This window comes from Vombatus ursinus, unplaced genomic scaffold (assembly GCF_900497805.2).
Source record: "Vombatus ursinus unplaced genomic scaffold, bare-nosed wombat genome assembly UNPS02014812.1, whole genome shotgun sequence".
Classification (NCBI taxonomy): domain Eukaryota; kingdom Metazoa; phylum Chordata; class Mammalia; order Diprotodontia; family Vombatidae; genus Vombatus; species Vombatus ursinus.
Genome location: NW_020954590.1, coordinates 27151022 through 27223110, shown reverse-complemented (window position 1 = coordinate 27223110; position 72089 = coordinate 27151022). Strand labels below are relative to the sequence as shown.

At 36.9% G+C, this 72089-nt stretch overlaps 1 pseudogene; it reads right to left on the bottom strand.

Annotated features, from left to right (window-relative positions):
- Positions 1–49573: 49573 nt before the first annotated feature.
- LOC114053866 lies at positions 49574–69532 on the bottom strand (annotated as a pseudogene).
- Positions 69533–72089: the final 2557 nt, after the last annotated feature.

Genomic DNA, 72089 nt, shown 5'->3' with positions numbered 1-72089 from the left:
AAATGGACCCATGCATGAACTACATGCCCATTATTAGAAGACTGATTGATTGGCAATCCCAAGGGTATGTCTCTTTCAGGAGATTCTCAAACACAGGAGACATTACCCAGTATGGAGTGCATTAGAGGGCTTTGTGGGCGGAAGACAGGACTCATTAAAAGGAGGGTTTGTATTGTTTGTTCATACATTCTTGTGAATCCTTTGGGTTGTTTATTGTCTGTGGGGTTAAATAAAGGCTGTCCTGATTCTAAAATGTATAGTTAGCTTGAGTGCTTTCATGGGAGCTTTGGGTCTTTTTATTCACATCTCTAAAGAATTGGTCAAGAGTTGTAGATTCTGAGGTTCTGAAAGGAAGCTCTGTGTGGGGAAGTGAACCAAAGAGTAATTCATGCCACATCTCCCAGACTGACCTGGTCCACGTGAACCCAAAGCTTGAGGTTTCTGGGATAGAAGTTATACATACATTATCTGATTTACTTGTAATTATAATTTCTGTAGTGCCTCAAAGCTAGTGTGAATCAGTTTCCAAACCAATTGTATACTCTGTCATGGCTGGGGAAAGCTTATATATTTGAGGTAGCTAATCAGAAACATGGATAATATACAGTTAAGTAATTGGATGTCAAATATAGACCATCACTTCCTCCAACTAATATCTATCGCTGATATGTGCTAGCCTATGATATTATAACTTATCCATGGGGGTGGGCATTTCCTTCTAATTTATTATGAGAAAAGTGGAAATAAAGTTATTAGCTTCTCTTAAAATAAGTTTACAGAAGTGAGAGAAAAAACATGTGCTTTAAAAATACTTTGTAATGCAAGGATATGTTATCATATGAAACAAAGACTTTGTACCTCTTTGATGCTGATGTGTGCAGTTTTTGTAAATGGAAATGGTCAACTATATATATATATATATATATATATACTGTGAGGGCAATTTGGCCATGGCTCTGTCTATGTTATATGTTCTGAAACCCTGATAGGGTAGAGAGATTGTGGCAGCAAGAGACTCATAACTCTGAACTTGGTGACGTGTACAGTTAATCTCAAGTCTATGTTTGCATGGGATTTTTTTTTTGCATTGAGTATGCACCAACATTAATTTTTCAACATATGTTTGATGTATTTTTATTAAAGTGTACTTTTCCTCTGGCATTTTAAAGACTCTATTGGTATTGCAGTAACTAATGCATGTATTCATCCGTTTGATTCATGTTAGCCTCTCTGTTTACTGTTTGTGTTTATCTTCAGCAAGAGCACACTAGAAAGTCCTGTTTATCCTTTGGTCTTCATTCATTATTAATCTAGGGTTTTGCATACTCCATGAGTTTGTTATTCTTTACGTTTGAATGCCAGAGTTATGAAAACTGATAAATTCAGCAATTTAGGTGAAAATAATTAGTAGGACATTAGTTGAGAAGGCATATTTGAGGTTACCAAACTTCATCCCCCCCAACCCCCATCATATTGTGCTGGTTGCAATTATGACACAATGACAAGCTTTCCTTTGGGTGGTTTGGCTAGCCAATTTTTAAAATCAAAGGAAACACAGATGGGAAGGCCTTGGATACACATCTGTCTAAACTTCCTGATGTACTCATTCTACCACACAAAAATCTTCAGGATTAGATATTGATGTGTCTAGAACCTCAGTTTATTGATAAAAAAAACTCTGAAAGACCACCCACTTCCTTGGATTTTTTGTTTGTCTAGTTTATATGATGTATAACACATCAGAATAGGCAGTATAAATTAGGAGTTGTTTTTGCACATGAAGATTTTCTTTCCTCTTCTTACTCCCCCCTTTAAAAATTTTATTGATGCCTTGTATTTACATCACAATCATTTTCTTTTCCTTGCCCCAGAATGAACCCCCCCCCCCTTACAGCAAATAGACATTTAAGCAAAGTTCATAGAAATAATGATCACACCTGACAGCATATACTATGATCCACATAATTCCCAATGTCTTTAATGGGAGGAAGGAGGAATGTTTCATCATCAATTCTCTAGTACCAAGACGGATCCTTACAATTTATCACAGTTAGCTACTATGAAGCACACAGAGATTTTTCAGGGTGGGTGTTTTGCAACTCTCTCCTGGTTTCAGAGTTACAACATGTTGGTTGTCAAACTTTGTGTGTAACGAACCTCAAGGCTTAAAAAGACCTTTGATTTCACTGGTTTGGAGATTCCCTCCACCCATACAATTGAAATAACTCTGAACATTAATAAATCATTTTCATGAGTTGTGGTTTAAAGAAATCATCAACAAGCATCCAAATTTCTTGTGATGAACCTGACTGAGGTTGGTCCTAAAGACAGCAGATATTCAGCCTGATATTTGAGCTCAGCCTGTGCTCAAATCCTTTCCAGCTTGATTAAAACTAACTGGACTTATACTCTACTGGCAAAACCTTTGTGAATGCAGAGTCTTTCCCAAACTGGAAATGGGGATGACGCTATAACCAGGGGTGGGGAACCTGCGGCCTCAAGGCCACATGTAGCCCTCTAGGTCCTCAAGTATGGCTCCCTGATTGAATCCAAACTTCAAAGGTGAAGTTTGGCACTAGAGGCAATCAATAATGTATATTTATATGGTTTCTCCTGCTTCTTTAGGGCAAGGCCTGTTTTCTTTTTGCCTTTGTACCACCAGCATCATACACTTTGTTGAGCACATAATACCTCCTTAATAAATGCTTTTTGGCTTGACTTGAATTACTTTACTGTTTTATTTGCTAATGTACTATAAAATGTTATATAATCTATCATTCATCATCTAATCATCTCTATATCTACTTGTCTCTGTCTTTTTCTGTCTCTTATTCTCTGTCTCTCTCTGTCTCTTTAATGTCTTGTTGTTAAATGCTGGTTTATGTCTTGCAGTTTGTTAGCATACGTAGCCACTGAATATTTAGGTTTGGATTGACTTCAGATGCGTCCAGTTTTTTTCACCATGAGTGGAGGCAAGTGAGTAAGTCTTCACATTTTGAACTTGAGTCCATTACAGATGCAGAGTGAGTGGGATTTCTTGGGCTGCATGTATAATGCACAGAAGGTTTTCTGGGCTCATACAGATCTTCAGTTCCCTCTTCTCATAAGTGTTAGTAAAGATTGATAGTAATGTGAGGTTTGAGCTTTGACAATCAATCTCTATTTTGATTGGAGTTCATTTCTTTGCCCATTACAGCATTCTATCTGGCCTGAATTTTCGTGTGCAGTGTTTCCTATCCAAGGCATTTTTTTTTGACTCTCTTCTTTCCTGTCATTAAACCTGTCACAGTGGAAAGGGCACGATATTTGAAATTAGAGGACATGCATTCAAATCATAGCACCACAGCCACTATGTCACTTTGGGCAACTTATCCAACCTCCATAGGTCTCAGTTCTTATCTCTAAAATGAAGGGATTGGATTCGAAAATCCCTTCCAATTCCTACAATTCTGTATTATCATTTAATCATTCAGGGCTTTGATCAACTAGTTAATCTGATAAGCTAATTATGCTAACATGAAAATGGGCCAATAGGCTTTGTTAAGTATTAGCATTTTACCAGACTCTTCTGGGGATAGTGCCCTAATCCATAAGAATGACTGTATTGATAGAAATTTCCAATCATACAAATTCTTGGTTGCTGCATATTTTTTTTAGACAGCCTTATTAAGGCCCATCAATTCAGACTACAAGGGGGAACTTCCTACTCTGCTTAAATGTAGTGTCAACCTTCTATTACTGAAATGTTAGGACTGACAACTTTTTCACTCAGACATGAGACAAGTCAAGGGCAATACTGGTTTATTATACAAACTAATTAGAAGAATGTTGTGGAGGAGGATGGTGGAAGATTGAGTAGTATGTCAGAAAGCAGTGAAAAATATTACAAGGGAAAATCAGTGTGCTGAAAGTTTGGCATGATGCCCAACCAATCCAGAACCTTCCAAGAACAGTTATCGATGAAAATGGAAGTAGAACAATGAGTAGTCTCATCCCCCATATCTGATCAGTTGCCAAATCCTGTCATTTTTACCTCTGCAGCATCTTTCATATGCTCTCCTTCCTCTCCTCTGATGCTACATTACCCCTGGTACGGCCCTCACTACCTCATGCCTGGACTATTGTCTGGATAACAGCCTGCTGGTCAGTCTCCCTGCCTTAAGTCTCTTCCCATTCCAATACTATTCTTCTGTCAAATTGATCTTCCTATAGTGTAAGTCTGACCATGTCACTCTCCTATTTAATAAACTCTAGTGATTCTTTATTGCCTTCAAAATAAAATATCAACTTCTTAGCTTGACTTTTAGAGTTTTCCATTGCCTGAACTTTTCCTACCATTCTAGTCTTCTTACAACTTACCCATTCTTCCACATACTCTGTGATCCAATGATATTGGCCTTCCTAGTGTTCCTTGGACAAGACACTTCATCTCCAAACTCTGGGCATTTTCACAAGCTGTCTCCTATGCTTGGAACTCTCTCTGTCTGCAAGTCTGCCTTCTGGCTTCCTTAGCTTCCTTCTAATCTCAGCTAAAGTCCAACCTTCTGCAAGAAGTCTTTCACAGTCCTCCTTAATTTTAGTTCTTCTCTTCTCAAATTATCTCCCATTTATCCCGTAATATCTTGTTTGTACATAGTTGTTTGCATATTGTCTCTCCCATTAGATTGTGAGCTGCTTGAGAAGAAGGACTGACTTTTACCTTTCTTTGTATCACCAGAGATTTGCTTCCTTGGTACATAGTAGGTGCTTAATAAATGTTGGTTGACAACTACTTGGAAAATGAAACATAAGAAATTATGAGCAGGTTGATTTTAGAAAAACATAGAAAGACTTGCATGAAATAAATGAATAGTGAAGTGAGCAGAACTGTATATAGTAATAGCAATATTGTTTGAAGAATAACTATGAACCACTAAGTTATTCTGAGTATTATAAATACTCAAATCACCTCAAAGGACCTATGAAGGAAGATGTTATCCACCTCCCGAGGGAAAAAAACAAAACTTATATGTGGAAGCATGAATAGTATGGTTTTACACACATACACACACATCTATATGTATGTGTGTGTATGGTTGGTCATGTATCAATGAGATTTATTATTATTATTTCCATTAATAATAATAACTAGCACCTATGCTGTATTTTAAGGTTTTGCAAAGCACTTTAATGCATTATCTAATCTGATCTTCAAAATAGTCCTATTGGTGCTATAATTGTTCCCATTTTACAGATGAAGACCCTGAGTCTGAGAGAGGAAAAGTGACTTGTTCAGTGGTCACACAGGTAGTAAGTAGAGGAAAGAGTATGTATTCAAGAGATGTGAAGATCGATATGAGAAAATTTGTCAACTTATTTACTAATTTAACTGCTAACTTGTTTAGGATAACGGAGAGTGAGGTATCAGGAATAACACTGAGGCTGTGAATCTGGATGACTGGAAGGAAGGAAGTGCTTTTGACAGAAATAGCAAAGTTTGGAAGAAGTGTATGTTTTCTTTTTTGCTTTTTGTGGGGGGGGATGAGGCAATTGGGGTTAAGTGACTTGCCCAGGGTCACACAGCTAGTAAGTGTCAAGTGTCTGAGGCTGGATTTGAACTCAGGTCCTCCTGATTCCAAGGCCAGAGCTGTATCCACTGCGCCACCTAGCTGCTCCCCAATTTCTTTTTCTTTTTAGGCAAGAAGTATATGTTTTGGAGAAAGATAATGGATTCTGCTTTGAATATTTTGAGTTTGTGATACTTATGGGACATCCATTTTTTATTGTCCAATAAATGATTGATGGTACAGAACTAGAGATCAGGAAAGAGATTAAGGCTGGATAAAAAAGTTGTCTTGGATTGACTGTCTGGATCCCTGTTGATATGGAGCTACCTATAGATCTGGGAATTTTTTGAATGAAAATGATAATTGAATCCATGGGTGCTGATGAAGTTTCCAAGTGACAGAAAGTAAAGAGAAAACAGAAGAAGGCCCAATACAGAATTTTAAATTTAACCTTAAGGCCTTAATTTTTTCTTTTCCAGAAACTTTTCCTGTCATTGTTCAACAATAACAGAGTTTAGAACTTCTAGAAATTCAACAATAGTGTAGAACTTCCATAATTGAAGACAAGAATAAGCTGGAGCCTACCACTGGTGGAAGGAATATTTGACTCATTTTGGGTGGGTGAATTCATTTAGGGGGACCACTAGGATCCATATATAGTAAAATTTTTTTCTTATAAAAATTACTTTTCTCTTGGCCTTATTTTACTTTTTGTAAAATGAAGGAGTTGGATTAAGCAATGGCTAAGGTTTGTTTCATCTTTAATGTTCTATGATCTCTGAATATTCATGAGCATGACTGTACAGATTTTAGCAGTTACCCTATATCTTACTTCACTGACTTAATGTAACCATGACCTCAGTGATATAGGTACTTTCTCCAAAGGGATAGGCAGCTAGGTGGTGAATGCTGGACCTGTAGTCAGGAAGACCTAAGTTCAGATCCTGTCTCATATCTTACTAGCTGTGTGACCCTGGACAAATCACATATCCTCTATTGGCCTCAGTTTTCTCAACTATAAAATGGAGATGATAATAACAGAATCTACCCTGCAAGGTTGTTGTGAGGACCAAGTAAGATAATAATGAATACTTAGTACAGTGCCCAGCATATAGTAGGTGCTATATAAATGTTTATTCCATTGCTCCTTCCCCAAAGGCTCAGATTGCAACCAGCTATACCTTTCCCCTATGGTAAGTCTTGACCACGTTCTCCCATAAATCCTCCATAAAGGATCTATCCTATCCATTGGAAGTTGGAAGTCTTTCTCTAGGGCTTTTTAGCATTTTATATTATCACTATAGTCCTGATCCTTAGATGCTGGTGCCTTCCTCCACAAGGTTACCTTGTATCTGCTTTGCATGTGGTTTTTTTATATACCTATATACATGTATTTTGCCTCCCTTTTTAGAATGCAAACTCCTTCAGGGCATGGAGTATTTGCTTTTGTATCATTCATGCCTAGCATAGTGCTTGGCACATGGTAGGCACTTAATAAATGCCTTTTGATTTATCAATTGATAGATAACTACTAATTTACGTTTCTATGTCATATCATTGAGTATCCATGATACTCTAGAGTCTAGATTATAATAGCATATATTTATATATAGTTTGCTATATAGTTTGTTATAACCATGTTTAAATCTTTGGTTACTTAAAACTACGCTTAAACTTTTGGGACATCCTAAACATTCTCTTTTGATTTCTGCAATATCTCGGGGAGATAAATAGTTTTAAAAAATACCAATTTCCATTTGACCGATGAGGAAACTGAGGTCCAGAGAGATTAAGTGTTTACCCAAGGCTATGGAGCTGGTTAAGCCAGCAATCAATCAACAAACATTGATTTAGTGTTTACTATGTACAGATGCCTGGATATGGAGCTGTTTCTTCTGTTCTTTCTACTAGATTACTCCCTTCCTTTGTCAGATAATGCTTTTTTTTCCTTTTTTCTCTGAGTGACAGTCAGCCACAATGTCTTTGTTTGTAGGTGTGCTTTTCTGACCTCTAGGAAACTATACAGACTTCACAATTGTTCCCTCTTTATTTTGATTTCGACTGTTCCTCTTTATTCTATTAATTTGGCTCGAATCTCCACTTGCTGAACACGAACAGAAGTGCATTAAAAAAAAGAAAACAAATTGGCATCATTCAAATTCCTCTTGCATTTGCAAAATGGACTCAGCATATTGAGCTTGATCTCGGCTCCTGCCTACGTTCATAAACTTCCTCTTGCTCACTATCAATTTCACACTAGCACATGATGTGGGACAGATATCTAGAGACATGAGATCAGAGACAATTAAAGCAAATTATTAAAATATCTTTGGAAAATGGAACATACTCTCATGTAGAAATAACAAACTACATGCCTCAAACTGGGGCTATGGTTAGAGGCATCCATATGCTTAGCCCTGGAGAGTCCAACATCTGCAAATACTGACAGGCTGTCAGGGATTTGAAAATCACATTGACTAATCATGGAAATAACCACACCTTGTAGCTCTGGGTCAAATTTTCCTTTTTAGGTAAAGTATGAGAATGAAAATGTTTTCAAGAGCCTATTGACCAAATGGGTGATTTCTTTGTATCTTTTTATGTTGCCAAACTCTACTTTTGTTTTGCCACATACTTCTAAGCTAGACTTTCTAAGACCAACCGTCTCAAAGTCTGCAAATGTGATTGCTGCACTGATATTATAAGAGAATAGGTGAAATGCCACAAGACGGAACATGGGCAAACATTGTCCTAAATTTCAGAAATTGGATTAAGGTAGATCTTTGCAGCTCTAGGTCCCCAGACCTTGGCACAATGCCTGGCATGTAGTAGGTGCTTAAGGAATGCTTGTTGAACAACTGAGAGTATATATGGATTTCATGAAGATGGTTGATAAAACCATACTATCCCTTTGATCCCTATCCTACAAGGGACAAAAGGAAAAGACTGATGCATACAGATGTGATATTGGGCAATGAATAGTGCTAGAGAGAGAGATTGTGCTTGGAGTAAAAAGTCTGTGGAGCAAGCATGCCCTCCTCCCCGCCAGTAGTTCATTTGAAAAAGATGAGAAGGGGTCCTCAGAGGCCATAGAAATCTAACCCTTTACTTTTATAGATGAGGATATATGATGGTTTTCTTAGGATAATACATTCAGAAGTGGAAGAGGCCTTAGAGACCATCTAGTTCAACCCTCTCATTTTATGGACGAGGAATTGAGTTAGAAAGAGGTAGAGTGAATTTTCTGAGATCACAGTAGCAAATGGCAGAAGCAGGATTTAAATATAGGTTCTTCCCCCTCTATTTAACCCCTTGTCAATACTTTTAATTGAAGGTTAAGAAAACCAATATAATTTTAGACTGAATTAGAAGGTAAGAATGACTAAGACAAGAAAGGAGATTGTCCCATTTTACTCTCTCCTGGTCAAACTATATCTAGAGTTTTATGTTCAGTTCCAGGAACCCCATTTTAGCAAAAACACTGATAAATGGAGATTCTCCAGAGGAGGGGGATATAATGGTTGGATGGTTGAATCATTCCATATTTGGGTTTATTGAAGAAATTAGCCATGTTTAACCTGGAGAAAAAGAGACTTGGTGGGAATAGGGAAACAATGGCTGAGTTCAAGTATCAAAAAGTTTTAGTGCAGTTTTAAGCTTAAATAAAGTTCAGAAAGTATTTTCAAGACTGTTATATAAAAAAGTGAACATATTTATTCCAGTTGGTCCTAGAAGGCAAAACAAGGAGCAAAATATAGAAGTGACGCAGAAGCAGATTTAGGCTTGATGAACAATTAGAACTATCTCCAAATGGAACAGGCTTCTTTTTTAGAAGTTTTTGAGCAAAGGCTTGTTGAGTAATGGGGTTGGACTAGAGAGCTGATGGGATCCATCCCAGTTCTGAGTCTCTGATTCTAATCCATGATCTGAAAGAGTAGATACAATGGCAAACTAGAGTTAAGCCAAAGAGTTTATAAGCAAATCTAGAGGAGTAGACTGGAGCCATGAGACAATGAATCAATTAATCAAAAAGAAGTTAATAAATTCCTACTTTGTGTCAGGCACTGAAGATAAAAATTCAAAAGTAAGACAGCTCATACATTCATGGAGTTAACATTCGATTGAAATATAAATGCTAAGGCAGGAATCCCAATCTAGGGAAAGGTCAGCATAAAATTAGTCATGAAACACTGCAGAGGATGTAGCGTAAGGCATTGCAAAATGATATTCTCTTTCATTCAGAGTCTCTGCTTGAGAGGTCTTGCTATGGAGATAGCATGACAATCATGCTTCCTCCTTGTCCAACTCTAACTGTGCTGCTGTGGGCTTTAAGTATATGCATGTGGACAAGATGGTGAAATGGTTGTACAGTTAGGTGGCTATAAAATGTGCAAATAACCAGATCTACAGACAATAGATAAAGTGATCTATTTTACTCTAAAGGGATATCTCTAGTGTGGTGCTAGAGGATTTGTCATTGTTTAATATTTTTAGATGACTTGAAATAAGGCATAGATAGCATGTTGTGACACTTAAAAAGTTTGACAGACATAAATTGTGGGTAATTTAATAATTTTATTAATAAGGCTAGCATGTTTATTAATAAAAAGAGGTCAGTGACACTCTCAAATGACAAACACCCTCATTGTGATGAGCTCACAGTTTATTTACTCTTGGAAGAATGGGTGTACCTGAGGGTGGCAATCAACTGATTGGTTAACAATTAATGAGAGAAAGAATATTATAATGGGAAGTGGTATATATTACAATGAAGGTCACGGGTATATGATTTGGATCACTGAAGCCTTGGTCAAAGAGACTTTTCAATTTCCATATCACCGTCTGACAAAAGGGAGAATCCACACTTTTCCAGACCTGTCTGAGTAAACACAATGAGAAGGAATCCTTCCTTCTTAGAATTTATAACATAGAATTTCTTTTGCTCTTTTTGATTAGATCTTTAGTATGGGTAAATCTTTGAGCAAGATTTCTCATATTGGTTGATTTATGGATGAGGAAGTTGAAAAAGGGAAAAACCTTGGTCCTGATTCAATAATTAATTATGAATACAAGAGAGTAATAATCATTTCTCTCAATGTTTATCAAATTTTCAAATGTTGTAAAGGTAGATGAAACAGACATATGTTGGATGACAGATCTGGAATCCAAAAATATTGATAAGTTAGAATGATAGTAATTTATCCTCATATAAATATAATAGGAATAAATGTAAAGTCTTGCACTTGGACTAACAAAATAATAATAGATACTAAAGATTAAGAGATATGGAGAAGTGAAGGTCACTTGCAAGCTTAAGCAAACTGTAAAACTCAATATGGATCAACAATGCAATGTGAAAGCCCCAGCCCTAAAATCCAAAAGTGATATTAGATAGTTTACATCAATGGAAGTAGTTTCAGTTTTGAGGGAAGCAAAGGCCTTGGTGTACTTTGCTGGGCTCTGAGCATTTTCTGGAATTGCTTCTGGGTCTGAGTGCTACTTTTGGAACAGTCATTGACAAACTAGAACCTATCCACATAGTGGTGGGTGAAGAGAATGGTAAGGGGACTGCAAACCTTTCAATATAAACATGGAGTGAAGGGTGAAGGGCATTCCTATTTTTTTTTCTCTGCTTGCATACACATATATAAAGTGACTTATTTGTAGATATGATATGCATATCTGAAGTGCTATATGTATATCTGAAGACTGGCCCTGATAAAATTTGAAGAAATGGTTATAACCAATACCTACATCCTTTGACCTAGCAATACAACTACTAGGTGTATTTCCAAAGATGATTAGGGAAAAAGGAAAAGAACCTACATATTCTAAAACATTTACAGCTACTCTTTTTGTGGTGGCAAAGGACTGGAAATTGCAGGGATGCCCATTAATTGGAGAATGGCTAAACAAGTTGTGATATATGATTATGATGGAATACTACTGTGCTATAAGAAATGATGAGCTCGATGATCTTAGAAAAACACGGAAGGACTTGCACAAAATAATGAAGAGTGAAATGAACAGAATCAAGAGAATATTGTATACAGAAACAGCAATATTATTTTAAAAATGATTTTGGACGGGGCAGCTAAGTGGTGCAGTGAACAGAGCTCTGGCCTTGGAGTCAGGAGGACCTGAATTCAAATCCAGCCTCAGACACTTAACATTTACTAGCTGTGTGACCCTGGGCAAGTCACTTAAAGCTGATCACCTCACCAAAAAAAAAAGAAAAGAAAAAGAAAAAGAAAACAAAAGAAAAATGACTTTGGATGAAGTAATTAAAGCTATCTATAATCATAAGAAAAAATGCTCTAAATCACTATGGATTAAAGAAATGCAAATCAGAACAACTCTGAGGTACCATATCACACCTATCAGATTGGCTAACGTGGAAAATGATAAATGTTGTAGAAGATGTGGGAAAATTGGAACACTACACTAATGCATTGTTGGTGGAGCTGTGAACTGATCCACCCATTTTGGAGAGCAATTTGGAACTATGCCCAAAAGGCTATAAAAATGTGCATACCCTTTGACCCAGCAATAATACTTCTAGGGCTTTATCCCAAAGAGATCATACAAATGGGAAAAGGACCCACATATAGAAAAATATTTATAGCAGCTCTTTCTGTGGTGGCAAAGAATAGGAAATTGAGGGGATGCCCATCAGTTGGGGAATGGCTGAGTTATAGTATATGAGTGTAATGGAATACTATTGTGCTATAAGAAATGATGAGCAGGCAGACTTCAGAAAAATGTGGAAAGACTTGTATGGACTGATGCTGAGTGAAGAAAGCAGAGCCAGGAGAACATTTTACACAGTAATAGTCAAATTGTGCTATGACTAACTTTTATAGACTTAACTCTTCTCAGCAATGCAAGGATCTAGGATATCTCCAAAAATCTCATGATGGAAAATGCTATCCATATTCAGAGAAAGAACTATGGAGGCTGAATGCAGATTAAAGCATACTATTTGCTCTTTTTTCCTTTTCTTTTGTTTTTTCTTTCTTGTGGTTCCTCCTATTGGTTCTAATTCTTCTTTACAACATATTGTGAAAATATGTTTAATAGGAATTTATATGTATAACCTATATCAGATTGCATGCTGTCTTGGGAAGGGAAGAGGGGAGGGAGTGAGAGAAAATTTAAAATGCAAAAGCCTGTGGAAGTGAATGTTGAAAACTAAAAATAAATAAATTAATTAAAAATAAAAATGAGTTCGAGAGAATGTCATTTTGACTATTATAAATACCCAAATTAACTATAAAGGACATATGAAGAAAGATGCTATTTGCATCCAGAGAAAGAACTGATAAATAGACTTATGTATAGAATGATTTTACATATTGTATACCTATTTGTGTCTAATAATAACCATCTCTAGTTTGGGTGGAGGAGGAAAGGAAAAAAAACAAGAAAAAAGATATTTACATGATCATTTGGTTTTATATTTAAAAGGAATAGCAAGTTGTACATAATTGATTTGCAGTTTCATGTGCAATCATCTTTTTTATTATATTGTTATGAAAATACTTATTTTATTCTATAGATTGAAAATAAAATAAATAAATGAGAAAACATGGTTATAGTCATCTAAAAACAAAATAAACAAATTCACGAACAAGTGGAAGCTAGGGTTTTTTGCATAATAAATTTATTTTATTTTTAATTCACAAAACAAAACAAGCATTTCCATAACACAGTACCATAAAAGAGATGATTGCACACGAAACTGCAAATCTACCATGTACAACTTGCTATTCCCTCCAAAATACGAAACAGTTATGAAAATTCTTTTTTTCAGAAATTTCTAGAATCTCCAGATTTCCTCCACAAACAGAAAATCTCCATGAAAAGAACATAGAGAAACATAAATAAAGGAATAAAGTAGTTGTCCTCCTAAGATAACTTATAGTAACAGGTTTGGCCTGAGTAAAGAGTAGACACCTATGGACAGACTCTACTGAAATCAACAAACAGTATGCCCTGGGGGCAGCTCCATTGGAAGCTAGTTTTAACTTTTTTTTTTGTTTGTTTTGTTCTGTCTCTGCAGCTAATCTTAGTCAAATATTCACTCCATTACTGGACAAAGAGATATCAGCTTCCTGTACCAAAAGCACCTCTTCCCAACATGTGATCATATTCTATAGGAAGAACCCTAGATTTCAGCAGATGCTTCTCAGGGGTTTGTCCTGTCTTGTTTGGCACTAACAAACTATGTAAGCTTATAAAAATTACATCATCCTTCTGAGGCTCAGTTTTTTTTTTAATTTACAAAATGAGCAGGTTGAACTAGATAATTTCTGAGGTTTCATTCAGATCTTAACTATCTCAGATTTTAAGTTCTCAAATTGTGAATATCTCAGCAAGTACCTACAAATGGGTTTCATTTGGGGAAGGGCATAAAATTAAACCTATAAATATCCTCCTCTTCCTCTCCATCATCATAACTCATGTATACACAAAATGTAATGTTCTATAGGGTGCTTGCCACACTGAACCTGGTAATCAGAACATCTCATATATGGAAAGTGTCCAAGAATTCATATAATTCCAATCTTATCTGAACAGGAATCTCCTTTATAAAGTTTCAGACAAATGACCATCTAACCTCGGCTGGAAAACATATATTAAGGGGAAATCTATTACTTCCCAAGGCAGCCAATTCCACTCTTAAATAGCTCTAATGGTTAGAATTTTTTTTCTTAGCAATAAAATAGATCTCTATTCAGTTTCCAGCCAGCGCTCCTAGATTGGCCACCTTCCATCCATATTGTTGTACTCTACTTTTCAAGCTCAATCCAGCTGTCTAACTCCCACTCTAAGGCTGAGCTTTCCTGATTAGTGAGAGTTCACAACACCTGAGTTTCAGACTATCTTTCCTTTTTCCCCTCCCAAATACTGGCCATCTTCCTTCCATGCTGTAAAACCTTCTGCCTTTAACCAAATCCTCCAGTTTCTCGAAGCATTCTCTTGAGCGTTCAGAGTTTATCATATCTATTTGTTCCCAGAAATCATTGTGGTCACCATGACCATCCTGCCAATAAGCCATGTCTCCTGCCATGTAGCCTCCCAACCAGATCTCCAGCTCTTACCCTTGGTCTGTGCTGATTGGTGAAAACTCATTACATCTAATATCTTCTTGCCATAGTAATGAGCACTACCCTCACCTCTTTCTACCTCCTATTCTGTGAATAATAATCAAATCGATACTACCATTGCTTCTGGAAAGATAGCATTATTATAACTGCTCTATGGATCCATTCAGGCAGTGGATAGAATGCTGGGCCTGGAGTCAGGAAGACTCATCTTGAATTCAAAGCTGACCTCAGGCATTTACTAGTTTTGTGATCCTGAGCAAGTCACATAAGCCCATTTTGCCTCAGTTTCCTCATCTGTAAAATGAGCTGGAGAAGGAAATGGCAAATCACTCTAGTATCTTTGTCAAGAAAACACCAGATGAAGTCACAACAAATTGGACATGACTGAAAAACCATTGAACGGATGGATTCATTCACTATCCCTATGACTTCAATTTTTCTTGGCCATTAGTATTTGTGTTGTATCCCTGTATTTGCATGGAAACAACTTGAAATCAGGAAATCTTTCCTTTGTCTTGATATCCATAGTGTTTATCATAGTGAGTACCTCATAAGTGATTTTTCATTTGTTCATTCCATTAACTTCTGCCCTTTCAAATCTTTTTTTTTCACTTGAACTGTTGTTTAGCTACATCTCCTCTATCCTGCACTTGCAGAATTGATTGTTTGAACTTTGCAAGTATATACTGTAACATTTATCTCATTTACTTTTTTATCTTTTTAGAATTGGCTTGATGTTCTAGCTTACTGAGATCTTTCTGAGTGTTAACCTTATCATTTGACATGATAGTTATCCTTTCCAGCTGTGTTACTTGAAAATTTGATAAACATGTCATATAATGCCTACATAGCATGGCATAAAATTTTATAAACTTTGTAAAAATGTGGAACCCAGATCCTTGGGGCATTCTGTTGAAAACTTCCCTGCAAATTGGCATTGATCCTTTAATGCTACTTTTTGGATCCAGTTCTCCAACCAGTTTTTAATATGCCTTACAATACTATTATCTAGCCCATCTCTGTCTTTCTTTTCTGTAAGGTCAACATGAGAAATTTTGTAAAGTATTTTGCTGAAATTCGCCTGTGTTGTCTGTGATATTTCCCGAATATACTCATCTAGTAATATTGTCAAAATAGGAAATTTGAATGGTTTGGAATGAACTGTTTCAGAAACCATAGCTCCAAGTAATCATCTCATAACTTTTTCTAAAAAATTCATTTTAAACTTAAATACAAAAAAGACAAAAAAGAGAATACTTCCATGTACATAAAAGAGGATTCAATATCCAACTGTGAATTTCCATTTACCATTGTTTACTTTATTTGAAAAACTATGTGATAAATACTACATATCATTTTCAAAGCTACCCTCCTTTTCTGTGCTTCCTTCTAAGTTTTCTTTTGTTCTCTGCTGTGTATTTTTAATTTTTTTCTCCCTCCCTCTCCACCCCATACTGGAGAAGGCCACCCTTTAAAACAGATTTATAAATAAACGTAAAACTATACTATGCATATTTCTAGTTATAAGTTTTTTCTTTGGAGGTGAATATCATCTTCCTTCATGGGTCCTATACAGTTGACTTGAGTAGTTATAGTACACCAAATAACTTGGTTGTTCATGACTATACTTTGAACAATATTTGCTGTTACTCTATACAATGTTCTCTTCATTCTCCACACTTTACTTTTCACTATTTCATGAAAGTCTTTCCATGATTTTTCTAAAATATACCAGCTCATCATTTCTTACAACACTGTAGTATTCCATCACAATCATGTACCACAACTTAGCCATTTTCCAATTGATGGACATCCCCTCAATTTCCACTTCTTTGCCACCACTAAGAGAGCTGCTATAAATATTGTAGAACATATAGGTTCTTTTCCCTTTTCCCTGATCACTTTGGGAAACAGATCTAATAGTGGTATTGCTGGATCAAAGGTTATACACAGTTTTATAACTCTTTGGACATGATTCCAAATTGCTCTCCAAAATGGTTGGATCAATTCACAATTCCACCAACAATGAATTAGTGTCCCTCTATAACGTTCTAAATGCTCAAAAACCAGCCCTTTAAGAGGAGATTCTGGAATTTTTCTAGAAATAGAAGTCAAATTCACTAGCTTTTCCTATCTCTAGTTTTGTGGCCTCCTACTCATTTTTCATAGTCGTTTGAAGATTATCTATATGGCTCAAAAGCAGAAAACAGACACTCTGAGAAACCATATTACTTGCTTGAGACAGAGCCACAATTTTTAAACCCTAGTCTCCACAACTTTCAAACCTAGTGCTTGGTCCATTTTGCCTTGTTGGCCTGCCTCACTGAAAGAACCTTTCAAAATACATTTACATTTCAGTTTATTTTGAATAACTTTTAATGTTTTTCCTGGTTTTATGCAGGTTTGATTGGCCCATTTATTCAATACAAGCCTATCTGTCAATAGGCCAGTTTTCACAAAGGTGCTGTTAACGCAGTTTGTTTGAATTTCCACTATCTATTTGAGGTTACACTTTGGGAACACTTACAGCTATATGTGGAAGGTGAAAGGAGCAAAGAATTAGCATTGGTCATTTTTCCTCAATCTATGACACTGAAAAAAGACTGAACTTTGGATGCTAGTGACTATTTGAAATAGAAATACAAAATTCAGCCCTTGGGTGTTTTTGATAGTGTGTGGAGCAGTAATTGTGTAAGTAGGGAGACTGGAGTAGGATATTAGTGGAGAGAATAAAGAGGCTTTGATGAGAGATAGATGTGATTTATGTAAGCAAAGATAAAATTAGTGTTAGGGATGATTTCTCTGGCAGGAGATGCTAAAGCAAATGGGTTTGTTGAGAAGGAGACCCTAGGTTGTAGGAGCATGAAGACAAAGAATACTAAGGTAGGTGTAAGATTGCAAATTCTGCTATTGCCTTGAACCATGTGAGACTGCCTTCTCATGCATTTGGGAATGATGATGCTACAGTTCTGGTGGATGTAATATCTGAAGTGGATAGTCCTAGATTCCCAGTAATCTGGGAATAGGAAAAGAGAGCACCTTCATTAGGAGTGGATTTTTAAGATAAGTAGGTGTTTGATAGTTGTGTAAGTGGGTCCACAATTCTGGACCTGGAAATAACTTTCATGTCCATATTCTTAAAAACAACAACAAACCCCGGCATATTGATGTTCACTTGAAGGATGAATTATGACACTTGAAACAGAAGCATTAAGAATCACAGAACTATTTATTTATTTTTTTGTTTTCAACATTTACTTCCACAAGATTTTGAGTTCCAAATTTTCACCCCATCTCCCCCCTCCCCCCACCCCAAGATAGCATGCATTCTAAATACCCCTTCCCCTAGTCTGCCTTCCCTTCTATCTCTCCCCCTCTTCTCTTATCCCATTCCCCTTCAATTTTCCTGTAGGGCAGAATGGATTTCTGTACCCCATTTCCTGTATTTCTTATTTCCCAGCTGCATGTGAAAACATTTTTTTTAAACATGTGTTTTTAAACTTTGGGTTCCAATTTTTCTCCCTTCCTCCACACACACCCTCATTGATAAAGCAAGCAACTAAATATAGGTTATATATGTGCAGTTATGCAAATCACTTCCATAGTAGACATGCTGTGAAAAACTAACTTTATTTCCCTTAATCCTATCCCACCCACCCATTTATTCTATTCTTTCTTTTGATCCTGTCCCTCCTCAGAAGTATTTGCTTCTGATTACTCCCTTTCTCAATCTGCCCTCCTCTCTATCCTTCCCCTACTCTCTTGTCCCCTTCCCCTCCCCCCTATTTTCCTATAGGGTAAGACAGATTTCCACACCCAATTGAGTGTGTATGTTATTCCCTCCTTAAGTCAAATCCTATGAGAATGAGATTCACTCATTCCCTCTCTCCTTCCCCCTTTTCCCCTCCACTGTAAGAGCCTTTTCTTTTCTGTTTTTTTTTTTTGTGGGATAATTTACCCCATTACACCTCTCCCTTTCTCCTTCTCCTAGGATATTCCTCTCTCACCCCATAATTTTATTCTCCAGATATGACCCCTTCATTTTCAACTCATCCTGTGCCCTCTATCTATCTATATCTATCTATATGTACATATAATTTTTTCCCCTGCAACTACCCTAATGCTGACAAAGGTCTCATGAGTTACAAATATCATCTTTCCATGCAGAAATGTAAACAGTTCAACCTTAATAAGTCTCTTAAGATTTTCTCTTTCCTGTTTACCTCCTCATGTTCCACTCGAGGCTTATATTTGAAAGTCAAATTTTCTATTCAGCTCTGGTCCTTTCATCAAGAATGCTTGAAAGTCCTCTATTTCACTGAATGACCATTTTTTCTCCTGCAGGATTATACTTAGTTTTGCTGGGTAGGTGATTCTTGGTTGTAATCCTATCTCCTTTGCTCTCTGGAATATTATATTCCATGCCCTGTGGTCCCTTAATGTAGAGGCAGCTAAATCTTGTGTTATCCTGATTGTGTTTCTACAATACTTGAATTGTTTGTTTCTGGCTGCTTGCAATATTTTCTCCTTGACCTGGGAACTCTGGAATTTGGCTACAATATTCCTAGGAGTTTTCCTTTGGGGATCTCTTTCAGGAGAAGATCGGCGGATTCTTTCAATTTCTATTTTGCCCTCTGGTTCTAAAATATCAGGGCAGTTTTCCTGGATAATTTCTTGAAAGATGATGTCTAGGCTCTTTTATTGATCATGGCTTTCAGATAGTCCAATAATTTTAAAATTCTCTCTCCTGGATCTATTTTCCAGGTCAATTGTTCTTCCAATGAGATATTCCACACTGTTTTCTGATTTTTCATTCTTTTGGATTTGTTTTACAATGTCTTGATTTCTCATAAAGTCACTAGCTTCCAATTGCTCTATTCTAATTTTTAAGGAAGCATTTTCTTCAGTAATCTTTTGGACTTCCTTTTCCATTTGGCCAATTTTGGTTTTTAGGGCATTCTTCTCCTCATTGGCTTTCTGGACTTCTTTTGCCATTTGGGTTAGGCTATTTTTTAAGGTGTTATTTTCTTCAGTATTTTTTGGGTCTCCTTTAGCAAGCTGTTGATTTGTTTTTCATGATTTTCTTGCATCACTCTCAGTTTTTCCTCTACTTCTCTTACTTGCAGCTCAAAATCCCTTTTGAGCTTTTTCAAGGCCTGTGACTGATTCATATTTTTCTTGGAGGCTTTGGATGTAGGAGCTTTGGCTTTGTTGTCTTCTTCTGGTTGTATGTTTTGATCTTCTTTGTCACCAAAGTAAGATAATATAATCTGACTCCTTTTGCACTGCTTACTCATGATCCTGGCCAATTACCTGAGTTTTAAACTCTTTGTTAAGCAAAAATCTGCTTCCAATGTGAAGAGTATACTGTTACAAGCTTCGGGGGTTTGTACAGCTGTTTTCAGAGGTACTTCTAGGACCTGTAAATTTTCAGTTCTTCCAAGGTGGTATGATAAGGGGTGAGGTGTTTTCTCTCCACTACCACAACAAGCTCCACCACACCAGTGGTCCTCCTCGTCCCAGGACCGCCCCTCAGAACTGTGACCCAGATCCAAGCACTGGTAAAGCAAGAGATTCCTGCCTCAGCACTAGCAAAGAGATCCCTGCAATCCCCCACTGATCAGCCACTCTATTCCCCCTCACTCTGTGGTCCGGAAGCTCAGGAAAAAGCCGCGGCCCTGGGTCGCGCTCGGGACTTGTGGCTGAGACCTAGCTCCTCTCTCACAGCAGTCACAGACTTTTCCCACTGACCTTCCACATTGTCTTTGGCGTTCCTGGGTTGAGAAGTCTGGAAACCACCACAGCTGCCCGCGATTCAGTCCCCTGAGGCCAGCTCCAGCGTCGCTGCGGCCTGCGCAACCACACCGAACTGTGCTCCTCTCCTGACCCGGCATGATATACCTTTCAGATCAACCATCCAGGGTGTCTTTGGCTGGAAATCTGTTTCACTCTATCTTTTTGTGGGTTCTGCTGCTTTAGAATTTGTTTAGAGCCATTTTTTTAGGTATTTGGAGGCCTCAGAACTCTAGATTCAGAAGGAAATTCAGTGAACATATAGTCCACTGGTTCTTAACCATTTATTACTGTGGACCTCTTTGGCAGTTTGGTGAAGTTCATAGATCTCTTTTCAAAATAATGTTTTTAAATGCATAAAATAAAAGACATATTTACAAAGGAAACCAAACATATTGAAATACAGTTATCAAATATATATATAAAACTTTGCAGCCCCTAGGTTAAGAGCCTCTGCTATAATCTCATCTATTACCAATCAGATCATTCAAATCTGATGTGATCTGAAAAAGAATCCTCCATTACAACATACCTGACAAATGATCATCTAGATAATCCCTTCCAGCCTAGTGTTATTTGCAAATTTGATGAACATATAAACTTTTCTTTTATTCAAGTTATTGACTAAAGTATTAGATAGAACAATGCCAAAAATAAATCCACAGGGCACTCCACTGGAGACTTCTTGACAAGTTAACATTAAATTTAATATCTACTCTTTGTGTAAGGTACTATTCCTTTAAAGTACTTCTTTCAACTCTAAACAGTGTTGAAAAGGGAAGAAAAATATCTTTGAACAAAAAAAAATTTTTAAAAGTGGTAAAGGTTGTCAAATATTGTCTCTGTCATAGACAAACAATTTGATACCTGAAAGTAGTGGGAAAAGAACCTTGGTTTAATAAAAACTGTTAAATCATGTTTATAAAGAAATACAGCTATTAGATGAGATTAGGATAATCTGGGCAAAAAAGGAATTGTGACATAAATATAACAACTGGAATCCCCTTGCAAAGGATGTAAAGTAATGCTTTGTTTGTGAATGCACAGTCTGATGATTTTAAAGGGCAGAAAAATAACTTCTATTTATTAAAAGCAGGGAAAACACTCTGTAACCAAAACTCTGCTCTCTAGATTTTCAGGGCACTGCTCTCTTCTGATTCTTTCTGCATGTCTGTCTATTCATTCTCAGTCTCCTTTGCTGGATTTTTGTCCACGTCATGGCCATTCACTCCAGGTCTCTCCCAAGTCGCTGTTTCAAACCCTTTTCTCCCTCTATATTATCTTGCTTGGTATTCTCATTAGCTCCCTTGGATCCAATTATCATCATAATTACCAATTACCCAGATCTAGATATTTAACACCCTTATTCTCCTGAACTCTTCTCCCACAATGCCAGCTGGCTTTTGGGCATCTTGGGCATTTCCCTTGGGCATCTGAAACTCAGCATGTCCAAAGCAGAACCCATTCACTTTTCCCCTCAAACCTTCATTTCCCCCAACTTTTCTATTGTTGTCTAGAGTACCACCCAGTCGTCCAGGCGTGTAATCTAGATTTCATCTTCGATACCTCATTCCAATTTAGGCTTTCATCGCATCTTGTCTGAAATATTGCAATAACCCCCTAATTGGTTTCCCTGCCTCTTCTTTCCCCATTCTAATCCATCATCTACTCAGTTACTAAAGTGATCTTCCTAAAGCCCATGTCTAAACACGTTGCCCCTTCCCTACTCAATAAACTCCAGTAAACTCCCTGTTATTTTAGTGGTCAAATATAAAGTCCTCTGTTTTGCATTTAAAGTCTCTCATAGCCTGGTCCTTCTTACCTTTCCAGTCTTCTTCAATTTTACTACCTTTTACACACCCTATCATCTCCTTACACCAGCCTACATTCTTTTCCTTGTACATGACGCTTCATTTCTTTTTTCCCTGCTTTATACTATTTTTCCCCATGTCCGGAATGCTCTCCTTCGCCTCTGCCTCTGCTTCCCTAGCTTTTTTTAGGACCCAATTCAAATCCCACCTTATTTAGGAGTGCTTTCCTGGTGCTTCTCAACTCCCAACATTTCTTAATTATGGGAGACCTATTTACTATGCATGTATTTTGTTTATATTATATGTATATAATATATGTTGTATTATTTACATGTCATTTTTCCTATTAGAATGTGAGACCATGTTTTTTGCCTTTCTTTGTTTCCTCAGTGCTTAGCATGGGGACCAATACATTTTAAGCAATAAATAAATGCTTCTCGACTGACTTGTTAACATATTGAATCAAAACCATGTGAATTTGTCCACTTTCTGAACATCTACAAATTCTGTAGCAATATTATGGATTCTGAAAGCTACTAGATTATAAGTTCCCTGATGGTTTGAGTCTTATTTTTCTTTGTAATTCATTCAGCAAGTATTTATGAAACACCTACAACTGGTAAGGAAATTTGCTAGGCACTATGTATACATGGATGAAACATGACTTAGTTCCTACCCCTAAACAGTCTGTAACCTCAAAGAAAGTGAATGAATGCAAATGGCTCTAGTCTTAAGATAATTTTTACCCAATGAAATTGATGGAAAAAAATACAAAATGGTCTTCAGCCCTGTTAGGTTCCCTCTTACTTCTTCAGCAATGAAAATAGAATGGCGAGAAATGGAACATAAGATTCTAAGAATCAGATAATTTTGGTACACTATAATTTCCTTGTACCATCACCAATAAGTGGGTATGCAGCTAGAGGAGTTAAATCATATGAATCTTTTCATTCTTTCTATAAAGAAACTCAGAAGAAAGAAAGCTAGTACAGCTTAATGGAAAGGTGACTCACATGAATTCTTTGAAGAGACAAAGAAAGAAATTGGTAGAATAGATTTTTTTCCTATTTGCCAATGGAAAAATATTTAATGAAACATCTGAATATTATATATTTCAGTACAAATAATAAGTATTTGCTAAAAGATCACCATGAAAATTATTGGAATTTATGTACTGACATTAGTTGCTGAGGATGACATGGTTGAGAAATTCTATGAAGAACATAAGATACTCCAGATTAAATCAATAAGCACTTTGCTACACCAACATGAAGGTAGAAAGAGGATATAAGGAAACACAAGAGAGAGAGAGAGAGGATTCTGGGAAGATGGTGGAGTAGGTCAGAAAATTCTAAGCTCTCCAGATTTCTTCCATAAATAAGACAAAATAGTGCCTCAGGGCTCATGTAGAGTAGTAAAAATAAACAAGAGCTGGAGCAGAACAGTGGTCCTCCTGGCAGAATTGTAGAAGATTTGAGATTTGGGCTGTGTGAAGTGTGAATAAGTGTGTGAATAAACCTCCAGGCTTTTTCTGCTGAAATACCAAGCAGTGGTCTAACTGGGTTGGGAGATAGCCTTGGCCCCAGGCATAGGAATTTTCACCTCCTGGACAGTGTGGGGAGTTGGGCATCTGAACAGGGGAAGATTGAGGAAACTTCTGCTGATAAGGGACATCAGGCCCAGCTGTGCTGCTGAGATGTGGTGCAGGGTGAGAAGGAACCAGTACAGGCCTGGTGAATGCAGAAGCAGTGGGGCAAGGATGCAGCTGTTTAGAGGAGGGCAGAGTTCTTGGTTTCAGTTCCAGGCCACAGGGGAGAACTGAAAGAGGATCTGGGGCCAGAAGCACCAACCCCTAGTCCCCAGGACTAATAATAATAATAACAATAATAAGCTGCTATAAATAAAAAAATGAGCCAGCAAAGAAGAAAGAACCCAACCATAGAAAGTTACTAAGGGAATAGAGAAGACTGGAATTCATCTTCAGAAGATAATATTGAAGCATAAAAAAAAAAAACTCTCCTACCCCAAAGAGTAATGTCAAATATGTGTATGAGTATGTTTGTGTGTGTGTATATCTGAGCTTAATTGTACCCTTCTTGGAGGTGGGGGGAGGAAGGAAAAAAAGAACAAAGTGAAAAGTGCACAGCACAAAAGAAAACTTACAAGGAAGCATAGAAGAGATGGATAGCTCTGAACACAATGTATGGTATTTATTATACAGGCTTTCTGGAAATGGAAATTTATTGCTGTATATTTTGAATCTTCTCTTATGTTCTGCTGTGCATATGGCAATGCTCTTTTTTTCTCTTCTTATTTTGTATTTAAGTTTTAGTACTTAAGTTTATAATTGCTTCTTTTTCTTTTCTTATTGTGTATTTAAGTTTAAAATAAATTAATTAAAAAAAGAAAATTGGAAAGCAAAAATAACAAAAAAAGAAACATGGGAAAGTATCCTTAAGAAAGAAATGAAAGGCTAAAGTCTTAGGGATTTTGCTAAAGTTAAACACTTCTTTATGATAACAAAACTTTTTGTTCAAAGAATTGGAAGATAGTTTATATGTAAAGCACTAAATATCTGAAGAAAGTAAATAGATTATATTCTAACATTAGAAAATACTTGTTATTGATCAAGGTCAAACTAGTAAAAAGGAAAAAAAAGAATAACAACAGAAGGAAGATATGGCATACACTGGAGACAACTCAATCTGAGTCATTTAAACAAGTAGGTGAAAATAAAAGATAGGAAATAGATAAAAGAGATGATATCAGCAATGACTATGATACTTTAAAAAGAAATTTAACCAATGTAAATTAATCACCACAATAAGGAGAGCAAAAGAGTCCAGAAAGTGCCACATTCAGCAAATCTCTAACTTATTCGATGGAGAGAAATGGCTATTAAAAGAGAGATAGACCCTAACCTCAAGAGCTTACATTCTAATAGTGTGAGACAATCAATATAGGGCAGTAGTAGCCAGGGAAGAGTGTTTTGATCGGAGAAATCACAAGAATACTTAGCCTTGACAAATTGTTTCCATAAGCAATGGTGATATTGTAGTAAAAAGAGAACTGAACTTGGATTCAGGAAGATCTGGGTTCAAATCCCAGAATAGATACAGTAATGTGACCCAGGTCAAGTCATTGAACCTCACTGGGCCACAGTTTTCTAATCTGTTAAATGAGACATTTGACTCCATGACTTCTAATGCCTTTTTTACAATTAGAGTTCCCAGAGCAAGAGATAAAAGAAGCATGAAGTGTAAGCATACCATAGCAGAGTGGAAGATGGCTGTGCTGAAGAAATAGTCCCAGGAGGGGAGTTTGGAGCTGAGTTCCTTAGCTCCCCCTGGACAGGGTCTCTGGAGATTTGACTTATCTATCCTGTGGGAATTCTGGCCCATGTCCTCCCATAAGCTCACTACAGGGGGACCACCCAATGTGCTGTAAGCCTTCTTTGCTTTCTCCTGAAATCACAAGCGCACCAATAGAACATTCAGGCTGTCCACTTGCTACATGACCAGTCTATTTTCCCCCATATCATTCATTATTTTGATGACATTTGTTATCTCTGGTCTTCAGATTTTCTCAATGGTTATATATTACTGCATGTTCAAATTCACTATGTATCTTTCCAATACCTCTATGTAATATTCATTTTGAATTTCTTGGTGAGTGTTACACTCTGTTTCTCACCACCATAAAAATCATTCTAATATTGGTATTTACAATATGGGTTTTACTTTTATGGGAAGCCTGGAGATATTAAAGGAGTTTGCAATTTCCCAAAGGCAATCCAGTCATTCAATTCTCAGCCCAACTCATTGTCCATCTGGACTATCTGTCTCAAAGATACACAATAGGAAATAAATTCTGTAGGTCATCCATCCAAATGCATGTTTTATCTCTCCGCAATAGACATTCTTCATCCATTTGGTCTTTCTTGTTTGGATACTCTTTTGAGTAATCACAGGATCTTCAGTTTTCTCAGGTTATATGTAATGAACACAATGTCATCCACCATTGGGGTCCAACTTTCACCTGTGGTTCCAAAAATCTGTGGCAGCCACACCTGGTAAAACCATCTTGGCAGATGGGCTAAACCAGGTTGAGGGGGACTGACAGGTCTCAAACCTATCAGGCAGTTAGGGGGATGTCTACCCTAAGCATGTGAAACTGAATGGGCAGATGAGAACAATTTGTTTGCCATAAAGGTAGCTGAAGCAGGCATTGTGGAGTGATTAGAGTTGGTCAGACATCAAAGATGCCAAGGTTATCCACTGCATCCTGGGCCAGTTGTCCTGACTTTGCCTTGCCACTGGACTTCAATGAATCAGGAAGAGAGAGCAAGACTGACTATGTTCAACTCTTCCTTACTTAAACCCAATTCATGAGCAAGTCAAGACATTGTCTTGTGATATCATTGGTACTCTTGAAAAATGAAAGGAAAACAACAACAATATTTTTATGCATGTGGAACCTTAGGCTCAGAAATATTAAATAATTTACAAATCATAAGATTATAAATTTAGAGATGGAACAGGCCCTAGAAGTCATCAAATCCAACCTTCTCATTTTACAGATAAGGAAACTGAGGCCCAGAGAAATTAAAATGATTTGCCCAATCTCACATAGCTAGTGTGCATTTATTAAGTGCTTACTATGTGCCAGACACTGTGCTAAATGCTGGGAGTACATAAGAAGCAAAAGACAGTCCTTATACTCAAAGAGCTTACAGTCTAGTGCAGGAGACACCAAGCAAACAAATGTACCAAAGGGTCTGAGGTGGGATTGAGCATAGGTTTTCCTGACCCCAAATCTAATGCTTCATTATATCACACTGTAGGGTCACACAGTGAGTGCCTGATGCAGGATTCATACCCAAATTATTCTGGCTCCAACCCCAATCTTGTCATGTGAATACAAAAGAATCTAATGGAACATAGTTTGTTTTTTTTTTTTATTTAATTTCATTTTGTGTCCAATGGGGAGTCAATCAGTCCTACACATTCAGGGGGCAATGTGAGGGTGCTGCCTGAGATGCTGTAGGAAGGACCTGAATATCAACTTTATCTGTTTCATGGTTTTGAAAGGGGTTGACACAGACTGGAGATGCAGAGGGGTTAAATGAGTCTTCTGCTCCCTAGCTATATGGGTTTGTGGCCAAGACTGTTAATTAAGAATATGCTCAATAAATTTTGAGGAAATAAATCTTAAGACCTGGTGAACACATTCAGGGAGGAAACAGATTTTTTTCCTCCTCTGATCAAACAGATTAATGTCATAATGAAAATCTGACAACCAGACTTTTAGAGAGAAATGCTTTATTTTCCCAGCCAGTGTTTCCTCTATGATAACTACTCTTATTCTCCTGCTCCTAACATTTTATTTAATTTTGATTTGCCCCAGGGCTACTGGGACAATATCAAGCTCTCATCCTTTGCTCCTGGGTTTCTTAAATTACCTGCTTGTAAATCTCAATGTGTAGGCTGTATTCAGTTCCCATGGCAACACATGTGTTGTCAATATATGTTTAACTCCATTCAGATGACTTGGAAACCAAAGAAGTACCTAAAATAATGCAAAAAAAAAAAAAACCAAACCCCAGAGATGTCCAACTCTGAAACCATTCTTCCTACTCATCCTTTTATCTATCTATCCATTCACCTACCCATCTAGCTATCCATTCATATACTTATATATCCATCTATCTACTCATTTACCATGTAGTGGAGATTTAAAAAATCCCACTGAGACGTGTGCCAAGAATGTGCAAGCTTTGAATGTGTGGAAATATTAATGCTTACCTTGGCTGTCTATCTGAATTAAGGAAATATGGATTCTTTATGACACATTAAGTTTGCTGGTTTCACTGTGATTTTTATATTCACTGTATCAAATGCAAAGGGAGTAAACAGAATAGAACCTGCCTGTTTTCTGTGAAACGATCTTTGCTCCAGAATCCTAATTCTTATCTCTTTTTTTTTCTAGAGACATGTTAGTGGATGCTCACATAAAGGACAAATGATAAAGACCTTAACTGGTAGATTTCATTTCTGGTATCGTGAGGACTACAAATCTTCAGAACCACATATCTCAGAGTATAGCAGAAAATGCCTTAAGAATCTTTTATAAACAGGGACCCTTTCTTTTTTTTGTGAATGTCTTCTCATTAATTTTTTGTCTCAATTAATTTCTAATTTTGTAATGTCATTGAGTTTCAACTCATAGGTAATTTTGAGATATCTTTAATTTAATTTGACAGATAATTATTGAGGTGTCTATGTATCACCACTAGGGATATATATCAAGGTGATGAAGTCTTTAATGCATATATTAAGATCATACAAAGTTCATTGATAAATGCAACATAGAGATAATGCTATCTAATGACTCTTTAATTATCAACATTGAGGGAGGCATAGCACAGAAAGCTATTGATACTTGTTAAGATTATTTGCTAGCCTCATGGAACGTGTCCTATACAAGTTACTAATGGATAGGGGATCCCAATGTAGATGATGATAGCCTTCAGATGTTCCTGACTGTGGATGACATTGTTACCCCAGGTGTTCCTGATTGTGGATGACATTGTTTTGATTACAATAGAACCCATGACATTATAGAGCTTCCTCAATGAAATTCATGTTTACTGAAAGGCAATTTACCATTATGACCACCCATTCAGGAAAAGACAAAATGGATGGAAGTTGCTTAATCCAAACTCTGACAAATAAATAGCTGGACAGCTCATTCCATTAGTAAATCAATAGCATTCATTTGGGACAGGTGCTATGGGTGAATTTAGCTCAGAATTAAGTATCAAGAGGAGAGTGGGACTGGATTGCATTTGCAAAATTGTGCAGTGCTTTTAATAATCCCAAGATGTTTCCTGGCATACAACCCATTATTTTTAATGAAGATATTCCCCCAGTACTGCTTTGATTATGAATCTTGCAACACCATAATCTACAAATTATCAAAGTTGGGAACAATCTAAAGAACAATGGAGAGACACATGATAGGTACAAATAAAGAGCAGGATATTTTAAGTGGTGACCTACATGAGAGAAGAGGCATAGGAAATATAATCCATGAACTACATAGTTAAAAGAGATGGACTGCTCAACTAGGAATAATAGCTAGCATTTATATTGCACTTTAAATATGGTTGTTTCAGTTTTGCTTTGTCTCACCATGATGTATGTGTTGCGGGGGAGAGAGAGAAGGGGGAGGGGGAGAAGGAGGGTAAGGGGAATAAAGGGAGAGGAAGGGAGGAGGAGAAGGAAAGGGAGAGGGAAAGGAAGGAGAGGAGAGATCTAGAGTTGTAGATATTTTCTACATATGTATAAATATGCACATGTAATACTCTGTCTTAAGTGATTATCTGTATAAAATGACTATATTTATAATTATGATATACATTATAATCATCATTACTGAGTATGAATTCAGAACTAGTGAGCAAGTAATAGCTACTAACAGCTGCTATGAGTTCCCTGTTCTACATATTGTTAGTCTAGAAGTAATTTTCTCATCTCATTAGAATTTAATAATCAGCTCCCATTTTAGTTCCATAAAACCATGGAAGTCATTTATGTATTCAAAATCCCTACCCCTGAGGTTTCTACATTCTTACTCATAAATGAATATCTTTTGAAAATGGCTTTCCTGACTTATCAAATCAGTTCCCTGTCTCCTGTTCTCCCTTATGATTTTCTAATGGTCATAAATGACTGTACAAATTGCTGGAAGTGATAACTGTTTTTATCAGTGTGGCTAGGACTAGACCTAATCAACACTTTTGTTGCTTACTGCTTACGCTGAACAGGTGTCAAATTCATCAGTTGAAAAAGGATCTCTTTTTCTCTTGCAGACCTCTTTTATTTTTGATCATTTTCCTTCTCCTTGATTAGTACAGTGATAAAGGACCAGGAATGAAGTAACATTTCAATTGGAACTGAGCCATAAAATTCTACAGTATTTTAATAGCATTTAAACCAGTGAGCAAATAATAAATGTTTTGCATGAAAATGATTAGAAATATAGAGCTCAGAACATTTGTAGAACCTCCTGGAAGAGATCAGTTATCATCTAATCCTTCTGTTCCCCTAGACTAGTGGTATCAAATGGATTTCTGGGGAAGGGGGAGACATACTGAGTTAGAAAACTACAAATTAACATTATCTTTGTCTTATTGTATTTTTATTTATTTTGTTAAACATGTCCCAATTGCATTTTAATCTTTTTAGCTGGGCAGATTGCATTCAGAGGAAGCAAATTTGACATCTCTGTCCTAGCAGAATGTAAACTCATAGAGGGCAGAGTTTCATCTTTTGTCTTTGGATCTCTGGAATGTAGAATGTTGCTTTGCATATAGTAGATGCTTAATAATTTTTTTAAATTGTTGACTTGAATTTTATAGATGAAGAAACTAAAGTCCAGAGAAATTAAGAGACTAAAATAAAGTTGAATACTTGTTTTTTTTATATCTTGTAAGGAGGTAATAAATTTAAAATCAAATTGGAAGTTTGAAATAAAAATAAAAGGACTGGCCCAGATTGAGGTAGGTTAGTATGCTCAACTCAGTTTACATTTACTGTAGGAGTGATATGCCCTGAGAAATGAGGGGCTGGAAACACTACTATGGAAACCTGGCCAAAATACAACACATCATAATGTTTTGAGCACAGTCCTTTGGACTGCAGTTGGTTCTTTGTCAGTCAGAGAGGAAATCTTTGAATGCTCCCAATAACTTCTTCATTCTTTTGGTGCTAAAGAGACTTTTCTTACAAGGTTTGCCATTCTTTGCCAGAGAACTGCTAGGAAGTTGCAGCCCTAATTTTCTCCATTTACAGCTCAATAGAAATGGCTTGTTCTGATCCTCTTTTGGAGTTGCTGTGGGCAGTACAGAAGGGTAGTCGTTTCAGTGTGGCCAATAAATTGAGGCTTCTAACAAGAAAATGTATAGAGTTTTTAAAAAAAATACCTAGTCCATCTAGTCCAAAGGTTCTTAATCTGGGAATCCCAGAGGGGTCCATGGATAGATTTCAGAGGGTTCAGTGAACTGGAATGGGAAGAAATATATCTTTTTAAAAAATATATTTGATATCCTTTTTAGTCCTAGGCATTTTACTTTATTCATATAAAAATGTTATTCTGAAAAGGGCTCCATTGACTTCGTCAGACTGAAGGGAAGCATGATACAAAAAAAGGTTTAATTACCACCCTCCCATGTAGTCCAACCCTCCTTTTTTTTTCACAGCTGAAGACACTGAGGCCCAATTCAATGAAAAAAAAAACATTTATTTAGTTATTAAGCCCAGAGAAGCTGCTCAAGGTCACAGAAATAGGGACAAATGTATTGTCCAGTCACTCAAAATCATGGTTGTCTTGTTCCTGGTCCATGCTCAAAGTTCTCCTGATCCCCACCCCCAACCCCACCTCATCCTTTACCTGTGGAGGTAACAGGGAGCTAAAAAAACTTGCATTTAGATTTTTTAAAAGAGGAGCCAGGGTCCAGATCTGTGATTTTAATAGATGGGAGAAATCCTCAGTATCCCAGTTAACCTGGAACTTATGACTGGGGTGTAGGGTATGTTCAGGGAAGACTAACACCTCTAGTGGGAAGGCTTCTGAGCCCCTTTCAGGGCTGCTCATCCACCTTTGGTGTCCATCTGATCCACCCAATTCTCACCATCTAGGCAGATGGGCTAAACCAGGTTGAGGGTAACTGGGCCTCAAACTTGTCAGTGAGTTAAGGGTTATCTATCCTCCCAAGCATGTGAAAACTTCCTTTCTTGGAATGTGCAGATGAGAACAATTTGTTCCAATGGCGAGGAAGGCAGCTGAAGCAGGCCCTGTGGAATGCTTAGAGCTTGGTTAGACATAGAAGAAGCCAATGTCATCCATGGTTCCAGTTGCTTGGGACACTAAGAGACTTCCTCAGGGTCAATTACCTAGTATATGTTAGAACTTGAACTCAGGTCTTCCTAACTTAAAGTTCCACCTTCATATCTACTATGTGTAGTTACTTCTTTAACATTTAGAATCTGCAATAAATAATCTCACCTGGTTTATTAGCATGTCTACCTAATTGTGAGGGTGAGATAAGCTCCTTGAGTTATGAGAGTGTTTCATTTTTGCCTTTGTAACCCTAGTACCCAACAAAGTACCTGGGACTTGGTAGGCACTTGATATATATTGCCTCCCCTTAGAATGGAAGGTCCTTGAGGACAGGAACTATTTTAGTTTTCTTCTTTATATATTTAGTACTTAGGGCAGTATCTGACAAATAGTAAGTGCATAATAAATACTTGTTTGAATTGAATTGAAGATAGGAGATCACCTAAAATGTTACGGGCATGCACTCATGAACCCACTGAGATATATCTTTGATCTATATGTTTCTCCTTTCCTCTCCAGGGAAAACAACCTTTTCTCTAAGGCAGGAGTTCTTGACCTGGAATCTATAGACTTCTAAGAGACCTGTCAATATATTTCAGGGGGTCTGTGAACTTGGATGGGGAAAAATAATTATATATTTATTTTCACTACCTTTGATTTCCTTTGTAATCCTAGCTATTTTATTTCATGCAGCTAAAACAATTATTCTGAGATGGGATCCATATGATTCACCCTATTGCCCTGTGGGTATATGACACAATAAGGTTAAGAACAAACCCCTGACCTGGGACTTATATAGTTATCAGACTTCTAGTGCTGCTCTGTGGTTTATACCCTTGGAAGCGCAATGAATTTGGGCTTGCTTGGATGAGAGCTCCCCATCATTTTAGTGAATTATATTCTGCTCCAGAGACTGACAGATAAATTTTTATAGTATTACTCAAGTCCATAGACTGTATTAGAGGAGAAACAAATTAGGGGTTGCTAAAGGGACCAATGCTTCCCATCAGACCTGTATTATTCACATAATTCATGGTAGTAGTAGAACTCAAAGTCTGGGCATTCCCCCTCTCCATTGTGACAAGTCCATTGTTACTCCTCCAGTTTTAGGGGCAATATATGTGATCCTTTTCTTTCTTCTCTCTCTCTCGAGACTCTCCTCTAGAGGCTAGAACTGCTCAAGAACTATAATTTTTTTTCTTTGCAAGGCTATGTTATATGTAATGCTCAGTTTTAAGATTGCTAGAAAGTCTGCCCATAAAAACTTATACTGCCTAGGAAGTTCCCCTTCACTTTCTAGAAAATTGGATTCCTGGAAATCTATTTCCCTTTGTCAAGGATGTTGGCTTCAGAAATTCTAGATAGTCTTTCAGAAAGCTGTGGTTTAGGAACTTCCACCACTCAGGTCATAGATTTCTTTCTTCTTATCTCCCAGCTATTAGGCTGATAGCCTACCCCATTCTATTTCCAAGACTGGGGCCAGGAACTTAGGGTCCAGGAACTCTCTTCTTGGTTCACATAGAAACATGAAATTCCCATGTATCTCTGTCCTGAGAAAGTCATTAGCAGCTCCTTGGATGTGAGGCAAGTTGTGCATTTGTACAGTGCTTGATACATAATAGGTGATGGCTAAAGCAGATAATTTCACTCCTAATCATGAAACAATCACTCAAACTTACTGAGTCATGAATGTATTTACAAGTGTCAATGGAGATGTCCAAACCTCCATTGTTAGATGCAAATAAAGTTGATCAAGGAACTTCCCTGACCAAATCCTTCTCCCTTTCCCCCACAATCATTGAGTAGAAAATCAGGCCAATATATTATATCTCAGCTTCTACATGGTAACACAAACCCATATACCCTCTGAAATGGTTGCTGCAGATAATTCTGATAAATATAAAAACTTGTCTAGATCAGAGCTTCTTAAACTTTTTCCACTTGCAACCCCTTCAGTGCTTCTTAAACTGTGGGTTACAACTCCATATAGAGTTGCGACCTATAGTTTAAGAAGCACTGGTCTAGATGGTTTGACCAAAAATTGAAATTGGAATTGCTCTGTTGCTGCAGAATGGAAATAAAAACTTGGATTGGAAGAGGACTATTATTAGCAAATTGGTAGCAAAGACCAAAAAATAACATGACTTTCTCTCTGGGTTTTGTGCATGTAGAGTATCCCTTTTTTTAGTTTTAAATTTATTTTAAACTTAAATACAAAATACTTAGTATCCTTTTTATAACTTAAGACTTGTATATTGCCTTTTCTTTGCTAAAAGTATCACAGGGATATTCATGTGACTGTCAATGTTGCCATCATTTTGATGGCTTGAAATTCATGTTCCAACTTCTTATTCAAAGGCCTGTTCTTAGACTCTTTTACTGTTCTTATGCCTCAGGTTTTATGACCATCATGGACCACTGCAATAAAAATGTTCTCTATGTTTTTGTGCCAAATCATCTTTGTCATCTTGAGTCTGTTTGAATAAAACCTTGGGTGAGGAGGAGGGGAGGTTCGGTATGGTGTAGAAATGGTCTTCTGAAGTTCATCGATATTTAATTTCTTTTGAAGTCCAAATTCTTGTTGCTTCTGACATGTAATTTAATAATTTAGCGCTGATGCCTGGTTCCTGTTTTCACTGTTATTAAAGTTCAGGGTTGAGGGCATACACAATGTGGTCCTTTATTTTGCTGATATTTTAAGAATGGTGTCTTTGGTTTTGCTAATATTTTAAGAATGGTGTCTTTGGTTTCTACTACTTTGTCCCACATCCTCTCTTTTCCTTCTAAATCATTATCATTAATGTTTTGATAACTACCTTTAGACATTATGTGTTGTGATCCTGGATCCAGAAGAACCTATAGATTGAGGGTTAAATTCTAAAGTTGGAAAATATTTGGAATTCTTTGAAATCAAAGTTATGATGAGTAAACTATCAGAGTTAAAATTTACATTCATAAGAAGTCATGGCTAATATTCATGGTAATAGAAATATTCTACCAGGTAATGCCCTTGGGAAATGACATGGCTTCATTTTGCTTTTAAGAGGGTACTTCACTCAGAAGTATATCGAGAAATTTGTGTCTAGGACAAATGGCAAGGTTAAAAGGGGAGGAATGGCTTACTATGTGTCAGGCACTGTGCTAAGAGCTAGGTGTATAAATTCAAAAAAGAAACAATCTATGACCTCAAGGAGCTTACGTTTTAAGAAGTAAATACTATACACACATATACATACACACATACATACATACATATATATGCATATATGTGTGTGTGTGTATATATATATATATATATATATATATGCACGCAGAGAGAAATCACTGGGATGTTGAGTATAGCCATACAACAATTAAATGATACAGTGTCACTGTTTTTTTTTTTTTTTTTGAGGGGCGGGGAAGGGGTAGGATTAAATTGCTAGGAGTCAAGAAGGCTGGTTCTGGGTAGGAGAGAAGCTGACTCACAAGCCCTTTTTTCGAGCTAATTCTTCTTGATAACCAGGTACTCTTTTGTTTCTTTGTGTTAGAATCCTCTAAATTAGGCACCCTAGGGAAAAATCCCTAAAAATGCCCTGATTATGGCTCTGAATTTGCTTTCCTTAGCTTGACAAAGACTCAGACCCATGGATTACAATGGGTGTGTGTGTGGGTTGTTTAAGTGGATTATGTCACTAGGAAATTTAGTATATTTCCCTTTAGAAATATGTAAAAGCTAAACCAACATTACCTAGGAGTCTTGCTTAAAAATTAACTAGCCAAACATGATCATCAGCAATGAGTTCTTGGAATGTAGTTTGTCTATAAGCTTTAAAGCACTGCTTGCTGCTAAGCAACAAGGCTGGGTTGTAGGAGTGTGAATAGATCACCCAACGAGAAGCCAGCCGCTATACCATAGTAATCTGAAATGAGAAAATTGAAATAAAGGTGGACAGAAGGAATGCTTTACTTGACATACTGAAGCACAAGTTGAACAATGCCATAAAGCATGGGCAGTTTGGGAAACATTGGCCAAATATACATGAGACATATATGCAGCAGTCAACATACTGCACAAAGGTACCGTGGAGAACATAGGTACTGAAACTTTGCAGCCTAAGTCATTCTGTTTATTGATTGGTCTAGAACTGTGTTCTAATTCAAAAGAGAGCTCCCTGTGTGAAAACTCCTTTCACTAAATGCATATTATCGACTTATCTGCAATTTATAGTTATAGAGATTTGTTTGGGTACCATGAGATTAAATATTTTATCCTTGGCACCAGTAGAACCCAGGTCTTCCTGATGTTAGGGTTGGCCTTCTCTCCTTTAGCCATGTTGCTTCTCAGCTTTAGTAATAAATAATAATAGTAATAATAATAATAATTTACACTTATGTGAGAATTTACCATTGTGTTTTACATGCTTGTGACTAAATCTTAAGGACCATAATTACCCGATTAATTACCCTGATGCCAACATCTCCATATCACCAAGCCTTTCTTTCTACTCTGAGGCTGAACTTTCCTATATATGCTGTCTCCCCCATTAGAATTTGAACTCTTTAAGTACAGAAACCATATTACTTTTCTATTCATATCCCCAGTACTTAGTACAGTACTTAGTACATCATAATTGCTTAATAAATTCATTGATTGATCAATCGGTTTTTTCATTCATTTATTTAGAAAGAACTTTTGGTTATGTTATTTCCTTTAGTCCTTACAAAAGCCCTGCAGTGTAGATAATGGAAATTTTATTATTTCCATTTTATAGACAAGAAAGATCAGACTTAGAGAGATTAGTGGCATTAGGGAAAGAGAAGTCAAACAATCTGGTTTAAAATCCTTGAAACTTGTATGACCTTGGACAAGTTATTTTGGGTCTATGGTCCCATTTTTCTCATCTATAAAATGAGAGGCATAGACTAGATAACAAGCAAAGTCCCTTCTAACTTTAAGTCATATGAGACTATGACTTGCCATAGTCACATGACTAGTAAATATCAGAAGGAGGATTTGGTAAATAGAATTTGCCGTTTTTTTTTTGTTTTACAATACAAATCAATCAATAAACACTTATTAAGTGTCTACTATATGCCAGGTATTGGGCTAAGTGCTGGGGATACAAAAAAAGGTAAAAGATAGTTCTTGTCCTCAAGGAGCTTACAACCTAATGAGGCAGCCAACATAAGAAGCAAGCTATATATAGGATAAAAAGCTAATAATTGTGGTAATACCTCATGCATGTGTAACACTTTAGAGTTTAAAAGAACTTTCATACATATTATATAGTAACCAAAATACAGGTTTTACATATGTTCACCTCTAAGACACATTGATTTTTCCATCTCTGAAGTAGGCACATAGTTATCCAATACAGTAATGTTTTCTTGGGGTCCTTATGAGTTACGAAATATCCAAAGATGACAAATAGCATAAATAGAAAAATGCACGAGAACCATTGTCCTATATCAATGATTCAAAGTTAAGAACTAAAATGTATTAAGTTTTTCATTCTTGCAAGTATACACCCAAATTATCTTTTCTCTCTATCACAATGCCCTTTCTACTTGGAGATATACCTATTTTTCAAACTTTCTTTGCCTTGTTCATGCTACTAATCCCAAAACTGGAAAACCCAGATCTTCCCCAATTCAAATCCTATCTCCTTTAATAAATATAATATCCTCTAAGACACCTAGAATGGTAGCATTTTTATAGTTAGGAATAAAGAAAGGGGAGTAATGCTCCTACTTTGAGTATCTTTTCACTGTGTAGGAAGGACATAATTCATTAGGATCCTACATACCTTCTGATCATGTTTTCATTCTCAGCTTATGCTACTGACCCAAATATTTCTAAGCAACAGATTGTTCTGTTTCAGGCTTCAGCTATAAATGAGTTTCTCTTGATTAAATCAGGAGCCATACAAAATATTTTCTCAAACTCTGATTAAGATTTTTAGCTGTCATCCATACTTGACAACTGCAGCTCTAGGTTATTTGTCTTTACGTTGATCTTTAACCTCATTATTATAGCGGCTGAGGTGTTTTTTAAGGTAGTAGCATAATGATATCTTTGACTTATTCATAAATGGCAAAGGTCAAATTGAGTCGTTCAAGCACAACAGGGTTGGATTACCTTGGTGGGTTTGAGGGTAGGAAAAAAGAGAGGTGTGCAGAGAGATTTTTGTCTCCAAAGATCCTGAGATCATGTTCTTTCCACAATTCACTTTTCATAATTCACTTTGCTATTTATTTCATACTGCAACACAACTTCTTCAGTCAGTTACCCCTTTAAAATTTCACAACATTTTACTATATGAAATGTGAGGAAATATTGGGAAACAAATTATACACATTAGACAAATTACAGGAGTAATCTTCACATTTCTCAGCTCAGGTTGATCAGTTCTTCTAGCTTTGTTTCACCCCTTTTCTAGTTGTCTGGCAACTGGTCTAGCCCTGACCCTTTGGAGGTCATCTTTCTTTATGGTTAACTTAAAGTTCTCTGTCCACCTCTATTTATTCCCGAGATTCTTTATGAATTAGGGTATTATTTCCAGACCTCCGGGCTACTCTTTAACTTCAAATTGAAACTGACCTTTTCATCACCATTTCCACTCTGATTTACCTGTATCCCTTGAACTGTGCCCAACATTTCTTATAGTAGCCTATCCTATGCTCTGAGAACATAAAAAAATAATTAAAAACTCCTCTGATTAGCTTGTTTCCCCTTCATAGCTCCTTCCTTCCTGTCTGTCCTTTAGAACCTTCCTCTTCCCAGTACCTAGAAGCTAACACATTCTTCACATCTCTGCTCTGCTGTATTAGTAGCCCAACAGAATGGTATGGGAACTCGTGTCTACTAGAATCATGTCACTTTAAAATTTCTGAAGATGCTTGAAATCATTGTTGTCAATACTTCCTCATTAACAGTTTGCCAGTGCTTGGTAGATGGTCTTCATATGTTGCTATGTTCAAATTCATTACCAGGTAGTTATACTGCTTTTTTAAAGATTGTCTAGGTTGGTGTTAGGACAAGAGGCACACAGTCTGTCTTTGGCTTTTATAAAAATCATTGGTAGAACCTGGCAGAACTCAGATCTGCTAGCAAGAACCCATGGTCATCTATGCCATGAAGCATCAGTTCAGGAATCCAGAACAACAACAGTCCCTGTGCTCAGTAAGTTTCCAGTACAAGGAAGGAATGAGTAAATGAATGAATGTAAAAGCATTTAAGATCTTACCTATGTAAAAGTATTCTACTCTTTACCCTCAAGGAATTTATGTTCTAATAGGAAAGGATAAAACATATAGGGCAGTAGTGATCAAGGAAAGTATTTGGGTTTATTAAAATATAAGGATGATAAGAAGAACCATGGGGAAGTGATTAACACACTTTCTTCAGTAGATATGGTAGTATTAATTTTATTATTGTTCCAGAATTGACAAGAAGCAAGGAGGCAGGAAAAGGACAGGGAGACCTAGGTTACAGCTGGTGCAATTGCTGGTGAGAAAATGGTTGGAGATTAAATTGAAGTATTGCTGAAGCTGGTCTGATAAAGTGGGCCACATTTTATATGTGTGTATAATAAAACTCACAAAATGTCTGCCATGTTCTTTTCTATATTGTATTACTCTGCCTTCCTATTTATTTTGAAAATAATGTAATTTTCTTAGGATGCTATAGTTCACATCGTTTCATATATAGCATGATATCTGAGGATTCTGAGGTTGGATTTGTATAATAGGTGACATCTATTGTGGAGAGGTCACTGATTTATTTGTGAATTCTTACGTAAATTTTGACCTGCAAATGACATTTGTGGATGGCAACAAAGAAGGGATTGTAGAGTGTAAAGTTCTGATTCATGCTCAGTAGTAGATAATAAGGTTCCTAATTAGAGGCTACCTAGGATTTAGGAACTTCTTTTTAGGTTGTTGAATATGTTGGACCAAATTTTGGAGATGGTTGAGAATGGACTCCCTCTCCAGATGAGCCTGCACACTTGGGGACTCATCTGAGCTTCGATGAATTCTTCCCATGTTGGCAGCCACTCAAAGCCCTGGATACTCTGGAATGGCACCAGGGCATACATAGCATATGATCTGCTGTGTTTAGTGTGAGGTTTGGTGGGAGGGTGGGATGAAAAGATGTAGAGGAGAATATTTGTCACTTCATTAGTATTTTCCTCATATCTACTACAGTTACCTTCTTAAAAAAGATGAAAAAATTAATGTGGATATAATTCTTTGAGGTTTTTAAACGAGAGACTCAACAGAAATTTAAAACATTTGTAATGTGATGAGAAAACCTATGCCTGAAACAGCTCTCTTGACTATAAAGCTACTTTAATTCTTCCTAAGTTTTGAAATATGCTTTTCAGTTATTCATACCTGACTTTCTTTTTCTCTTTTATTTTCTGCTTCCTAGTCTCAGTTATTTCATAACTCACACACTGATATTCATTGTAGATTAACCTTGGACTAGAGTCTTGTCAGAATGCAAATTTAGAATATGCTATTGAAGGGAATGTCAGAGGAACTAAAATTATGCCTCCAGAATGAAGGAAAAGACTGCAGGGAAAAGGGTAACTGAGGAAAGGAAGGGAAATGGGAGACAGGGAAATGAAAGTGGTGAAGGTTTGTGCATTTCCCAAAAATGCATGAGGGGCTTATACAAATTTTTGTGGTTTTTTAGTTGTTTCAGGCATGTCTAACTCTTTATGACCCCATTTGGCATTTTCTTGGCAGATACTGGAGTGGTTTGCCATTCCTTCACCAGCTTATTTTATAAGTGAGGAAACAGAGGCAAACAGGGTTAAGTGACTTGCCCAGGGTCACACAGCTAGTAATTGTCTGAGTCTCATGAAATGAGGCTTCCTGACTCCAGGCCGGCATTCTATCCCCTGGACCTCCTAACTGCCCATATATAAATTAAGAAAGCATAAAAACCTGTGATGTTCATTGTCGATCCTCAAAGATTGAGTGCAAATAAAAGCACATATTTATCATTTGGAGGAGTTGAAAAACCTGCCTTGCCGATAAACTATGGTTAGAGTGAAACCTGCATAAAAGCAGCTTAAAATGAACGGTTCATGGTAGTATTGCTGGTCTTTTTCAGTTCTGATTTTAGGATCATTTATATAACAATGGTTTGAGAGACAAGAGGCCATGTAGAATAGCGGACAGAGAGCTGGCATGAGACAGAAAGACTTTGGTTTAAGTTCTATGTCTGACACCGGCTGTGGGGCCCTGGACAAATCATTTAACTTCTTAGCACCCCAGGCCATTTCACAAGGATTGCAGAGGCAGAGCCAAACCATGATAGCAGAGAGAATTTCTTGGAGTTACCAATACCAATGACATCACAGGTCCAGTGGAAAAAAATGTACTAGATGCTGTGCTAGGAACTGGGGTTACAGGGCCAAAAATTAAACATCTCCTGCCAATGGAAAGTTTACGTTATACTGGGGGAATCAAAGATGGTAGATTAATAGATTCAGAACAGGAAGGGATATGAGAGGTCATTACCACTAGTGTGATATAGCAGAAATGGCATTCACTCACTGGCTTTGGAATCAAAAGACCTGACCTAGACTCCCACTCCTATTGAAGATCTGTGAGACCTTGAGCAAATCACATAACTTCTCTAGGCTTGTTTCTTCATTTTTCAAATGAAGCAGTCAGACTAGATGGCATCTAAGGTCCCGTAATCCTGTTATTTGTGAAGCTGTTGTAGGTCTATGAGAAAGGAAACTCTTGTAGAGATTCTGGCTGAGACAAGTCGAAATGGAAGGAATGAAGTAACTTTCAGTTGTCTGGGGGAAACTCATGACTAAATAATATCTGATTTATTAATTTTCTCAATAAAACTCCCATATTAATGCCATAACTCATATGAATTTTTCATGAAAACTGACTCAGATTTTATTGAATTAAGAAAGGTGATTTCAGGGTTTCCTAGGCAATGCATGAAAATCACAAGAATGTAAAATAACAATAGAGAGACATTTGATTAGGATGGCCAACTGGATGATCAGACTTCAAAAAGATTTCTCATCTATAATATGCTGTCTTATATCACCACTCATTTCTCAAGTAGATAAATGAGCATATAAGAAAAAAATGGTGGGCTGTGCTTGATAAATATAAGAAAAAACAAATGATCTATGTGTGTCTTTTAAAAATGAATCTGGAAAAAGCTGGAGCAAGAGTTAAGTATTATTGGGAGGTGGATGCTAGGAAGAAAAAATAAAAATATATGCGTATGCATGTGAACAAATAGAAATGCATATACATGGATATATAAAATATATGTGCACATGAAAATGTAAAATATACATACATGTATACATGCATATACATATGCATCCACATATAAAATATAGGTGTGCCAGAGTGGATACAGTGTTGGTCTCAGAGCCAGGAAGAGCTGAGTTCAATTCTGCTTTTGATACATCCTGACTGCTGGTTGTGTGACTGTGACTTAACTTCTCAGTAGCCTAGGCAACTCCCTAAGTTTAGGTTACAGAGAAGGTGCTGATCTGCTTTAGTAAAGGGATTTTTCTCATCTAGGAGTCTCTTATACCAATGAAATCCAGTCCCTTTCTGCCTACTCTATGGTTTGTGCACACAAATACACACATTGACATACATGTTTTCACACACACACACACACACACACACACACATATATATATATATATATATATAAAACAAGGTAGATTTTGATCTTCAAGGATGTTTAAATGTTTTCTTTGCATGAAAATATTGATTTGGCTTTGACCCAGCAATAGCACTTTTAGAGCTATATCCCAAAGAGATAATATAAATGGGAAAAGGACCCGCATGTACAAAAATATTTATAGCAGCTCTTTTTGTGGTGGCAAAGAATTGGAAATTGAGAGGATGCCCATCAATTGGGGAATGGCTGAGCAAGTTGTGGTATATGAATGTAATGGAATACTATTGTGCTATAAGAAATGATGAACAGGCTGACTTCAGAAAAACCTGGAAAGACTTGTATGGTCTGATGCTGAGTGAAGTGAGCAGAACCAGGAGAATGTTATACACAATAACAGCCACATTGTGTGATTACTAATAGTGATAAACTTAACCCTTCCCAGCAATATGAGGATCTAAGACATTTCCAAAGGCCTCATGATGGAAAATGCTATCCACATCCAAAGAAAGAACTATGGAGTTTGAATATAGATCAAAGTGTACTATTTGCTTTTTTTTTCTTCTGTTGAATTTTGTTTCCTCTTTCTGGTGGTTCCTCCAATTGGTTCTAATTCTTACTCATAACATCAGTAATGTGAAAATATGTTTAATAGAAATGTATATGTGTATCAGATTGTGGGCCATCTTGGGGAGGGTGGTGGGGAGGGAGGGGGAGAAAAATTTTAAACTCAAAAGCATATGGAAGTGATTTTTGATAAATCAAAATAAATTAATTTAAAAAATATTGATTTGGGTTAACTATAATGCAGGGAGGATAAGGAGTAATAGACAGGTAATTGGACTGCTGTACTGGTACACATGAATTATTAAAAAAACAAAAGGAATATGTTAGAAGCTCTGGGAAAATCCTCTGGGGAGGAATTCTGGTGAAATTATGAACAAAAATGCACAGAATGAGAAGGCATGAGTATATTGCATGTAATCTGCACTTGTTGGAGGGAGTATCAATGTTGATGGCATCATATCTTCATCAAATTATGATGATCTTCTGATTGGTCTAAGATAGGTTCCCTACCCCTGATTTAAAGCATCGGATTTTAACCTGAGAGGGACCATACAACTGTCCCACTTTAGAGAGAAGAAAACTGAGGCCAAGAGAAGTTGCCATTTTCCCACAGTCACGCTGATGGCAAACTCAAATTCTCTGACTCCAGATTCATAATGTGTGAGTGGCTTAATTGTTTGTGCAAAAGGGGGTTTTAGTGGACTACAAGTTCAATTTGTGGTAGTAGTGTGACATGACACCCCCCAAAAACAAACAAACAAAAACTAACACAATCATAGGATGCATTAAAAAAAGGCATGGTTTTCTTGGATTAAGGATATGAAAGACCCACTCTCCTTTACTCTGGTCAAACTACATCTGAGTGAGTATTATATTCACTTCTAAGCAATCCATTTTAGGAAGGACATTAAAAAGCAGGAGTATATAAGATGAAGGTGACTGTGATAAAGAAGATTAGTTTAATGAATTGGGGATATCTAGTCTGGCGAAGGCAAGTCTTAAGGAGACAATGATTGCTGTCTTCGAGAATTTAAAGAACTATCCTATAGTCAAAAAAAATAAACTTATTCTGCTTGGACTTAAAAAGCCATGTTGGAATTTGCTGAAAGGTAGATGTAGGCTCTATGTTAGTATCAGGAGGGAGTTATTCCCCTACCCCAATCAATCAATCAATCAACCAACCAATAGATATGATGAAGCTTTAAATGTGTAAACAAGATGGTTTATAACCCACGATCTCTTAATGAGATATGAATCTGTTTGATTGGGTCAAGAAAGAAATCAATGTAATTGAGAGGTTCCGTCATACTCATTGAGCCCATGTATAAAACAGTATCACTCCATTTGGGAGCTCAGTCCAGTCCAGTGGGGGAAGCTTTAAGCTCTGGAGTTGAGGATCCCTATTCTAGCCAACATCTTGAGAGGAAACCACTCTTGGCTGGAGAAGAGGGCATTTTTCCCCTTCTCCCTTCACCTTCTATTGACCATGTCACTGGAGAGGAGGGACCAAGAGGAGACAACACATCCAATTAGGACCAGAGAGACACACACTGAAGATAAACACAGGCAAACACAAATACAGATGGATGTAAAATAGTCATTCACAGGAAGAAGTGGCTTTATGGAGTCTTTCCCTCTTCTGCTTCTGCCATGCTAGAGAGAATACTGACTATGGACTATAGAAACACATAAATCCTTGGTGCCTAACAGAGAGCTATACCTAAAGGGAAGTTCATGAGGACTCCACAAAGGGAAAAAATGACTCCCAGTCCCAGGATTTTGGGATACCACTTTGCCCTATATGTCATTTACGTATGGGCCTCATAGCTATATTTTAACTTAGAGACCACTCTTCCCAGGTCCCTCGTGTATAGTGGAAGAACATGACTCTTTTTTTTGTACAAATTGTTCTTACTAGTAAATTTTCTTTTCACACTGGTAAATTCTCTTTTCTAAAAGGTTATTGAGGCTATTGGTTGATAATCAATGGAAAACATACCAGTGGAGGCTTGTGAGTGACAACACTAGAAATTTGAGACCAGGGGTGGAGAACCTGTGGCCTCGAGGCCACATATGGCTTTCTAGGTCCTTGGGTGCAGCCTTTTGATAGAGTCCAAGTTTTACAGAAAAAATCCTTTTATTAAGGAGATTTGTTCTGTGAAGTTTGGATTCAGTCAAAGGGCCACACTTGAGGACCTAGATGGCCACACGTGGCCTTGAGGCTGCAGATAATCCCACCCCTGCCCTAGACACTCAGGCTTACCCTTAGAACCATAAGCAGGGAAATTGTGTCATCCTCTGGCTACTTCCAATGCTCATGAGAGTGTAAGTTAGAAGACTGATTCCAGAAGGGAGCTATATAGAGGAGGAAACAACCTTTTCAATAGTTGGAGCCAGGTTGTCTCTGGATTTAGTGGGTTGCAGTCATTCATTTTTTAAGTAAATGACCACTGACTGGAGCTGTTGTGGAGAGAATTATTGTTTAGGTATAAGTTTATGGATTTAGAACTGGAAGGGACTTCTGAGGCTGTCTTGTACAACTATCTAATTCCATGAGAAATGACCTGAAGCCCACGGAGAGGAAATGACTTAACCAAAGTCACATATGTCATAACAAAAGAGCTAGAACCCATATCTTCCACTTCCAAATACAACATCCTTTTCACTGGGCTGCAGCAGAATGACTGGCCTCTGAGTTCTCTTCTTTCTTGCTTAATTATATTAATACCTTATATTTGTAAGTACTTGCATGCACATACTCTTTTTACTTTTTTTTTGAGGTAAGCAGGGTTAAGTAACTTGCCCAGGGTCACACTGCTAGTAAGTGTCTGAGGTTGGATTTGAACTCAGGTCCTCTCAACTGTAGGGCCAGTGCTCTAACCACTGTGCAATATAGCTGCCTCACACATAATCTTTCTTGATCCTCATCACTACTCTGAAAGGCAAGTCCTATGAACATGATTTTCCAATTTTTCACATGAGGAAATTAAAATTGAGAAGTTAAGTCATTTGCTCAAGGTTACCTATCTAGTAAATGGCATAATCTGGACAGGAACCCAAATCTTTGATACTTAGTCTTCCTACTACACAATGCTGCTGCTCATATGATTTTATATGTTGACCAATATTGGCGCAATGAATTCATATGAAATGGAAACATTCCAATGTGAGAGTTTCTCAAAGTTTAAACTGATGAAGAATTGGTGAGTATGCACAAAAGACTCAGACATCTGGAGAGTTGATCTTGAAGCTTTTATTCAAACAGAAATGTGGTGAAGGTAAAATATAAGTCTTTATTTATAAGAAAATGCTTCCTTTGGATCCCCGGCTATGATATTACAAGATAAGTATTGATAAAAGATTACTAGAAAGTAGCTGATGAAATAGTATTAATTGTATTATATAATGATTATAGGAAGAAGGTAAACCAAAGAATGACTCATTGCTTCACAATTTGTGCTATTTTGATTCCTTTTGCTACACATTACCAAAGGCATTAGCTTTCTTTGTAAATATTTGTCTTTTTGATGTTGCATTCATTGTGATATATAGCAGAACATCATACTTAGTAAATGCTTATAAAGTGCTGAAGGCTGTTGGGAAACCACCATATGAAATGAAAAAATGAAACAAACTAAATTCACGTCAATGGTTTAAAACTTTAATTCAACATTCATTTATTAAATGTCTATTATATGTCAGTCAAAGTACTAAGTGGTAGCGATGCAAAGACTAAAATAACCTAGTACTTGACCTCAACAACTCTATAGTCTTTTGGAGATAAACAATGTACGCACTGGTAGCTAAATACAAATCAAGCCAACAAGAATATACTGAGGTCCTACTATGTAGGAGCAACTGTCCGAAGTGCTGGGTAATACAAAGAAAGGCAAAAACACAGCCCCTGACCTCCAGGAGCTCACCATCTAATGGGGAAAGACACCATGCAAACACTTATGTACAAATGAGATATATATGGGATAAATTGGAGATAATCTCAGAGGGAAAACTATAACATTCAGAAGGACAGGTAAAGGCTTCTTGTAGAAGATGGGATTTTGTCTGAGGCCTGAAGGAAGCCATAGAAGCCAGGTGGCAGAAGTGAAATAAAAAATAAATACAGCTTAATTTGTGGTACTAAATGATTCCTAAAGTCCTATCCAGTCCTAACATTTTGTGAGTCTATAAAAATAACTTATTTTTAATTAGAGTTTTAAGGTTGACAGGGTAACTAGGTGGCTGGCACATAGTAGGTGGATAGAGTGCCAGGTCTGGAATCAGGAAAGCTCATCTTCCTGAGTTCAAATGTGGCCTCAGACACTTACTAGCTATGTGACTCTGGGCAAGTCACTTAACTCCATTTTCCACAGTTTCTTCATCTGTAAAATGAGCTGGAGAAGGACATGGCAAACAATTCCAGTATCCTTGCCAAGAAAGCCCCAAATGGGGTCATGAAGAGTTGGGCATGAATGAAACGACTCAAAAACAACAATACAAGGTTCACAATGCATATTTATTCTTCACAGACCCAAATGGTAGCTAGCACAAATATTATCCTCATTTTGTAGATGAGGAAACAGAAGTACAAAGAGATTTAATGACTTGTCCAAGGTTTCATTGTTAGTAAGAGGTAAAGCTGGGATGAAAACCAAGATCTCACTGAAAGCCTAGTGTCATTTTCCATGATACCATACTTCCTTTGTTGAGCAAAACTGGAATAAATCACAGACTCTCAGAATTGAAAGGGATGTCAAAGTCATTGAGCTCATTCCACACCTAAACATGAAATTCTTCATGGCAGCTCCAACAAATAGTCATCTAGCTTCCCACTGAAGACTTCCCAAGGCAGCTGAGACCACTTTTGGTCAGCTCTAATTGGGAAGGACTTTTTTTCCCCACTATTCTGCTTTAATATGCTTCTCTTTTTTCCATCCTATTGTGGCTACCACAGGTTTTCCCTCAAGATAGGCTTCTAGAGGCCATGCTAAGTCAATTTGATCTGGAGTGGCTGGTAGAGAAGCTAAACCACTCAGAATCTGAACCTTTTGGGTCTGTGCATTCTCATATTTTCTGCTCTGCTGCTATTGCTATTCCACCCTCCACACTAAACCTTCAGGGATCTTGCTTTGGAAGAGCTAAGCTATTCAAATGTAAACATCTTTACCCATGGTATAGGTACTCACCTCCCCGTTTCCATTTCTTGCAACTGTCAAGTTAACACTTCCATTGCATTGGTTTGCTTAGACCCTTGGAAGAAGTTGATAAAACTTTTTCATTCATTCATTGTTTTGGCATATCAGTAGATTGTCTTGTCATTCCACTCTCTGTGACTGTGGCTACTCAAACCAAAATACCTTTCTCTGCCTATCACAACCCTATGTGCTGCCTCCCCTTGTTAGGATGTAAACCTTGAGGCAGGGATGATTTCACTTTTACATTTGTATTTTGTGTTCAGCACAGTGCTTTGTTTTTTTGTTATTCATTTGTATTGTAAGTCTACTCTTCTTTCTAAAACTTTTCCCTTTAATGTGTAATAAGATTAAAATACCACCAGTGCCCCTAGAGGTTTCAGTTGCTTTTTCAGAACCTCAGAATCCTTAGAAAGGTTTTCTAGGTTCCTTCCTGTGATATCATTTGAACCTACATCAATTATCATAAGTGGGTAGTGGTTATCAGGTTTGGTAAGTCTCAGGACATTTTTTTTTAATAAACGATAGCAATTATTTACTAATAATAATAATGGTGACCTAGTGGCACAGCTGAGCACTCGGCAGGAGTATCGACAATAAAGCATGAGGTAGTGGATGGAGCTGAACTTGGACACAGGAAGAGCTGGGGTCAAATCCTGCTTGAAACATTTATTGTGTGACTTAGCCCCTCTGGGCTTGTTTCCTCATATGTAAAATGCTCTGAATCTATCATCCCTTCCTGTCCAGTAGGCCAGAGATAGAGGGGGGAAAAAATCTTCCATCTGCTTTAAGATGACATTTATGGGCTTCTCCCAGTGCAATTCAATGCTTCTTTTGGATGCAAGATGCTGAGGACATTTCATTCTTGGAAAAGAATCCTGGGTTGCCTAGGGAAGGATGGGTAATGGGTGGGGAGGGTTGGTGTCTTGGGGAAGGAAAAGGGGTATTCTTGGTGACTTAGGAGGTCCTGGACACCCTTTAAAGCCATTTATTGTAGAGTCAATTCATCCAGCTCTGTGTATTGGCTGTTGTCCAAACCTTTGAAATCATCCTGTGCCAGCGCCTCTTGCTGTCATCCCAGGCAACAACTCTTCCAAGGGTGTCTCTGCCTCTGAAGCCGTGTGCTCCTGAGTGGCCTCACTTTTCTTGCTATCATTCTTCTTGCCATTTGTGCTAGGACTCTGCTCCTCCGAGATCTGGTCCAGCTGCCCCAGCAGGCCTCAATGTTCTACTTGATCTGGGTAAGTTCTGTCTAGATGGTCTCCAGCTCAATACATTTCAACTTTAACTTTGATGAGCTGCTGGAAGTGGTGGAGCAGGCGAAGAGTCTGACAGGCAGAGTTGCTTTGATGCGACCAATAAGAGAGTTGGTGACCCATGGCCCCCATCCTGGGGACTAGAGAGAGCCAGCCCTGGGGCTCGAAAAGCCCATAGGAGGCAGGAGCTGCTCTCTTGAGACTTCTTCATCTATAAGGTTTAGGTTCTCCAGCCATGTTGATGTCCAGAGTCTGCCCTGTCAGCACTCACCCATTCTTGCCCAGCATGGCGGCACGATCATGGCGCTCGCTAGCATGCCGGACGAAGGCGCAGCCCTTGTGCACAGAACAGCCGGCTACACGGCCATACTTGATGAAAACGGTCTCTAAGTACGCCTTCTTCACCATGGCTGTGTTTAAGTGCCCAATGAAAATCCTAGAGTTGACGGACTTGGGGTCATTCTTGTTGGTGATGTTGCTCGTGTGCACTTTCAGAGATGTGGCGACGACCCAGCAAGGAAAGGTGAGGAGCATAAAAAGGTTCTGAGACACAAAGAGAGGCGAAGGCGTGGAGGAGCGAGGGTCGGGTGGAGGATGGGATCGAGGAGCGGGAGCGCCCGCGTTTGAGCACGGAATGCAGAAAAAACTCAGGACATTTAAAAAAAAAGTTTGTTTTTTTTTTTTAATCCAAGAAACATTTATTAAATCCTAGGCATTGAAGATATAACGTTCCTCTAGAATAACCCCAAAGAGTTTACAATCTAGTAATCTTGTGTGGGGGGGTGTTAATGTACACCAATGTGTCTCTACCCAATGAGTCATAAATTCAACCAAACCCTATCAACTAACCTTGAATCCCTTGGCTCTGTTTCCCATTACCAGTCATGCCTTTCTGAACCTTGACCTATATTACCCACACCACTTACCTTCTATCCTGTTCACATGAATGCTCTTGGAGAAAGGCACACAATCTTGCCAACTCTCCATAACATTTTGTATGTAAGCCCTGGGAAATCTGTAGGCCTCTCTATTCTTAATATCAGGACGAGAAGAATTGCCAAGATATCTCTCAGCAAGAAGGCAACAGTCACCACTATTTGTGTCTTCTTTCTCTGATCATTGCTGAATGACTTCTCTCCTGGTATGCCTATAGATTCACAGCATCATTCTTTGGAGTGAAAGAAGCTACTTTGTCCTTAGATTATATGGCTTCTCCATCTATGGGAAGAGTATCATATTTACTGGAGTTTCTCATGTTCAGTTGTCCTCCTTCCTTCCTTCCTTTGCACATTCTTCTTCTTTCTGCCTTCCTGAACATATGGCTAGTATATCCCTCCGCCTCTTCAGATTATTTTCTTTCCTTATTGTCTGTTTGAAGACCTTCTTCTATTCTTTTGAGGAACACTTGATTCTCCTTGATAACTATAGAGTGATGAGATCAGGCCATTCACCTCTTATAGGATGGAGACCAACCTCTACTTTATGAATACATTAGCACTTTATGAATTAGTTAGTACTGGAAGATGCTTCAATGTAGTGAAATCCTTAAAGGCTAGTGTGAAATATTCCTTAGTCTCCATACTCAATGAAAACAAGATTGGTTCTAATGGCTGAAGATTCTAATGGTTGAACTGCCTTTTTGTCAAGCCTTTTCACTGGGCCCTCTGTGTGATGACTCTATGACTCAGTTTTCTGTACAAGGCTTGATTCATTTGTAGTGGACTTCTCAGTTTCATTATGATAAAACATAACTTGCCAGGTATATTATCTTCTTGCTTCTACCATTTAGAATCCTGGTGTCCTTTAAAGTTCAGCTCAAGTGCCACGTTTAATTAAAAAAAAAAATCAGACCCAACCCAGCCACCAGTGCTTATTCTCTCTCAATTATCTTGTATTTATTTTATGCATTTGTTTTATGTACATACGGTCTATGTTACGTATTTATATATACTGTGTTGTTCCCCATACATGATATTCTCTCTCCTGACACTTTGCCTTTGCACTACTGACCCCCAAGCTTAGAATGCTCTTCCACTTCTCTTCTGACTCTTGATATCCTTTGCTATCTTTGAGAATCATCTCAAGTGTCCTCTTCTAGATGAGACTCTTTAGTTGGTCTTTCCCCACCATAGTTTCTAGCTACCCTACACACAACTTTGTGTTACTTTGCATAAATTTTTAATTTATTTTGCTGTGTATATATATTTCTCTAAATAGAATGTAATCTTCTTGAGGCAAGGACTGTTTCATTTTTGTCTTTGCATTATTAACACTTAGCATAGTACCTGGCACATAGTAGGTGCTTAGTAAGTGCTTATTGATTGATTGACTTGACTTTGATAAGCAACTAGATTTTTGTCAAGACTTTGAGAAATAGAAGCTGCTCTTAGCTGTCATCTGTAAGATAGTTTAAAGCAAATATAATTAACAGCAATATTTTATTTCATTCTGATTACCCACCTCTCCTCCAATAATAATTGAGAACATAAGACTGAAAGGAATTTTAAAAATGTATTTTGTATTTTTTGAAATTCTCAAGACTGTATTAAGGGTCAAATGAGATAATGTATGCACTTGATTCTTAAAGTGCTTTTAAAATTGCAAGTTATTCATTATTATTCTTTTATTCTTCTCATCTTGTTGAATGGAGTTTAGGTAGAAGTATTCTTGAGGCCAGTTGCAGTCCTAATATTGTTCTTTACATTTAACATTCTACAGATTATGCTCTGTCCCTGAGATACTGGTCTTTTTGTTCTTTTTTATTTTTTCATGCTATGATTGTTATAGTAGTGAACACCAACTTTTTTACATCTCTCCCACCACTGTGTTCATCTTTGTGCCTCAGAGGTAAGCTTCTTGTGAGTTTTGTTTTCATGTTCTTCTTCACGTGCCTTTCTTTTTATTAAGAAAAGAAAAAGAAGCATGTTATAAACTTAAATATTAAAATTTAAATATAAAATAAGAAAAGAAATTCTGATTTGTTTTTTTAATCAACTTGTACTTTGAATTAGGACTGATATTTGGGAAAGACTTTTCACTAAATCCTTTGGGAAATCTGATTGTTGAAAACTTTTTGGCTTTGGTTTGTTTGTATCTAGAAGTCTTTTTATACAAGGCTTTGATAACTGCTATGGTACCACTTTCCACATCATCTCTTTGGAGGCCCAGTATGACTATGTGTGTCTTCCTCATGCTTTTCCTTTTCCTTTTTTTCAGAAGAACTATAGAAGTCTTCATTAACATAGGTCAACATCTCCGCAGAGACCAGATTTTCTCCTGTTAACTGAGGCACAGCGTTGATCTGGCCAAGATTCTGTCTAATGTATGAAAGAAGCTTTGTCTTTCCAGAGCTTTTGTCATTGTACCATTATATTGTATTGTATTGTATTGTATCATCTCCTTTTCTTCCCTCTTTTGAGCTTCGGGTTCTATGTTTTCCTCCTTGATGTCATGGGGTGATTTCAAAACATTTAAGGAAGTTGGGGAGCAAGAGACTGATGAAAGCTCTGCATTGAGTTGTTGACAAAGAAAATAGTTCAAATCCTTTTTAGTTAATGAGAAATAAAGGCCCATTGCATAGTGGATAAAATATTGCTTTTTCTGGTTTATTAAAAATATTATTAAGTAAACATCTTCTGCATATTGACTGAAAATATCCTTGGCAAATCTCTAGGAGCTAACAGGAGTATGAAGATGAAACATGCTTCATCCTGTTCCTATGTGATTTTAATTTTTTCTGCTGCATCTCAATATTTTGAAACTTTTTATTCTATACAGATTGAGATTATGAATATTTGGTATTGCAAATTATATTAACAAACATTTCACTTAAATTTTGGTGGGTCAATGTCCTAGATATCTGATTGTAGGCAATGGATAGGTCTTTGATAATGCTCCAGTTAAAATACAGTTTGTCAGCTGATACCAGCAGTTTATTTTGATACTCAAAATGTTAGAAACTCATTTTAACAAATTTGACAGAACAATAATTCAATGACAAACTCAAGGCTCTTTACCATCTTATTTACTGTCCTCAAACTTCCCTCTTGCTTATCAATACCCTTCCTAGGCTCTGCCTAGAATTGAAATCAATACTGTCCTGATGTGGTCAGATGAAGGCAGAGAGTGGAGAGATTATGATTGCTTCAATCTTAGAAGCTATGTTTCTCTTAATTCAGTCTGAGATCACATTAGCTTTCTTTTCTGCCCTGTCACAATTTGTTCATTATTGGGTTTGTTGTTGACTAAAACCTTCAGCTCTTTTTCAGCCATAATGCTGTCTAAATATGGCTCACCCACCTTGAACTTCTTAAGTTAATCTCTTGACCTTAAGTTTAAGACTTTATAAGTGCCCTGTTGAATTTCATCTTATTAGATTCAGCTCAATGTCAAGATGTTTTTGAATCCTGGTTGTCAACCTGGCACTGTGTTAGTTATCCCTCCCAGCTTTGTATCATCTTCTAGTTTGATACACAGATTTATCCCTCTATTAAAATGTCAGATGTTCATGTTTTGGTGGTAGAGGTTTGAGAATAGACATTGGGCTTTTGCAGAAAGTTTGGGCTATCTGAAGACATAGGAGGTAAATAAAGAAACAAGCATTTAAGTGCCTATTATGTACCAGGCCCTTTAAAAATATTATCCCATTTGATCCTCACAACAACCCTGAGAGGTAGGTGCTATTATTATCCCCATATTACAGTTGAGAGAACTGAGGTTAAGTGAATAATCCAGGGTGACATGGCTAGTAAGTGGCTGAGATTTGATATGAACTCAAGTCTTCCTGAACCAAGGCCTAGTGCTCTAATTCATTGTACCTCCTAGGTACATCATAGAAGAAATATAAGGTGGAATCAAATCATTCTGATTTGGATAGTGTACCCCACCATACCATTGTCTTTCTTCTTCTACCAGATGGATAGGTCTAGAAACAAAAGTTTGGAAGCTGTTCATATATTACGAGATGAAGTGTGAAGTGAAATACAACTATAGGTTGTACACAATTACATCAAAAGGAATTTTGAAATACGGGAAGAGTTCATAGAGTATGGAAATTCATAATGATTTACCAGTTGTTTTTGTGGGTCTTATGTGCAATCTGGATCTTAGCATCTCTTTCCTGGTATATGTATCAGTTTAAATGAAAGATAACTTCTAGTTTGTAGGTCCAAAATTTCTCTGTGCAACTGGGGAACAGGTAAGGTTAAGAGGATCCCTAGGTCAGTGTTCCCTGGTGTTGATTCCTTGCTACTACAACTCTTTAGCTTATCTTTGGGGATATGGGGAAGAAGAAGGGCTCATTCCCTTCTCTCCTGGCCCACATTAGCTCATCACTCTGTCAGCTCATTACTTTGGTGTTGGGCAAAGTACAGAGCTAAGAAGATGGATGTGTGGACCCATTTTGAGAGCAGAAGACACCTTCAATTTAAGATAGATTAAGTCTGGCAGTAAGGTTAAGGGAGAAAGAGTCAACAGTCCCTTTGATAAGAGGAATCATGATGAGGCATACTACAGTTGGAGTCAGGAAAGACCAGCATTCAAATTCCAGCTCAGACACTAGCTGAGAGATCATGGACAAATCATGTAACTTCTTTTAGGTTTCTTCTCATCAGTTTCCTTATTTGCAAATTTGGGATAATAATGTGTACACTGCTTATTACTGAGAAACATTATAAGGAAAGTACTTAACATACCATAAAACACTATATAAATATGAACTGCTACCACTATTCTTTGTTCTCAGACACCTCTCACTGAAAGGACACTGGAGTGGTTTCTGAACACTGAATTTTAGTCATCTCATTTCCAAAAGCCCATTTCTGTGACCAGTGAGGCCAGTCTGAATTTAGCCAGTCTGGTCTTCACACTACAGCCATAACCTGTTTTTCAGCCTCCATTTAACCTTTTCAGGTTGGTGGAACCCGCCAAAGTTTGTGCTCACTTGGCATAACCTTTGAGAACCCAGGCTTAGAGTCTTGACATAAGGAAACACTGGGGTAGGATTTCTGGCTACATGTTTCCTATTTGTGTATCTCTCCTCATCTCTTGAATGACCACATGTATTTCTGGACAATTAAGTGGATAGAGTACTGGACCTGGAATTAGAAAAACCTGAGTTCAGAATCCTACCTTAGATATTTACTAGTTATGTGACCCTGGGCAAATCACTTAACCTTTGCCTGCCTCAGTTTCCTCAGCTGGAAAATGGGGATAATAATAGCACCTACCTCTCAGGGTTTCTGTGAGGATAAAGTATATATTATTTGTAAAGCATCTTTCAAACCTTGAAGAGCTATATGATTATTATGATTATGATTATTGTTATTACTATATTATTCCCTATTTCCATGTGTTTTCCATAGGTGTGCAAACTGTTCCTAATGATGGTGTATGTATTTGTGGAAGACTTTGCCCCAAGTTTGTGGGGGAAATAGTCTGTTACTACATTTCTTACTATATCATTTCATGAAATAGACATCTGCTTTGAATAAACTGTTTCTTCTGACTAATAAAAGTTAACACAATGATGGGGGCTCCTGAGATATGTTTTTGTGTAATATGGACTCATATAGTTTCTTGGACCTGAGGTAGTTTATCTGAGGAGACCCATGTGAAAATTGGTAGGTTCCTGTCTCCACCCCCTAATCCCCACTCTCCACCTCAGGGGCCATCTATAGATGGGTTTTGGGAAGATATAAGTTAAAATGAGAGTAACAATACAGAGAATGAGACTGTGTGATAGATATTGTTTCATTTAAATTGTCGATAGGCCCACTTAATAATTCACTGCATAGTCTACTTTTGAAAATCCCTGTGTTTTTACAGAGCCAAATTACAGACCTCTGCTTGGACCAATTTATGATCTCCTGGGTAGCTTGTGCAGGGACTACTCACTCATGCCAAGTTTCATTCATTTTGCTAAGATACTGGCCTACTCACAGAACACTGGCTCTCAGTGATCTTGTCTCACTTTACTAGTTGCCTGCTAATCCCTTGCCAACCATCAGAAAGGGACAGAGAAGAGCGAAGGGTCACCTTTTCTGTGCTCAATGTAATAGGATGAATCACTGTGACAGCAATGAAATACATCCTCTTATTATTAGATATATTTTTCCCCAAGGTGCTACCTTTTCATCTTTGAAAAATGCTCAGAATGGGAAAATCTCTCTTCTCCTCTTCTCCCTTCAAAGCAGTTAACTATTTGTTTCCACTTCCATGTATCTGCTATCAATGCCCCTCATCAGGTCTCATGGCAGGGAATTTGGTAGGAGACTTGGTGATGCAGTAATATAGTATTGGAGAGTTAGAATCACATGCTGGCTTTGCTCATAAAGGAAAGCAGACTTGGTTTATGTCCAAGGTCGGTGTCCATATAACAAGAACACTATGCTAATCTGAGAAATTTAGAATGATCAATGGAGAGAGTGACAGGTAAGAAGAGGAGTGTCAGGACCAAGGCCTATGCTGGGTTTATGTGCATGGTGTAGGGGTTGGGGAAGGCAGTGACTCTTTGATTAAGCTTATATAGCATTTTCCTGCTCTGTCATGATGCAAATTTTAGTGATTAACTCTTGGAATCTGGGAGAAGAATTGGAGAAAAAGGACACAGTAGGGAAGTAAGAAAGGAAGGAGGGAGGTCCTTGTATGAATGAGACAAAAACTATGATCATATCTATAAATTGACTGGCTTTGTGAGTCAAATGCTGAGTGGTAGCTTTGATTGTAAATAGTCCTGTTTAGATGACAGAAATAATTGGACTACAAACATCTGGCCCAGTCACTTGTCATTTGCAGGGTAATTATTTCTATTGTCTCAATGACCATCTTGAATGACAAGTTGAGGGTCATAAATGTCAATCAGAAAGCTGCACAGTCATGGCCTATGTTCACTGAAGAAGAAACCATTACAGTTCCCAAGAAAAGACTCAAAATGTTGTAGTGGCATGATGGCTGGATTTGGAGTCAGAGGATCTGGGTTTAAATCTTAGCTTTCTATCTTATTAGCTGAGTTAGTCTAGGGAAGTCATATTACCTCTCTATTTTCCTCATCTATAAAATGGGGGTGTGTGTTGCCTTCCTAACCTATATTTATGATCCTATGACTTTCTGTCTACTAAGAAGTTTCTACCTGTAACAGAATCATTGGGCAACTCTTTCCTGGTGCTATGGGACAATTTAAGCAGGAATAATGTCATTCAATTGTAGATAAACTGAGATACAGAGAAGACAATTTCCTGTTTGCATCTCATGTTACTAAACCATATGCTTAAATATTGTTCCTATAAAAAATTTCCAGCAAAAGCAAAATAATGGAATCTAAATGGAATCTAAAAGAAAGATAGAATGTTTTCCAAGTTGTTCCTACTGAGAGGAGCTAGGCCATACCCTAGATTTGGAGCCACAAAACCTGTGTTCAAATGTCAACTGACATACTTACTGGTTTTGTGACTTTAAGCAAGTCATTCTCTCTATGCCTCAGCTTAATTTCACTTATGTTTATGAGCCACAGTTTGTTAAATATGCAGAATGGGATAATGCACTCTTTTAATCATATTTCATGATGTACCTACTATGTGCAAAACTAGGCTCTGGCAGAGAGTCACAGAATCAACAAAAAATGGTACTAGCTCCTGTGCAGTTAATACTTTACTCCTGCTGGCTCTGTCCTGGGGTTGGCACAAGGAAAATGTTTTGTAAGTTACAAAGCATAGGCTACACATGACGTATCCTAATTTCATTTGGTGCTTTTCCAATTTCCTTTAGATTTGCCTTTATTTTTTTTTTAACAGATCTTGGGCATTTGGGATTGTTTTTAAGGTGCTTTAAGTGTACAATTTCTTGTGTTCATTTATAATAGTAAATTTCCTTCATATGCTGCTTCTCATTTCAGTAGGAAGGCTCATCTGTTTCATGTGTCATTTTGTAATGTTATTGGGGCTTAATATACAGCTGGTGCTACTTAGACATGGCAGATGCAACTGACAGACCCTCATCAATCTGATTTTCTGTCCAGTGAAAATGTAAAATCCTTTTGCCTAGTTGTGTCTTGTTAAGTTCACTACTAATCCTTTGTCAAAAAAATTGACATTACCATGGCAACCTTAACAAATTAATTTTGTGCTCTTTGGGCACTGTCTAAAAAAATATTTTGTTCCTTGTTTGTGTAAAATTTCACAGAAAGCTGAGTTTTTCTTTTCAGTCTTAATCTTGTGAAATTGTTTGTTGTTCTTTAAATCCTCCAATATAATCTCTAGTGAAAGCCAATGTTGAAATCTCTGGAAATGCCCATACATTTATCACATACATTTTAAATGGCACCATTCCCTATATTTTTTGAAAGTAAGCCATATACTCAAAACCTTTGCCAATCTATTTTGCAGTCTTAAATTTCTTGAATTTAATTTAATAATAATTAAATAAAGCATTGAGATAGTATATTGTTACTGTAAAAAAATGATAAATGGGTTTACCTGATGAAATATCTGGCAGCAGAGTTAAGCAGGCAGACATGCAGAGCTAATCATTAATTTGATGTTGCTATGTACAACATAGTGCATCAGGATAGATTGCAGGGAAGGGACGAAATACCATTCATAGTCTTCTGATATCTTTTTCTGTTATGTTTTGCAAATGAGTGTACATACTCGTAGCAGATAACCTCTTTTTATAATTGGATGCCCCATATGTGACTTGCTTGAGCTCTCCTCCAAACTCCTCCAAATACCTGTAAAAATGACTCTAAACAAATTCTAGAGCAGCAGACCCCACAAAAAGACAGAGTGAAAGAAATTACCAGCCCAAGACAACCTAGATGGCTGACTGGAAAGGCCTGTTGTGCCAGGCTGGGAGAGGAGCACAGTTCAGCATGGGCCACGCAGGCAAAGACCAGGCCTCAGCAAACCTAGAGCAGGCCACAGAGGACTGAATCCAGGGGAGCTGTGGCAGTTTATAGATTTCTCAACCCACAAATTCCAAAGACAACTTAGAAGGTCAGTGGGAAAGGTCTGTTGGACCTTGATGAGAGAGGAGCTTAGTTTGGCTGCAGTCCTGGAGCAGCCTAGTGGTGACAGCTGTTCTGGAGCTCTCAGCCCACAGATGGAGGGGAGATCAAGCAACTGATTAGAGAGGGATTGCAGGGATCTCTTTGTTGGTGTGGAGGTAGGATTCTTTTGCTTTGCCTGTGCTTGGGTCTGAGTTGCAGTCGTGGATGGTGATCCTGGGGTGAGGAGGAGCACTATCATGGTGGAGCTTGTGGCATCAGTGGAGAGGGAATCCTGCTCACAGTTCCAAGGCAGAAAAGAGTGTTTGTGGTCACTCATAGGCCAGAGCACAGGCCAGGAAATGAGTAAGCACCTCTCCCTTGATCATACAACCTTGGAAGAACTAAAAATTTAAAGTATCTCTGAAAACAGCTGCACAAAACCCCTGAAACTTGGTACAGTACATTCTTCACACTGGAAGTAGACCCCTACCTTAACAAAGAGTTTAATAGTCAAGTAAATGTCTGGGATCATGAGCAAACAGCACAAAATGATAGAACATAGAATCTTACTTTGGTGACAAAGAAGATCAAAATGTACAACCAGAAGAAGACAATGAAGTCAAAGCTTCTACATCCAAAGCCTCCAAGAAAAATATGAATCATTCCCAGGCCATGGAAGAGCTCAACAAAAGATTTTGAGAAACAAGTAAGAGAAGTAGAGGGAAAACTGGGAAGAGAAATGAGAATGATGCAAGAAAATCATGAAAAACAAGTCAACAGCTTGCTAAAGGAGACCCAAAAAATACTGAAGAAAATAACACCTTAAAAAATAACCTAACCCAAATGGCAAAAGAGGTCCAAAAAGCCAATGAGGAGGAGAAGAATAACTTCAAAAGCAGAAATGGGCAAATGGAAAAGGAAGTCCAAAAGTTCACTGAAGAAAATACTTCCTTAAAAATTAGAATGGAACAAATGGAAGCTAATGACTTTATGAAAAATCCAGAAACTATGAAACAAAACCAAAAGAATGAAAAAAATAGATGACTGTGAAGTATCTCATTGGGAAAACAACTGACCTGAAAAATAGATTCAGGAGAGATAATTTTAAAATTATTGAACTACCTGAAAACCATGATAAAAAAAGAGCCTAGATATCATCTTTCAAGAAATTATCAAGGAAAACTGCCCTGATATTCTAGAACCAGAGGGTGAAATAGAAATTGAAAGAATCCACCGATCACCTCCTGAAAGAGATCCCCAAAGGAAAACCCTTAGAAATATTGTAGTCAAATTCCAGAGTTCCCAGGTCAAGGAGAAAATACTGCAAACAGCCAGAAAGATACAACTCAAGTATAGTGTAAATGCAATCAATATAACATAAGATTTAGCAGCTTCTACATTAAGGGACCGGAGGCCTTGGAATATGATATTCCGGAGGTCAAAGGAGCGAGGATTACAACCAAGAATCACCTATGCAGCAAAATGGAGTATAATCCTTCGGGGGGAAAATGGACATTCAGTGAAATAGAGGACTTTCAAGCATTCTTGATGAAAGGACCAGAGTTGAATAGAAAATTTGACTTTCAAATACACGAATCAAGAAGCATGAAAAGATAAACAGAAAAGAGAAATAATAAAGGACTTATTAAAGTTGAAATCACATTCCTACATGGAAAGATGATATTTGTAACTCATGAGACCTTTCTCAGTATTAGTCTAGTTGGAAGAAATATATATATATATATTTATTTATATATTATATATATTTATATATATATTATATTATTATATATTTATATATAATATTATTATACATTTATATAAATATATATTTATATTATTATATTTATATATATTATATTATATATTATATTTATATATATTATATTATATATAATATTATATGTTATATTATATATTATATATTATATATATTATATATTTATATGTTTATATATATTTATTTTTATATATATATATGGAGAGAGAGAGGACACAAAGTGAGTTGAGTATGAAGGGTTGATATCTAAAAAATAAAATTACAGGGTGAGAGAGGATTTTACTGGGAGAAAGAGAAAGGGAGAGTTAGAAGGGGTAAATTATGTCACATAAAAGAGGGAAAAAAAGCTTTTACTGTGGGGGAGGAAGAGAAGGAGGTGAGAAGGTGAATCTTACTCTCATTGGATTTGGCTTAAGGAGGGAAAAACATACACATTCAATTGGGTTTGGAAATCTATTTTAACCTACAGGAAAATAGGGGGGAAAGGGATAAGAGAGGAGGCAATGATAGAAGGGAGCACAGATTGAAGGAGGGTATAATCAGAAGTAAACACTTTTGAGGAGGGACAGGGTTAAAGGAGAGAATTGAATAAATGGGGGGTAGGATAGGATAAAGGGAAATATAGTTAGCTCTTCACAGCATGGCTATTATGGAAGTGTTTTGCATGACTACACATGTATAACTTGTATCAAGTTGCTTGCCTTCTCAATGAGAGTGGGTGGGCAGGGAGGAGGGGAGAGAATTTGGAACCCAAAGTTTTAAAAACAAATGTTAAAAATTGTTATTACACCCAACTGGGAAATAAGATATATAGGCAATGTATAGAAATCTATCCTGCCCTACAGGAAAATAGAAAGGGAAATGGATAAGAGAATTGGCGGGTGATAGAAGTGAGGGCAAATCAGGAAAAGGGGTATTCAAAATGCATGCTGTCTTGGAGTGTGGGAGGGGAGAGATGGGGAGAAAATTTGGAATTCAAGATCTTGTGGAAGTGAATGCTGAAAACTAAAAATAAATAAATTCAAACAAACAAACAAAAACCTCTACATGTCCCAAATAGAATTCATTATATGTCCCCTTAAACATTCCTTTCTTCCACATTCCCTTATTTCTATTAGGGACACCACCTTGCTTCTAGTCACATAGGTTTGTAACTTTGGAATCACCTTTAACTTCACATGTTCCCTCATCCCAAAATGTTTTGAAACTGTCTTTAAGTCTTTAATTATACATCTATAATATTTTTTTTGCATCTATCTTTTTGTCTCCAAACATCAGATTTTTTTTTAAAATCACCTGTCTCTTATATGGTTGCAATAATCAACTAAATGAATTCCCTGCATCACATTTCTCCCCTCTCCAATCCATCAGCCACACTGCTGCCAAAATGATACTCTTAAAACATAGGTATGACCACATATTCCCCTGCTCAATAAACTCCCACAGTTCCCTATTTCTCTGCAGATTAAATAGAAACTCTTCTGTTTAACATTTATGGCTGTTTAGATCCTGGTTCCAATATGCCCATCCAGGCTAATCAGTTGATTATCTGATCACATACAGTTAATTTTGTAAATAATAAGTCTGTAACCAATCATTTTCTGCTTGTTAAAATACAGCTAATTTTCAAAAATGACATTGTTTATTGCTTGCCTTATTATTATAATCATCCATTGCCTTCAGAGTATTCTTTTGAAGCAAGTGTTAAAAATTTATAGATAGACATTTTCTAGATAGTCCACAAACCTTAATTACTTTCTTTTTTAATCTAATCCATATTTTCCAAAATATTTTTTGATATGTTTGTTTCCATTGACTTTTGAATTAAAGTTGCTAAGTATCAAAGTACATGTTGATTCAGTTTGTTGGGTCTTGTTAAATTCTTTATAGAATATCTTTACTTCTGTCATCTGCAATGAATGCATGCGTATAAGCTGTCATTAGCTTCTTGGTGATCTGTTTGTTTTTACTCATCATGAGCAGTACAAGGTGAGATGATCAAGTGATTTATAGAATAATATCTCTTATTGCCCTTGTTCAAACAACTGAATCAACTATCCATACATAGTCATCCCCTTCCCAACTTAATTTAAAAATTTTCAAAGGCAGAGTCTCTGCCAAATCTATTTTGTATATCCTATGTGCTAATATAAGGCCTTGCTCAGTAAAGTTTGTTGAATTGCATCGGATTTCATTGAACTGGTTTTCTAAGAACCTGTGAAAATTCTTTCCATCTGTATGCAATATGTTTTGTATCTTCTGGTTTCATTTATAGCAGAATTGAGAATATAGATACATTTTGGCATTGGTCACTGGACAAATGTCACATGTTAGTGACTCGAGATGATCTAAGAATCAAGTCATTCTTAGTAACCTTACTTCATCTCCTTCTGCATTGTCACCAAAAAGCAGAAAGGAGTCACATAGAACTGAGGTCCATTTGTCTTTTTGTCTATTTCATGGTTTGTGAAATGAAAATTCCTATTCCAAATGCTTTATTGGCCTCATCACAGTGAAGAGATTACCCTATGTTCAAGAAGACAATGCCAGTAACAAGTATCACCAAGCTAGAGAAGAATATAAAATAATAAGGTTCTGGTGACACCCTGTATTTCCTGTCTGAAAACCAGTCTGAAAATGGACAGTATCACTGCCAGGAGGCTGGCCAGTAGGTGGTCAATCCTTTGACTATGTTAATCATGAGACCATAGAAATGCAAAATGATTCTCAGTTTTCTTCAACTTTTTCCCACTTTCACTGTATTGGTAATAAAGTGATGCCAAAGGGAGGAGGAAGAGAGTAATAAGAATCATGGTTTATAGGCTGACTATAAAGTTAATTTTACTGCAAGTACTTTAAATATGAAATCTTTGCCAAATATGAACAAAGTGACTTACTACTTGAAAAAATGAACTATATCCATATTGACTTTTTCATTATAAACGAAACCAGAAGATACAAAGAAGTTATAAATAAATAGAAGGATAAGTCACAAGTTAATTTAGAGAGTCAAATAGAGTGGTTATCAGTGTAGGTCTTGATATGCCCCAAAGCATGTTTTCACGGGATACTTGGTCATCTAAGCTCACTCCACTTGTCATACTAAAGGTATAAATAGAGCATTGGCACTCACTGACAAACCATCAGGCGAAAGGGAAAGACCCATGGTAGTGTTCATCCTAGGGTATATACCTAAGCATAGCTGTGCCACAGGTATGTATCCCTGTGATACTCATAATTTGTGCTAGCAAAAAGACCACCATGAATATAATCACAGTTTATATGTCAACATTGGTTATACAGAAGGAGGAAGTAGAGAAAATCTACAAAAAACTTCATAAAATGTTCTGAAGGAAGTTCCTCACTGAGTTTAATGTGAAATAATGAAAGGCTTATTAGTTAACTGAGCTTTTTTATCCCCCAAAAGAATCTCAGTAGGTTCTGGCACAGTGAGTACAAAAAACAAATTACTAAAATTATCAGACAAGAAACTTAGTGTTTTCAATGGGAGTCACTTCAGAATCAATTGTTTGGATATATACTATTGGCTAGTTAGAAGAAATGTGATCAATGTCAAATTAGAAAATGTTAGTTATTAAGAATGGATAATGATAAGAAGTAATTGTGCAATGTTGAGGAAAGAGGGAAAAGACACATATGTACAAAAACATTTATAGCAGGTTTTTTTCATGATGGCAAAGAATTGGAAACTGAGGGGCTGTTCATTAGTTGGGGAATGGTTGAACAAGTTATGGCATATGAGTATGGTGAAATATTATTCTGCATGAGCAAGAGATATCAAATGGAAAACCTTAATCCTGCACTGGTTCCTACAAAAACATTGGCTAGATCTTCTCTGGAAGATTTGGGGGAGGAAATGGACATGAATAACATGAATGAGAAGGTATATGTGTATTGAAACAACTAATACAGGGGTTTGTAACATGTATGTGTGTTATAAACTCTTTCATCAGTTTAGTGAAGCCTGTAGATCCCTTCTTAGAATAACATTTTAAAAAGCATAAAATAAAATATATAAGAAGATACACACACACATATATATACATATATTCTCCTTATTATATATTAATATATAATACAATAATTATATTAATAAAATTGTTAATAAATAATTAATAAAATAATTATTGACTAATAACATGATATTATTTATATATAATATATAATAATTATTAATATATATATTCTCCTTATTTGAACTAGATTCCTAGATTTGCATTGAATAGTATTTAGAATGCTTTCTTTGGATCATAAATTGTAAGTCAACTACAAAAAGGACCTATGAGTCTCAAAATAAATTATCATAAAATCATAGATTTTAAAGAAACCTTAGTTTAATGTATATCCTCCTCAACCAGTTTTATGCATTCTTTGCCTGAAAACATACAATGATGGGAGACTTCATTTTATTCAGTACTTTTGCTCTAATTGTTAGGAAACTTTCTTATATCCAACTGAAATCTGATTTCCTAAAATTCTCAATCATTGATCCTAGTTCTGACTTGCAAGAAGTCTAAGTCTAATGCCTAAACCATATGGCAAATTTTTGAATACTCAGACAGCTATCATGTCTTCTCCTAATTTTCCCTTTGCCATGCTTATATCCCTAGTTTCTTCAGATTATCTGTATATTGTGTAGTTTTCAGCCTCCTCCCCATCCTGTTCACCCTCCTCTGGACATTTTCCATATTTTCATATGGGCACGAGGTATCATATATTTGTGAGATATCACTTTCTGACAGGCAAGTGGGAATTTTAGTGTTTTATATATTGAAAAAAGTTCTGATTCATAATTGATGTACTGAATCTATATAGATTCAGGTTAAATTGAAATATAAAATACAGAAAAACCTTTATTTTCCATCTGGTATATCCTTTCTCCTTGATGGGTTTTTCTTGAGGGTGGGAGGGTAAGATGAATAATGTAGGTCAATTTCATTTCAAGTCATGAGCTTCTGAAAAGGAAAAAGCAAACTGCTTCTGGTTTCAATCCAGCTTAGTGACATTCTTCTGCTCTTGGGACACTTATTTCTTGTATTTATTTATATTCAATGTGATTTTGACATTGTCACCTCACTCAATGGCACTACTTGGTTTGTATTTTTTTTGACCATATAACACTACCGAAACATTAGCTATAAATCTCGAAAAAGTCAAGCAAGAAAATTGGACAAAAAGTATAATGCTTCACTAATCTGAATGCAGCTCTGAGGGTGAGTTAGTACATTTTTTTTCTTTCATGTTGTTCTGGAACATGTGGAGATTAGGAGGCATTAGTTGTGAGAATGTTACCTGTTAGGGGTAACCTGTCTTTGTGGGACTGACTTGTGTGTTCCATATCTCCCTATGCCACTAACTCTATAAGCAATTGTCAGTAGATTATTTTTACCCTTATTATGATTCATTTTCCGCCCTCTCTCTCTTTGTAAAATGTCCCTCTGTCAAACCATCATGTTGACATTTAGCACCAATCAAAGTGATTTCATCCTCTTCCGACTTCAAAAAAAAAACATTAAAAAGTAGAGGAGAATAAAGAAAATTGCTAAGGTAGCTTAAGATGGAATGGTGTATGATTGAAATTGACAATATGACACATGATTGGTCATGATTCTTTCTATGATGTGGGCAGAAAATTGTAGTGGCTCAGATTTTTTTAAAAAAAATTGTCTGCTAATTTAGGCTAACACTAGAACTGTGTCTTCAAAAAGAAAAGGAGAGAAAAACACCACTCTAATTTCTTCCTCTGGTTCTATTATCTTGGATTCAAACATAACACAAGTAGACTGAATTATAATTATGGCAGCAAGAGCCTTTAAAAATAATTAATCAACCATCCCTCCTCCTAAAGTTGTTTTCACTACAAAAGGTTCCAGAAATGAACTCATTTATTGTAGCTGCAAATTTATACATGCAGTGAATGCAGGCTACATCTGAAGGTTTGTTAATCACAACAGACTGCCATTCACAGTACTTGAAAAAGTGCTTTAATAATTTTTTAGCATTAATTAAGGTTGTCTTCTTTATTCTTTTAGCTAGAGCAACCTCATATGACACTTCTCTTTGGGGGAGTTTTCTATAATGTTAGATTTTTGTTTGCATCATTCTTCTTAAGCTGGAAAAAATAGAATGAATGTTATCTACTGCCAAAGACTATAGCTGAGGGAGACCTGGGTTCAAATTCCAGTTGCAACACTCACTAGCTGTAATGATTATAGGCTAGTTGCTTAGTGTTTCTGAGTCTCAGTTTCCTTAAGTGTAAAATGTAGTTAGTAATGCTTAAACTATTTCTTCATAGGAGGCAACAAGTTGTAGTGCAGTGGTGCCAAACTCAAATAGAAATGGAAGCCACTAAATGTTACATAAGAGTCCCTGTGGGCTTAAAATTGACCTAGAAAGCCACTATTAACATCTATTTTCTATTGTATTTTTATTTATTTTGTCACATCATGCCTATGCAGATAACTCCCAGATTCAGCTCTGTTCTCTCCTCTGAGTTTCAGTCTCAACCACCAATTGCCTACTAGATATTTTCAAACTGGGTGTTTTGTAGGCATCTCAAACTCAACATAGACAAAACAGAGGCCTTTGTCTCTTTCCTGAACCCAACCTACCCATCTTCTGAACTTCTCTGTTTCATCAAGGGCACAAATATCTTTCTAAACCCTGAGCTTCACAAACAAACTTCAAGTTTGTTGTCTTTGAGTCTCATCTCATTCTAAAATAAACCATCTTATAGTATCAATTCCACTTATTGTTTGTTTATTGATTTCTTTTGTGAGCCCACTGTTAGATGGGGTTTCTGAATTTGTTCAGTACCAGTGTATTAAAAGGGCATTTCTAAAAAGTTAAATGACATTTTCACTGGAGCTGTAGCATTAATAGCATTCTTAAATATCCCGTTGTGGTGTTCCCCCCACCTCACCGTATTTCTCCCTTCATTACCTACTCCTGGTTGGTTCCTCCTTTCTGTTTTTTGCAGAAAGTTATTTTCTTGATTCTAGCTTAATCACTTTTGGAAAGGAACTAAACATTATTAAATGCTCACAGTGCATGAGTAATCTTAAGATTTTGTCATATTTCTGATTATCAAGATTTTAATTAATGTGTTTAATTGATATTTATCACAGGGACCTCAGTTTCCTCATCAATAAAATGCTCAGTATAGATTATAATTCACAGGTGTCAGTCTTGAGGAATGATGCTCTAAACAGAATAAATGTAATTGAGAAATATCTAATATAATAAATTAAACATGCAATAAAACACAGATGATGTTAATTTGTGGTTTTCAAAGTCAATAAGCAGTTTACATTTGTAAGGGTGCTTTTCTATTTGAGTTTGATTACATATTAAACTGTATTATATCATCTATAACTTCCCCAGCTCTGAAATTTGTATTAAGCTATGATTACATTTTCCTAATATTTTACTGCTTATGGATTACATATATATGTTGTAGTTTTAAGACCTCTCCAAAAGCCCTACTGTTACTCTTAGCTTGGACATGATATTGGATTTAAGGTTATGACAGTAATGCAGTTTGGTGGCACATTAAATAGAGAGCTAGACTTAGAGTCAGGAAGACCTGAGTTCAAATTGTTCCTTAGACTCTTATTAGCTGTGTGATCCAAGACAAGTCACTGAATCTCTTCTCATCCTCAGTTTTGTCACTTGTAGAATGGGGTTAACAATAGCACCTACTTCATAGGGTAGTTGTGAGGATCAAATGTTCCTTTATATAGCTCTGGAATTAATAGCATTTTTATGGCATGCTCTTTAAAAACTATAAAGCGATACATAAATATAATCTGTAACGATAATGTTTTGATTTTGGGCCCTGTGTCGGCCTATGTGTCTGCCTGCCCACCGAGAACCAGCTGACTTTAGCGAGTAGATGCTCATCACCATGTTGGATACCCAGTAATGAATTTTTTGGCCGATCAACCCCAAAGATTAGAGATGATGACAGTCTATGCTGGTGAAATCAGTATTCGTGCTGACGAAATGACAAATCATTAAAAATATCAAAGTATCTTTTAAGTAACCATGCATGTAACAAATGTAACAATGTAACAAATCTATGTAGCCAATCTCTAAGAAAGTTCTAGTATGTTGTATCAGTGCTTGGCTCTTGCAAATTGTAGCTATGCAATTAGCATAAAGGTCAGTTTGGGGTGGTGCTCTACTTTTTCCGAGGTGTCTTAGTCCTATTATGGTGTTGTATTTATTTATAGCATCAGGCTTTTTCTATTGATGAATCTCTTGTTAGTGTGTGTTGCTGAAATCTCCCGTGCTTTGTGTTTCATAGATCAAAAGAAAGTAGCTTATTTGTTATTATTAAATCTCTTTTCAGTGTACACAGTAGAAGAGCCAGTTAAATAACAACTTACAGGTTTCCTTTGTCAACACTATTGATGGTAATAAGCTATGGATAGATAATAAGGATGAGAAGGGACTCTGATAGAATAATCAATATTGGCTTAGGAAAGAGCAAATTTCTGAGTGGAACAGAAGGTTTTGTAACATTACAGATGTGTGAATTATAACAATCAGTAGAAATCCCAAGTATTCTTGACATATTAGGTGCTTGGTACAAAGCAAATCTAAAATGTATTATGTGGTACATAATATTTTATAAGAATAAATAGAACTAGACAAAAGGTATGGAAAAGATACATTGTCATAGAGACACAAATACATGCTAATGTACCTATAAATATACACATAGATAAACGTGCTAATATGATGTGTGTATGTATGTATATATTTTATATTCTCTAAGCAGAGAAGATGTATGTGTAAGGAAAAGGATGAGTGGGAGAAAGATAAATACATTTCTCTCTTGAAGTAGTGAACTCAAGATAGGAAGTGTGCGGGTAAAGCGTAGAGTGGGCATTATGAATTCTATTATTAAAGCAGTGGGTGGAAATGATGTGCACAGATTCCATTAGCCCTGAGACTGTTGAAGCTAACTCCTCTCTCTCATCCCACTTGATAAGTAGTTCCAATAATATCTACTTTGACACAAGGCATTTTGAAGGCATGTGGGCTGCACAGGAGGAATATTGGAATATAAGGAGAAATCTGTCCCAGTTCACCAAGAAATAAGGAAGTATCTTGAGGAGAGGCAGCAGGGGAAGGAGGAATTAGGGAAGCAGATTGTCTCAGCTTGTAACCTGTGAATCACTGCTGTCCTCACTGAGCCTACAGAGTGTTAGGTTTTGCTTACTTAAATTAATAAGCTATTAGCATAGCAAGCATTTTAATATTATGTTAATGCCAAAGTTGCAGTGTATCACTGAAAACAGGATGGCAAATTCAGAAGAAAAAACAGCTCCTTGATAACTTATCTTGTCTAACTTTGGGCAAGTCATTTCCTCTCTGTAACTCACTTTCCTCATCTGTTAAATGAGGAGAGTTGGACTAATTTCCCAGGTCTGTTCTTGTTCAAATTTATCTACTTAAATTGCAAATTGATGGAAGCACCGATATATGTATGTGTGTGCATATGTGTATATGTGTATGTATGTATGTATATATGTATATGTATTGATATATTGAGGAAAGCATTGATAATTAGTACCCTAACATTGAAAATAACAGCTATCTTCTCATCAAATGCCTTGCCACCTAGCCCAGAGACCATACCCTGGTGGACCTAACACTTTCGGCTCCAGAATTCCCACCCTGGCACCCAATCTCCTGATTGGCTAGTGTCAAACTGGGCTATTACATCTAGATTGTGTCCAGCCAATTCTCAGCTTATCTTCCTACAAACTGTTTTGGTGTCATATGTGTACCTTTTGTTGCGTGCTACCTTACCTTTGCAGTTCTATAACCATAAAGAAATAAATACTTCCATTACTACTGGAAAGGGTCTGTCAATTTACTCTTCTATGGCTTCATTAACCATTCCTGTAATTTGTAAAACAAAATATCCCTTTCTGGTCCACATTCTCCTATGTATTTGTATCCCCAGCATTTAGTATAATACTTGGAACTATTCCAAATCCCTTTTTGCAGGCAAACCAAAATACATGAGCTCAAAAAGTACTTACATCCTACCCTCCATCTTCAGTTGCTCTGGTGGGAGAAAGGCATTGGCCACTCATAGATTTCTGCTACTAGTCTAGGTGTTCGAGATCCTGGATGGATTCGGCCATGCTACACTACTTAACTGCTCTTAGCCTGCCTCTGATTTGGTCTTGTTCTGTTTGCTGCCATGGCTACTCATCATTCCACTCTGGCCATTCCTCTAGATGATTGCTGAGTTCCATATGCATTCCTTCTGCTTCTTTAGAATTTGTTTAAAGCCATTTTTTTAGGTATTTGGAGGGCTTTGGGAGACAGCTCAAGACAGTCATTGCTTTTCCTCTGCCATCTTGGCTTCGCCCCCCACATCCATTCTTTCAACTCTATCCTGCTACCACTTAATAAATTCCCTTAGCAGCTGAGCTGACTAGAA